The sequence below is a fragment of the Mercenaria mercenaria genome, unplaced genomic scaffold (assembly GCF_021730395.1).
Source record: "Mercenaria mercenaria strain notata unplaced genomic scaffold, MADL_Memer_1 contig_3536, whole genome shotgun sequence".
NCBI lineage: Eukaryota > Metazoa > Mollusca > Bivalvia > Venerida > Veneridae > Mercenaria > Mercenaria mercenaria.
In genome coordinates, this window is record NW_026461684.1 from 1 (window position 1) to 72089 (window position 72089).

The following is a 72089-nucleotide window of genomic DNA, read 5'->3' on the forward strand; positions in this document are numbered from 1 at the left end:
GATCAGAATGCAAGATCGTGTGTGTGCTGGTATAGTTCTAAACTGCTCGACTTTGCCCGATATACTTGTTTCCATCACTTTAAGGAAGATACAGACAAAAATAATAAATAATGCCTTTCTATTTTTTCAGATGCTTCAAGCATCATATCATCTAGGGAATGCTATTTTCAAAGGCAATGGTCGCCAATGCATGGCTAATTCTATCAGCTGCATTATACCAAAGTAAACATTTAAGACCTTCAACATGGACATTCTCAGAATTGAACAGAATTTTGGAAAATGGTGATGATGTCTATCAGCGTATACTAGAGAAAACCCCTGGCCTGACCTACTTGATGGTAACAGACCTGCCAGATGTTATTTTCAACAGGCCCCTTGCTATTACTAAGACACTAGCTAGAAGTCTCAAAAGAAAGGTGACGGAGCAACCCCATTTTTTTACTTTAAAAATGCAGTTCATGATGTTAATGAAGAAGATGTGACAGGACTTATTCTGACTATTGGATCTAATTCGTGTTCTGTTGTGTCTGATGATCGACAATACCACTTCTTTGATCCACACAGTAGAAAAGTTTGTGGTATAGTCTGTGCTGATGGAAAAGCAACACTCACAGTACACAAAAATTTGGATGCATTGTGCCTTTTTGTGGAACACCTTAGTGCTTCAATATTTTAATCTGTTCATGTGCCATTTGAACTTTGTGGAGTGAAATTTTATGACGAAATATCAGTTCAAGATTGCGTAAACTGGGACTCAGAGTTTGGCTGTTAATCAAACTCAGGGTCTGATTTTCAGGTTTTGATCCAGTTAATGAGAGTGAATTGTTATTTCTTAATGAAAAGTAAAAGAGTCTTGATAATATTTCACTTTCTGATAGCACTGACCTTACCTTGATCCAGATTTAGCACATTCTGATGCCCCTAGTCATGACCTTAACCTTAATCCAGATGTACATAACGTAGCATACCCTGATTCCCCCACACATTGCCTTGATGAAGGTTCAGTAGCATCATCTTTCCAGAACAGAGTTGATATAAACAGCAGGCAGTCACGTAAACGTGTCAGAAATGAGATTGAGTGGAAACGAAACATATTGAAACAAAAAATACAGGTCAAATCTACATAACAAAACTAAGAGAGCAAAGGTAATGAAGAGTGGCTGCGGTATCTCGTGCAAGAGAAAATGACATTCACTCATTGATCACTCATTGGTCAAGATGAGAGAGAAAAGATTTTTCATAACTTTTGGTCAACTGCTTGCTATGAAAAACAAGAAGAATTCATATATCATACCACTGAAGAAATAATCACAAACAAAAGATAAAGTAGACGAAAAAGGTCCAGGCAATATTTCTTTAAAATACATGATCAGAAAATTCAGGTCTGTAAAACTTTTTATCTTGACACTCTTGATATTACTGAAGCTGTTGCAAACACAACCTTGAACAAAAAAGAACCTATGGTGTTATCACTGCTAAAGATCTCCGGGGAAAGCATACAAACAGAGCAAATAAAATCCCTGGCCAAATTGTAACTGATATAAAAAATCACATTGAAAGTTATCCCCGATTAGAATCTCATTACTGTAGGAAATAGTCAAAGAAAGAATATCTTGAAGCAGATCGCAATCTTTAAAAAATGTATGATCATTATAAACAGTTCTGTAATGAGAATAACTTTGTTCCACAGTCAATTCATACCTACAGGCATATTTTTGATACCCAGTACAATATTGCTTTTCAAAACCCGCTTAAAGATCAGTGTGATGTTTGTTTTGCAAACAAAAACATGCAAGTAAACAACGAAAATGAACAGAATAGTGCAGATATAAATCTTGCCAGGGAACAAAACGATGCTGATAAAGCCCATTCTGAAGTAAACACGTCTCACATCACTGCCTGTTTTGACTTGCAACAAGTATTTACCCTTCCAAAGTCATTTCAAAGACAACTTTATTATTCAAGAAAACTGATTATTATAACTTAAATATTTATAGCCTTGGTGACCGTGAGGCTTGGTGCTATATATGGAATGAAGCAATTGCAAACAGGGGGTCCAATGATTTCATCTTGTGGTTTTGACTTCTTTAAAAAAAAAATGGCAGACACATGTATGGAATCTGTAACAACATACTCTGATAATTGTTCAGGTCAGAACCGTAACCGTTACTTTGTCATAATGTGGTATACTATGAAACTTTTGCATTTGAAATCTGTCACATAAAAGTTTTTAGAACGGGGTCATACCCAAAACGAAAACGACTCAGTTCATTCTTGTATCGAACGTGCATGTAAAAACATCTAAGTTTATACAACCTCACAGTTTGCAACAATTGTACAAATGGCACGTAGAACAAGACAGTATCATATCACAGAAATGACTTCGGATCATTTTTTTTATTTTAAGCTAATGGAATCAAAAACCTTAATACTGACACCAATAGGCTTAAAATTAGATGGAGAGAAATCAGACAAATTCAGCTCTATATTGAGGACCCTGACTGCTTGATGATTAAGTACGACTTTGATGGAGCCGTACACCTGGTATGGTTACAACCAAACTTGAGAAAAAACTCCTAACTGCCCTAACTTTACCCCCTCTTTGGAGATGAAAACGTAGCAAAACTGTCAAGAGACAAATATGATGATTTGGTTGGTCTTTGCAGAAAGAATATAATTCCATCTGCCTACCATAACTTTTATGAAAACTTGCCACACATGTAAAAGACCTTTTATAAATAAAAACTAAGGTCAGAAAGATTTAGTGTCTCACTGATGTTGTTGTTGTTACTACAGTTCTAATTATGACATTTTTGAAGCTAAAATGTAGTAAACATTTGTTATAAAAGAAAAATACACTGATTTCATAAATAAGTTTTGCAACTGTTAGACTCAAGCCTAATTCAAAAGTTTTCTGTTCAAAATAAACTTCAAAAAAAACAAAATGGGTTATTTTTTCTTTAGCTTATTACTGTATCAAATTTTATTCCAACTTGACAATAAACAGAGTATTTTTAGCCTTATTGATGATATTTCTATATTCTTAGCATTTTCAAAAGGTATGTGAAAGACTGTAACTTGGATACTTTACATTAACAAATAGCGCAAAAACTCTAGTAACTGCACTTACATGACTTTTGCGTGTAATAAATTTAGCGCAAAAGAGTCATGTAAGTGGAAAAGAATATCTAATTACTTTTTAATGTTAAACGAATAATTATAATGTTTAAAAGCAGTTAAATATGCCTGATGAATAATAAATTCACACCATGTTATGGTATTAGAAGGTTAATTTGAAATAAGCAAAACAGTTTTTTGTGTCTCCTGTAAAATTTAAAAAAGGCAGTCACAGTACTTTTTGCGCCAAGGTGACGACATCCGAGAGGATGATATCTTCCGAAGAAGAAATATCAAATTTATTGTTCTAAATTTAGAGAAATCTATCCATGTATAATGTTAAAGCTATTTCAAACTAGATGCGTTTTATTTACATACCATATGGTTTACATGATGGTCGACTTGCACTCCAAAAGCCGCCATCCTGGCAAACCATCTGTGACTCTCCTGTAAGACTGTAGCCTGTATTACATGTTATCTCTATCACTGAACCGTATTCGTAGTTTGTTGAGTTTGCGACGGCATTCTTTGGTGTCGGATCACCACAGTCTGAAATATGTAGAAACAATTGAAGACAGGTTTTCATTATACATGTGTTAATAGTTATTCCTTCACTTTCTTCTTTCTTCCCTGTATTTATATCCGTATTGTTGAATTACAATACATTTTGGAGATATATATATACTCATTTGTGTTTCCCACGTTTTACTTGCAATGGGGGCATTTAGATTTGCCTTTGTCCGTTTGTCCGTCTTTCCGAATTTGTACCGTACATATCTTATAAAACGTTTTATATAGAGTTATCAAACATCGAAAGATTGATACTGAGCGTTAGATATTTTGTTCGTTTCTATGGGGTTTAGAACACTTTTCCAGCAGTATTTAGATTATGTAACAGCTAGCAGTTTACCTAACCGGTGTTCTCAAATTCTGTAAAAGTACTCTCCGAAAGTAATTACCCACTTCTCCGCATGATCTAGAGATGGAGGACAAATGATTTTATACACAATGTCTTTTCACATTCGGCACGGAAAACATATACCCAACAAAATTCCTAATCGTTCAGTTTACATTTTATTACTATTTTGTTAATAACGCATGTATTTACAAGAAATTCCACATACTGACATTTGAAAAAGTACTGCTGTTACTGTGCAGCAGCTATTTTTTTTAAATTATTTTCGGCCGACTCACGGCAAACGTAACCGCATTAGGCGTTTTGACCAATATAGCATATTTTGCCCGTAGAAAGCATGTGCACCAATATGCACGTGTTAATGAACACTTTTGGCATTACCGACGAAAGTCCTACTTGAAAAACACATATCATCGTGAAATTGACACAATAGCAACGCGCCCGGGCTGTTGGAATTTTACCACAAAAGTCATAATCGGTCACTTCAATGAATTGTACTTGGGTTAAATTTTGCCAAAAGATCGCGGTAGATAACCAACGACTGAAATTTCTTGTAAACTGAAATAAGGTTAAAAATGGAAATAACTATCAAAGTAACAGCTACAAACAAATTATATCAAAATTCTTTTGAAATTACAAAATTATTTACACACGTGTCGTTTGTCCCGGCTAGCAACGTTCAGACAGCTCGAACGCGTTGCTCTTGTGTCAATATCACCATGATATGTAGTTTTCTGTTAGGACTATTGTCAGTAATGCAATATTTGTCAAAACGTCCAATGCGGTTACTTTGGACGTAAGTCCCAACAACAAAAAAGAAAACAATTAGTTGCAGTACCTTTTCAAATGTCGGTATGTGAAATTTCGTGTGAATACATGCATTATTAATAAAATAGTAATACAACAGAAACTGACCGATTAGGAACCCACAAACCCGTGATTCGTGGATCTGTGCTCTTCCTATTTAGTGGAGCAAGCGGACATTCAGCATGTGAAGTTGTGCATCTAAGACAATGTTCGGGATTTCAGCCTCATGGCCAACATTCCAATACACTGACCAGTAGTTTCGGCAAAGTAGTCTCCCTTGAATATACACGGATCGCGGACCCGATAACGTTTATCGATAAACAGTTTTACCATAGATTTGTATAGGAAAATATATTTCAAATATTAAAACGTATTTTTATCGTTATTTAACGAAATTTTATAACCTCGTGAAGTAATCTTCATTTTTTGCCCTTTATTTCAATGTATTTTTTATCGATGTGGTACAAAAACTTATTGCTTCCATTTTTGTTTGAAGTTGATGACTATGATTTCTATGTATTTCTATATAAAAATGTAGAAAATACCGTATATGTCAGGTTTTAAAAGGCTTTAAAATTATTTTCTGTCAAAATGACATTATTTTATAACCTCGTGAAGTATTCTCCATTGTCTGAACATTGTCTATGTATGTTTTATTTTAAAATTGAAGAATGACAAATTGCTTCCATTTTAATTTGAAAATGAAGTAATCGCAATCTTGAGCACGTTTTCACATACTAGTACATTTACTTGACGGTACGGCGGTACAAGGCAAGGTGCATCAATGTGTTGCATATCCGTTCGAGCGATTTATTTATTTATTTATTTATTTATCCGTCTCTAGTGCCAATTATATATTCTATTTGATATTATGATTAAAGGTAAAACTTTTTTGAATTGACGAACTTTAAGTCTTAAAAAGTCCGCATAAAATTAAAAAAGCAATTAGAATTAATTCTATGTAATTGCTGTACACAAACTGTGTGCCGGTATGATTTTTGATGATGTTACAATAAAACATACTTCGTTTAACTGAAACATTTCGCGAAAATTTTGTGTTGGATTCACATATATACATGTGCCTAAAATGTTGCATACAACCATAGCTTCTTTACGTTCTCTGATCACTGCATGAATGTAAACGTATGAATTACAAATTAATGAATGATGGTGATTTTAATTGTGATGATAATGTGATTAATTTACTCGTGCGTGCATTTCAGTGTTATAATTAAAGTAGAAGATGAAAAAGGGCGCACTTTATGCAACTTATTATTAAATAATAAAAAAAGAAAAACCACACACACAAGTATATATTTATTAAATACAATAATCACTTTCACCGGTACATGACCTTTTTCATTATCATGATATATTACAAACACAATTTTTAGTTTACACTATATCTGTGTTTTATTGTTATAATTATATTATTGTTATTCTAATTCATTAAAGGAAAATTAATTCCTACTCCACAAATCTTCATGGTCTAATAGGGACCCCTGTTGTGCAAAAGTGCCCATCAATTAGCGACTATTACATAATCGCTGATAAGCAGCAGATAAGACAGAGGTCGTATATTGGTTTAGCGTGGGAGACACTTCTCTACCCATATGCTTGACAAGTGTGTTATGGTCTTACTGCGAATATTGTGAAACATTGAAGTTTTATAAATGTGAAAAAGAAAATAATACAATAATTTTAATCATGAGCAAACAGATATTTTAGATTAATTGTAAAATGTAAGATAATACGTGTTTAAGACTATTATAAAAATTATTTTTTTAACAAATGTACATTACAGTCTCTTGCAACACTTGATTTTTATTACAGACGTATTTTGGGGTAATTAGCATAGCCTGGTGTGTCTATCTCGTCTCCATCCTGTGTATTCGCAAAGGCCCATAAAACATCACGCGTAAAACACTTATAGTCAATATGCAGCAATGTGAAAATTGAAATTTGCAGGGCGATAAATAAAAAAACAACAACAACAAAACCTTGAGAACATTTTATAACATTTCGTTTCACAGAAAAGGCTTTAAAAAGGGAATTTATAAAAAGAGTTGTTTTGTGTGATGTTTTATGTATATCCTTAACGATTAAAAGGTGGCATTTTTGACTTTCATATTTTCGGTCCATACATTAAACGAAACTTATAACCCAGCATTATGAGCATATTACATGACCGAAAATACACCTTACATACGCATAATGATTCGGTCATTCTGAACAAGTATATTTTTATTGTAAAATCCATGTAGTTTCATTAGAAACTCATTGTGCATTACGGCAGAATATTTTGTACATTTTGCTTGCTGTTTAAACATATAATTATTAAATTCATGGTACAAGGTCGTTATCTAGCAAAGTCCACATTTTTTCGATTAAAATACAATTAATTACAGTACCTTAAAGATGCGTTATATTCTGCTTTAATTTGCACACTCCAATAACTGTATCTTACCAAGACTGAAGATGCGCTTTTCAAAAAGCCATATATACAGTTACCCGCTTCCTTCTTTTTATCTCTTATCTTACTAATTTCTTGTCGGTTGACGCGCGTGAAGTCTGTGTCTACAGCAGCGGTTTGACTAATCGGGAGATACCTGTTTATCGATATTTTAGTGTAAAGGGAAACAACTACAACGGCGCGCAAGGCAAACAATAAATACCGACAAGAGTTGCGGTTCTCGTACATTTTACGCTCAAAGTTATGGATGGTAAGTCTTAGACCAGGATTAAGGTCCTTGATTTTGGTTAAAAGATAAACATAAAGTATTTAAATGTTTGTGTCGCACGTATCTCAAAATCTGTTTGACATAGTGTTCTGAAACCACATATGAGTTTTGCGGTTTGGGAATTTTGTATAGGAATTTTCTTAGCAGAACCAGAATTATGGCGTTTGATTTAGTCAAACATATGCATCAAAGACCTAAACGGTTGTGTCGCACCTACCTCAGAAAGTATTTGACCTGGAGTAATGGAGTTTTCTAAGAATGATGTTCAGCATATTAAGTTTGGCATCTCCCCAACCAACAACTAATAACAGAAAATATTTCTACTCTTTAATTTTCTTCATGGTGTTTTGTAGTGTCATTATTACTATGTGTAACCCGCCCCAAGTTAAAATTATGAAGTTTCATTAGTATTGTATTGTCAATAATTAACATATTTACCTACTGTCCAAGTAAGATGGGAACAATTTAGTTCTTAGTCTATTTAGATCCAGCGAGAGTTAAATCAAATTAATCCTTATTTAAAACAAAATCTAAAAAATGGAGATTTCTGTAGTGTTAAGTAACATTCATTGTTGAAACAAGAAAGAAAGTAAGTTTTTTAGTACCATCCACACAATTACATCTATAAGCATAATGTTATTTTCCAGTTTTAATGGTGAAAGAGGTGAACACCTTGCATACACATCGTTTTATAAATGATACGTACGCACATTGTTTCAAATAAATCTATTAAAGGGGGAATGGTACTTTGTCAATATTTAATGTTTGGTAATAGTCTATACCAATATAAACTTGAAGATATTTCCAATTTATATCATTATCTTTAAGAGCAATAAACATGCGCATGACGTTACCATGACGTCGCAAACAAGGCACGTTTTCGAGCTTTTTACGTCCGTGCTAGGTAGCGATAAACTGGTATAAAGCTCGATACTGCAAACCTATTGATGGCGCCAATTTATTAAATTATACATCAAATGACAGAATAAACAATTCCAAAGTGATCATTACCATGAAAAGGCATTTTCTATCTGAAGTTTCGAAGGAGGTGCAAAAACAGACTTTTGTTTGTTTTAAAAACTCCGAAAGAAAATAGCTTCTGATCCATTTTGTAAGACATTTACCCGTGGAATTTTTACAAATTTTTCAAGTGAAAATTTATTACTAGTATATTGTTAATATTTGTGCCAAATTTAAGTAAAATTCACGGAAATGTTTTCATAGTATAACCGTTTAAATTTGACCATTGCAACGCAATAAAGTACGTTGCTTATGACATGACGTAAACACATATGATTTAGTAGCTAATGACGTTAAGGTGGAATGAGCCATAGTTTAAGTTATTGGGTTCCGTTTACGTTTTGTTTTATGTAAAAGTAATATTCCTCATGTAATGCTTTTTTTTTTACATTTTGATATTTCTGTAACTTTTTTTCTCTGCAAACCTTCAAACAAGACATTGACGTGCATTTTTGATAAACCATGATTTCACTTCCGTCAAACTGTTTTCGTTAATCGTTCTATTCAGTCAACTAGTATTGATTTGCTTGTTACTCATCATATTTTCATTTAAAAATGCCTTTGAAATGGTATATAAATTGTGGAGATCATTTTAATGGAAAAGTCGATATTCATGTTAAACTGACGGCAGAGTGACAAATATGACGTTGAGTTTTGAATAAAAAGTTTGCTTTAACGTTGTCTCTTGAAAAAAGATAGAATTTGACAAAAAAACTAACGTTATAATGAAAACTTTATTTTCTGTCGAGTAAAGGAATAAAATTATTGGGTCACCGGCTTCAATTTCGCGTAAAAGTGCGTTACACTACCCCTATCCCATATCATAAAATAGCACAATTTATTTTATTTATTTCATATATATTTCCTCAAAATCGCCACCAATTACCGTTGCGCTGAATTACATTCCTCTGGCCCTACCCCAGATAAAAAAAAATGCGTAATTCAATGGATTTGCATATGTGTCGTGATCAAGACAAACTCATTTTAACCTGTTTAAGTAGAATTTATTCAAAAGAGTCCGTTAAAACTATGCAATGATTTAATTCAACGTTAAGATTGAAATTTATCTCGTAAGTTAATGATTGAGATATGAAAACTCATGTTCCGATGTACATGGCATTGTAAACATTTACAAAAATACGACAAAATATATATGGAAATCCTTTATTCGAATTAGCTCGAACTTTTGATTTTTAAGAGTATCTTATAAAATTCCATAACATGCCGCTATTTTAGAAGTATTACTAAAACATATGGTTACTTTAAGAACTTCTATTATGCATCTAATAGCACCGAGACAAATAAATATAGGTCTATATTATACATATATGCCTTAGATATTTTTATTAGTTAATACTCTTCTTAAGGAAGTGGTTTCGAACGACAATCTGTCTTCAGAAAATAATACTTGGCTACACAGAACTCGGAAAAAATGATAATCGCCGAAGTTAATACAACATTAGAATATTTAAGAAGCATTACGTAATTGTAACCTCGTGTTCGTATAAACATTATTAATTTATCTAACTTGATCACAAATTTTACGTTTTAGAAATATTTCGATTGTTTGGAGAATAGTCGGACACTCCGATTTCGAATAAAGTACATACTCTCTGAATAACCGCGGGGAAACAGAATGTATCTGTTATACGGAGGCCGTTAATGTTGCTCTGGAAAGTTTAATTTATTTAGCAACTTGGCCAGATAGAATTAGAGGTTTTAGAGATGTGTGTAAAGAAAGCTTAATATCCTTGTATTCATAGGCACATAAATATTCCATATAATTATAATGTTTCTTCTTACTTTATGACGCTATCAAAAAACAACAACAACAAACAAACAAATACGAGTAAATATCCTGCTAAAACTACAAATATTCCATGAAATATAAAAGAAAAAAGTTTTCCATTTGTTTTGGATTTAGCGCTGTGGGCAGTAAATCTAACCATCGTTCCTGATATCTGTATTATCAACAAGTAACTTCCAACTTCACCACATAAATCAGAGGTGGAGGACGAATGATTTCGGTCACGTGCCCTAGGGGATTGAACTCACGATTCATAGATCTGTGCTCCCTCTACTGATCTTAGAGGATTGAGTAAAAGAAACAAAGAGACTCGTTGTAACTAAACATCGGTTGAAGTTAAACATGTCGAGATCTAGATCTATGTTGCCATAATAATATCTATATGGGCGACACAAAAATCGTAAATTTGTACGGAGGACCGGCGACTCAAACTTGCAATCCAATCGTATTTACGAAATATTACGATTTGTACGATTATGTGAATATATGTAAGGTTTCATTCTTTATTTTAATAAGCGTCAGGGGTGTCAAAATTCAGAATGTAACAACTTTCAAACAATTTAGCAGTACACTTCTCGGACGTTTATAAGGATACGCTCAAGCTGGGATTGTATTGAAAGCAAAATCTATCCTAAAGCATAATTGCGGGACTTATAGAAGTTATGATTTATTTCAAATAGCGCCTGTGGTCTATAATGTCAAATAATGAAAAATTAACTCTGACCCGTAAAACCAAACAAAATTCACTGCGTGTAGCGGGTTATTAACCGGGTAAGCCCATGGCGACTTATCTTATGGTAAGATGTTACCAGGTTGGAGAAGTAAGAAAGGAAATAATAAAATGTATGACATAGGGATGTTTGTGCTCGCGTCCGTCCGTTTTATTATCACTCCCAACACTCCCTTTTTCAAAACCTTTTTAGCTTTCTAAATAAAAACATGAAGCATTTCCGAATTGTCCGTATTTATCCGCACTCACTTTGGCTTCAGTCTGCATTTCTTTTATTCTCGTAACGGAACACGTCAGTGACATCATATCTGACAGCATACGTTTTCCCGAACAGCAGGCACTTTCCTAGCGCACAGACGAGTTCGAAAAAAAAATACATTCAGGAGAATGCTCAAAGCGGGTATTGAAATAAACATCAAGAACTTCTAGTTATTCAAAATATTCACTCTTTTTAAATGAAAAGATTTTGAAATACAGCATGTTTTTTCGGTCCGGAAATGCGTAATATATATTTTTTTGATCGAAATATTCAATTTATGTCGTCGAATCAAGCCATTTAAAAATAAACAGATGTAAAGTTACATACAATTTATGTGTCTTTTAACGACGCTGCAGTGGTCAAATTCAAACGGTTATACAACAAGAACTTTTCATGATTTTTTCTTTCTCATTTGGCACACATATTAACAAAATAATATAAAAATTTGGCAAAAATTTCTTACAAAATGGATCAGAAGCGATTTTCTTCCGGAATTTTCTAAAACAAACAAAAGTCTGTTTTCGCACCTCCTCCGAAAATTCAGATAGAAAATGTCTTTTCATGGTTATGATCACTTTGGAATTGCTTTATTCTGTCGTTTGATGTATTATAATAATTTAATGTTTTGGCGCCATCAATACATTTGTAGTATCGAGTTTTTTACCAATTTAGTGCTACCAAGCACGGACGTAAAAAGCGCGAAAACGAGTAATGTTTGCGACGTCATGGTAATGTCATACGCATGTATATCGCTCTAAAAGTTGATGATATCAATTGGAAATATCTTCAAGCTTATTTTTGTATATAAGTCTATTAGCAAACCTTACATTTTGACGAAGTAACATTTCCCGACCGTTTTTCAGTTCAAAGCGACGTGAATACTAAACATTATATAGTCAGTGCTTTCTGGCAAGCTATTTAACATGATATATTTTAGATATTTGTTAGATGTTTTTAAGTAATAAGTCAAGAAGTTTCTCAGAAATCGCATACATGAAAAGCCTTGCTTAAAAGGATAATAATTTACAGTTATGTAACTGGTCGTAAGAGGTTAACTTACAATAACAAAGACATGTATCAATTTTCATAAGCGTATGGTGCAGCAGTGTAACCTATAAATCTACATGCATTGTTTTTTGACACCAATCAAAACGTTTGAAAATTACAAACCAGTAGTTTCGCATGTAGCATTTGTGCTGTTCCATCCGATGGCTGTGCAAATTACAGTTATGTCTCCAAACAAAGTGTAACCGATATTGCACACATAGGTGGCGGTTTGTCCAAATGTTGTTCCCTTTGCAGCATTGAACTTTCCGTTAGGTATTGTTCGATTTCCACAATCTACAATAGATCAAGCATATTAGTCTAAGAGGCATGATTTCAGCTTATTAGCCTTATATCGATTAATATCAGGAGACTTAATAATGACGTCAAAATAATTATATACACGGTAAATGAATTGAAATAACTAAATCAGAAGAGAATAAAAAGAGATCACATTTATTAGAGTATCTCTTAAATTTGCAATTCGACTTCCTCGCAAACTGAGGTTTCCAGAGCGTGAAGTAAACAACAAACACATTTTGGTCATTAAATTAAACAACCTATTTAGCTACTTCTAAACAAATATGATAAATATTACAGCAACAAGATTCCTCATTTGTATTAAGTTATAACAATGTTTGATCTTTGAGTTTTATATCCTCCAAATATATTCATAATCATCGGTTGTTTATTCTCCGTTCAAGTTCACATTGATTCTATGTTAACTCGTTAAATTCAGAAATAAAAATAGTTGAAAAACACCTATCTTCAAATGTTTTTAAGTGTTTTTATTTGACTGAACAATGTTTCAACAGTCAACATCTGAAGTCAGTGGACCCAAACAGGCCCTAGTTTTTGTACCAGGATATAAGAATGAACACTCTGCAGGTACAGCTTAAGATACGTTATATTGAATAATGTACATTCGCCAAAGGCCAAAATTCGTTGCAAAATTTTGTTTTTCGTGTTTTCCGAAAGAAAGTTTTATAAGAAATGACGTTATGAGCAATTCAATAAGAAATTTTGTGATAAAAGTTAAATATTTTATATTTGACAGATCTGATTGGTGGATTTTTTCAAGTTTACTACTTTCAATTTCTAAAAGTTTAATATTTTCAAGAAAAGACATATTTCTCCAGTGACTTTATATCGAAATCAATCAACGCTGTGCATCCGTTTATTACAACGCATATTTTAAAATCTACGCCTCTGAAAATCTTTCAAATCTGATATAACATGACCATCTCAAGCATAACGTATCTTTTGTATTTTTTTTTTTTTTTTGCGATACGTTTCTTACATTAATGTTTAAAGATAATTATTAATGTCTAAGACGAAACAAATCATAATCCAAAACCATTTATATAAAGTAAAATGTTACTGGTTACAGTATTTCTCTCACATGTTTAAAATATTTGACTTATATCACCTTCAGTAACACACAAAAGCAAGGAAAAACGTGCCCAATTCAGTTAGATATTACATGTTCAATGAATTTACTTTTAAAACAATACACATGTAATGTTTTTCTTTTCAACATTTTAAAGAATACATCATCATGATCATGATCTCAGTCATATGTTGTATCTTACGAAAATCCAAATGTGCAGGTTAAGACACTTACAATTTCATTAAAATTTTCAGGTTTTTATAAAGTTATAAATGATGGATCTTTTAAAATACAGAACATAGATTTTATCTATCTGTAGGCCTCTTTCATATATCTCATATATTCTACCGTTGGATTCGGCGGTTGTTTTTAGACTCAAGCGCTGTCCTTTTCAGATAATCAAGATCAAGATCAGATTTATTCGCCATTCATCTCTATTCTTTCTGCCTAAAATTCTACATGGTTGATATTATTAGTTAGGTTTAGGGTTAGGGTTTAAGAATATGAACTGTAGATTTACTGATTCTGTTGTAAACATATGAGATTTACCTCTATTGCTACGCTTTAGAATAAAACAAGAGATGTTCATAAGATACGTTATGATTTTTGTAAGATACGTTATATAACTGGCCTTGTTCAGCATACTCAATAGAGGAAAACACGTCTTATTAGTTTCTGTTTTGTCTAGATATACTCTAGAAAAGTTTATTAACCTACATTTTCTTAATTTAAAATTATAACTTACATGTATAAATAATGTGTTATTCTTTCATAATATACGTTATAATGCATAAGATACGTTACAGTCAACAAGTATTGATTTGCTTGTTACTCATCATATTTTCATTTAAAAATGCCTTTGAAATGGTATATAAATTGTGGAGATCATTTTAATGGTAAAGTCGATATTCATGTTAAACTGACGACAGAGTGACAAATATGACTTTGAGTTTTGAATAAAAAGTTTGCTTTAACGTTGTCTCATGTAAAACGATATAATTGGACAAAAAACTAACGTTATAATGAAAACTTTATTTTCTGTCGAGTAAAGGAATAAAATTATTGGGTCACCGGCTTCAATTTCGCGTAAAAGTACGTTACACTACCCCTACCCCATATCATAAAATAGCACAATTTATTTTATTTATTTCATATATATTTCTGAATTACATTCCTCTGACCCTACCCCAGATAAAAAAAAATGCGTAATTCAATGGATTTTCATATGTGTCGTGATCAAGACAAACTCATTTTAACCTGTTTAAGTAGAATTTATTCAAAAGAGTCCGTTAAAACTATGCAATGATTTAATTCAACGTTAAGATTGAAATTTATCTCGTAAGTTAATGATTGAGATATGAATACTCATGTTCCGATGTACATGGCATTGTAAACATTTACAAAAATACGACAAAATATATATGAAACTCCTTTATTCGAATTAACTCGAACTTTTGATTTTTAAGAGTATCTTATAAAATTCCTTAACAGGCCGCTATTTTAGATGTATTACTAAAACTATATGGTTACTTTAAGAACTTCTATTATGCATCTAATAGCACTGAGACAAATAAATATAGGTCTATATTATACATATATGCCTTAGATATTTTTATTAGTTAATACTCTTCTTAAGGAAGTGGTTTCGAACGACAATCTGTCTTCAGAAAATAATACTGTGCTATACAGAACTCGGAAAAAAATGATAATCGCCGAAGTTAATACAACTTTAGAATATTTAAGAAGCATTAGGTAATTGTAACCTCATGTTCGTATAAACATTATTAATTTATCTAACTTGATCACAAATTTTACGTTTTAGAAATATTTCGATTGTTTGGAGAATAGTCGGACACTCCGATTTCGAATAAAGTACATACTCTCTGAATAACCGCGGGGAAACAGAATGTATCTGTTATACGGAGGCCGTTATTCGGGTGAAAAAAATCTATCGTACACAAAATTTCTAGTGAAGTATTTTATGAACATTTCAGTAATAATTCAGATTTTGCTAATGCGGATACTTTTGAAAATGTGGATTTGGATAATATACCTGAATATAAAGAGATGCTTAACTCTCCTTTTTCTGAACCTGAAGTTGAAAAGGCAATCAAATTGCTAAAGAATAACAAGTCATCTATTTTTGATAATATTTTGAATGAATACCTTAAAATCTTCATCCACTCATGCTACCAATGCTTTGTAAACTGTTCAATATAATTTTAGATTCTGGTATTTTTCCAGATGTTTGGAGTAAGTGTATTATTTTACCGTTGTATAAAAATAAAGGCGATGTTAACGACCCAGATATTTATAGGGGAATTAAAATACTAAGCTGCTTTGGTAAATTATTTACATCTCTATTGAACATTAGATTAAATTCTTTTTTAGAGACTAATAACTTATTATGTGAAGAACAGGCAGGTTTCAGAAAGCATTATAGTACTGTTGACCATATATTTTCTTTGAAATGTTTAATTGATATGTATCTTGCTAGTAATAAGAAACTGTTCTGTGCTTTTGTGGATAATCGGAAGGCGTTCGATTCAGTCAACCGCAATGCTTTATGGCCTAAGATTTTAAATCATAATGTTGATGGAAAATGTTTAAAGATTATTTTTAATATGTATGAAAAAGCTAAGTCATGTGTATAGTCAAATTGTACTTTGTCTGATATTTTTGCTAGTCAGACTGGTGTTAGACAAGGTGAAAATTGTAAGACAAGGTGAAAATTTATCGCCTGTACTGTTTTCATTATTTTTAAATGATTTAAATGACTTTATGTCCACTAAATACACAGGTTTGCAACTTTTGTCTGAAAATGTTAACCAGATGTTAAGTGATAATGATGTAGAGGTTTTTCTCAGACTATTTGTATTATTGTATGCTGATGATACAATTATTCTAGCAGAAAGTGCTCTTGATCTCAAGACAGCTTTGAATTCTATGTCAGAATATTGTAATTTATGGGGCCTTAAAGTCAATGCTTCGAAAACTAAAGTAGTAATGTTTTGGAAAAATAAGAGGGGTATCCGTAACCTTCCTGTCTTTCGTTTTGAAGAAAACGTTTTAGATATTGTCGACCATTTCTCTTATTTGGGTGTTATTTTTTCTTTTAATGGGAAATTTAGTAAAACCAAAACCTATCTGACTGACCAAGCCCGCAAAGCCGTGTTTTCTGTTATTAAAAAGTCTAGAAAATTGCACTTGCCTATTGATATGCAAGTGCAAGTATTTGACACCATGGTCACACCTATTCTTTTATATAGCTCTGAAGTATGGGGAACTGAAAACGTTGATATTATTGATAAATTTCAATTGAAATATCTTAAATATATGTTGAATCTGAAGCAGAGCACACCTAACTGTATGTTATATGGCGAATTTGGTATTACACCACTTTCTAATCGTATCAAAAGTAGAGTTTTAAATTATTATTGTAAGCTTGTGAATTCCAAGGAAGATAAAATTTGCAATATCATATATAGAACATCACTTTTTTTGCATGAAAGATTAAATATTAAATTTAGTTGGATCTCCTTTGTCCAAGATAATTTGAATAATCTGGGTATGTCCAATTATTGGTTCGAACAAAAAACTCCACTGTTTAACTCATTTAAAAGGATTGTTAACTCCAGGCTTAACGACCAATTTGTACAAAACTGGAATAGTATTGTTAATAATTCAAGTAAATGTTTGAATTACAGAATGTATAAACAAGAATTTGTATTTGAAAAATATTTCAAAGTTCTGCCAAATGATCTTGCTGTTACACTATGTAAGTTTAGGTGCATGAATCATAAATTACCTATAGAAAAAGGAAGATTTTATAATATTGCTAGAGAACAAAGAATCTGTCAATTATATGATAATAACCTGTTAGGCGATGAATTTCATTATCTCTTTAATTGTACATTCTTTAATAATGTTAGAAAAAAATATATTGATGACTACTACTTTAAACGTCCTAATGCTTTTAAATTCTCCAAAAGTATGAATTGCGAAGACACAACGACTTTACTTAAATTGGCAGTGTTTTGTAAAAACATAATGTCTTGTTTTAGATAATTTGCTAGTTTTGAGGTGATGGGCCCGTAATCAAACTTGGTAATAACCGGGTGTTTGCTTGTTCTTCTTTGGGTGCAGAATATTTAGTGAGTTTATAGTTTGCCAATTGTGTTTCCGGGCCCACTACTTTAACAACATTTCTCATCCTCAACTTTACTTAAATTGGCAGTTTTTCTGTAAAATATGATGTCTAGTCTTAGATAATTTGCTAGTGTTGGGGGTGATTGATCCGAAATCAAACTGGGTAACAACCGAGTGTTTGCTTATTTTTCTCGGGTTTGTAGATTATTTAGAGGGTTTATAGTTTACCAATTGTGATTCCGGGTCCACTACCTTAATAAAATTTCTCATCCTCCTTGTACACAGTTCACAATAATGACATCTTGTTTCATATGCTATGTTGTATGTTACATTGTTTGTAATGTTTATGTCAGATGCCCATAAGGGCCTTGACTTTCGAATAAACTTGAAACTTGAAACTCGTTAATGCTGCTCTGGAAAGTTTAATTTATTTAGCAACTTGGCTAGATAGAATTAGAGGTTTTAGAGATGTGTGTAAAGAAAGCTTATCCTTGTATTCATAGGCACATAGATATTCCATATACTTATAATGTTTCTTCCTAACATTATGACGCTATCAAAAAAAAAAAAAAAAAAAAAAAAAATACGAGTAAATACTCTGCTAAAACTGCAAATATTCCATGAAATATAAATAAAAGTTTTCCATTTGTTTTGGGTTTAGCGCTGTGGGCAGTAAACCTAACCATCGTTCCTGATTTCTGTATTATCAACAAGTAACTTCCAACTTCACCACATAAATCAGAGGTGGAGGACGAATGATTTCGGTCATGTGCCTTTTATCAAATCGTCACGCTCAACCCTAGGGGATTGAACGGATTCATAGATCTGTGCTCCCTCTACTGAGCTAAGAGGATTGAGTAAAAGAAACAAAGAGACTCGTTGTAACTAAACATCGGTTGAAGTTAAACATGTCGAGATCTAGATCTATGCTGCCATAACAATATCTATATGGGCGACACAAAAATCGTAAATTTGTACGGAGGACCGGCGACTCAAACTTGCAGTCCAATCGTATTTACGAAATATTACGATTTGTACGATTATGTGAATATATGTAAAGTTTCATTCTTTATTTTAACAAGGCAGTCTGAAAGACAGCTAAATCCCCCGCCACTGCTATGGATAGCGAAAGGGTAAAACCTTTGATTTTAGCTGTGACCTTGACCTTGAACTGACATGGCTGACTCATGAATTCTGCACAACGTCTTGATGAGGTGATCATTTGACCAACGTTTCATGAAAATCCTTCAAGGGGTTTAGGAGATACAGAGCTGAAACCTTTGACCTTCAGTTGTGACCTTGACCTTGAGTTGACATGGCTGACTCATGAGTTCTTGATGAGGTGATCATTTGACCCAAGTTTAATGAAAATCCTTCAAGGGGTTAAGGAGATACAGAGTGGACTCCAAATGGAAGGCTCAAACCTTCGACCCTTAGTTGTGACCTTGACCTTGAGCTGGCATGGTTGACTCATAATTTCTGCATATCGTTCTGATGAGGTAATCATTTGACCCAAGTTTTATAAAATTCCTTCAAGGGGTTTAGGAGATATAGAGCGGACACGAAATGGAAGGCTCAAACCTTTGACCTTCAGTTGTGACCTTGACCTTGAGCCGACATGGCTGACTCATAGGTTCTGCACATCGCCTTGATGAGGTGATCGTCTGACCCAAGTTTGACGAAAATCCTTCAAGGGGTTTAGGAGATATAGAGCGGACACAAAATGGAAGGTTCAAACCTTTGACCCTAAGTTGTGACCTTGACCTTGAGCCGGCATGACTGACTCATGGGTTCTGCACATCGTCTTGATGAGGTGATCATTTGACCCAAGTTTTATAACATTCCTTCAAGGGGTTTAAGAGATATAGAGCGGACACAAAATGGAAGGCTCAAACCTTTGACCTTGAGTTGTGACCTTGACCTTGAGCCGGCATGGCTGACTCATGGGTTCTGCACATCGTCTTGATGAGGTGATCATTTGACCCAAGTTTTATAAAATTCCTTCAAGGGGTTTAAGAGATATAGAGCGGACACAAAATGGAAGGCTCAAACATTTGACCTTGAGTTGTGACCTTGACCTTGAGCCGGCATGGCTGACTTATAAGTTCTGCACATCGTCTTGATGAGGTGATCATTTGACCCAAGTTTTATAAAATTCCTTCAAGGGGTTTAGGAGATATAGAGCGGACACAAAATGGCAGGCTCAAACATTTGACCTTGAGTTGTGACCTTGACCTTGAACCGACAAGGCTGACTCATGGGTTCTGCACATCGTCTTGATGAGGTGATCATTTGACCCAAGTTTCATGAAAATCCTCCAAGGGGTTTAGGAGATATGGACCGGACACGCTTTTGTTACGGGCGGAAGGACGGACGGACGGACGGAAGGACGGAAGGACGGACGGAAGCAGACCATTCCTATAATCCCTCCGCGATGGCGGGGGATTAATTAGCGTCACGGGTGTCAAAATTCAGAATGTAACAACTTTCAATTAATTTAGCAGTAACACTTCACGGACGTTTATAAGGATACGCTCAAGTTGGGATAGTATTGAAAGCAAAACCTATCCTAAAGCATAATTGCGGGACTTATAGAAGTTATGATTTATTTCAGATAGCGCCTGTGGTCTATAATGTCAAATATTGAAAAATTAACTCTGACCCGTAAAACCAAATTCAGCCGTTACTGCGTGTAGCGGGTTATTAACCGGGTAAGCCCATGGCGACTTATCTTATGGTAAAATGTTACCAGGCTGGAGAAGTAAGAAAGGAAATAATAAAATGTATGACATAGGGATGTTTGTGCTCGCGTCCGTCCGTTTTATTATCACTCCCAACACTCCCTTTTACAAAACCTTTTAGCTTTCTAAATAAAAACATGAAGCATTTCTGAATTGTCCGTATTTATTCGCACTCACTTTGGCTTCAGTCTGCATTTTTTTTATTCTCGTAACGGAACACGTCAGTGACATCATATCTGACAGCATACGTTTTCCCGAACAGCAGGCACTTTCCTAGCGCACAGACGAGTTCGAAAAAAAGATACATTCAGGAGAATGCTCAAAGCGGGTATTGAAATGGACTTCAAGAACTTCTAGTTACTCAAAATATTCACTCTTTTTAAATGAAAAGATTTTGAAATACAGCATGTTTTTTCGGTCCGGAAATGCGTAATATATATTTTTTTGATCGAAATATTCAATTTATGTCGTCGAATCAAGCCATTTAAAAAATAAACAGATGTAAAGTTACATAACGTTTATGTGTCTTTTTAACGACGCTGCAGTGGTCAAATTCAAACGGTTATACTATAAGAACTTTTTCATAATTTTTTTCTTATTTGGCACACATATTAAAAAAAATAATATAAAAATTTGGCAAAAATTCCACGGATAAATTTCTTACAAAATGGATCAGAAGCGATTTTCTTCCGGAATTTTCTAAAACAAACAAAAGTCTGTTTTCGCACCTCCTCCGAAAATTCAGATAGAAAATGACTTTTCATGGTTATGATCACTTTGGAATTGCTTTATTCTGTCGTTTGATGTTTTATAATAATTTAATGTTTTGGCGCCATCAATACGTTTGTAGTATCGAGTTTTATACCAATTTAGTGCTACCAAGCACGGACGTAAAAAGCGCGAAAACGAGTAATGTTTGCGACGTCATGGTAATGTCATACGCATGTATATCGCTCTAAAAGTTGATGATATCAATTGGAAATATCTTCAAGCTTATTTTTGTATATAAGTCTATTAGCAAACCTTACATTTTGACGAAGTACCATTTCCCGACCGTTTTTCAATTCAAAGCGACGTGAATACTAAACATTATATAGTCAGTGCTTTCTGGCAAGCTATTTAACATGATATATTTTAGATATTTGTTAGATGTTTTTATGTAATAAGTCAAGAAGTTTCTCAGAAATCGCAAACATGAAAAGCCTTGCTTAAAAGGACAATAATTTACAGTTATGTAACTGGTTGTAAGAGGTCAACTTACAATAACAAAGACATGTATAAATTTCGTAAGCGTATGGTGCAGCAGTGTAAACTATAAATCTACATGCATTGTATTTTGACACCAATCAAAACGTTTGAAAATTACAAACCAGTAGTTTCGCATGTAGCATTTGTGCTGTTCCATCCGATGGCTGTACAAATTACAGTTATGTCTCCAAACAAAGTGTAACCGATATTGCACACATAGGTGGCGGTTTGTCCAAATGTTGTTCCCTTTGCAGCATTGAACTTTCCGTTAGGTATTGTTCGATTTCCACAATCTACAATAGAGCAAGCATATTAGTCTAAGAGGCATGATTTCAGCTTATTAGCCTTTTATCGATTAATATCAGGAGACTTAATAATGACGTCAAAATAATTATATACACGGTAAATGAATTGAAATAACTAAATCAGAAGAGAATGAAAAGAGATCATATTTATTAGATTATCTCTTAAATTTGCAATAAGACTTCCTCGCAAACTGAGGTTTCCAGAGCGTGAAGTAAACAACAAACACATTTTGGTCATTAAATTAAACAACCTATTTAGCTACTTCTAAACAAATATGATAAAGATTACAGCAACAAGATTCTTCATTTGTATAATGTTATAACAATGTTTGATCTTTGAGTTTTATATCCTCAAAATATATTCATAATCATCGGTGGTTTATTCTCCGTTCATGTTCACATTGATTCTATGTTAACTCGTTAAATTCAGAAATAAAAACAGTTGAAAAACACCTATCTTCAAATGTTTTTAAGTGTTTTTATTTGACTGAACAATGTTTCAACAGTCAATATCTGAAGTCAGTGGACCCAAACAGGCCCTAGTTTTTGTACCAGGATATAAGAATTAACACTCTGCAGGTACAGCTTAAGATACGTTATATTGAATAATGTACATTCGCCCAAGGCCAAAATTCACTGCAAAATTTTGTTTTTCGTGTTTTATAAGAAATGACTTTATGAGCAATTCAATAAGAAATTTTGTGATAAAAGTTAAATATTTTATATTTGGCGGATCTGATTGGTGGATTTTTTCAAGTTTACTACTTTCAATTTCTAAAAGTTTAATATTTTCAAGAAAAGGCATATTTCTTCAGTGACTTTATATCGAAATCAATCAACGCTGTGCATCCATTTATTACAACGCATATTTTAAAGTTTACGCCTCTGAAAATCTTTCAAATCTGATATAACATGACCATCTCAAGCATAACGGATCTTATGTATTTTTTTGCAATATGTTTCTTACATCATTTATTGTTTAAAGATAATTATTAATGTCTAAGACGAAACAAATCATAATCCAAAACCATTTATATAAAGTAAAATGTTACTGGTTACAGTATTTCTCTCACATCTTTAAAATATTTGACTTATATCATCTTCAGTAACACACAAAAGAAAGGAAAAACGTGCCCAATTCAGTTAGATATTACATGTTCAATGAATTTACTTTTAAAACAATACACATGTAATGTTTTTCTTTTCAACATTTTAAAGAATACATCATCATGATCATGATCTCAGTCATATGTCGTATTTTAAGATAATCCAAATATGCAGGTTAAGACACTTACAATTTCATTAAAATTTTCAGGTTTTTATAAAGTTATAAATGATGGATCTTTTAAAATACAGAACATAGATTTTATCTATCTACAGGCCTCTTTCATATATCTCATATATTCTACCGTGGGATTCGGCGGTTGTTTTTAGACTCAAGCGCTGTCCTTTTCAGATAATCAAGATCAAGATCAGATTTATTATTCTTTCTGCCTAAAATTCTACATGGTTGATATTATTAGTTAGGGTTAGGGTTAGGGTTTAAGAATATGAAATGTAGATTTACTGATTCTGTTGTAAACATATGAGATTTACCTCTATTGCTACGCTTTAGAATAAAACAAGAGATGTTCATAAGATACGTTATGATTTTTGTAAGATACGTTATATAACTGGCCTTGTTCAGCATACTCAATAGAGTAACACGTCTTATTAGTTTCTGTTTTGTCTAGATATACTCTAGAAAAGTTTATTAACCTACATTTTCTTAATTTAAAATTATAAATTACATGTATAAATAATGTGTTATTCTTTCATAATATACGTTATAATGCATAAGATACGTTACATAACTGACGACTTTTTCAGTTACCTAAACGACCAACTTTGGCTAAATAAATCGTCAAAGTTAATTCCACATCAAGGCTAACTGTATAACCAGTAATAATATTGCCAAATATCATGTCCATTACAAAACGTATTTAATAACTATTCACTTTTTCTAGGCTAACTTCATTCGTTTTTCTAACACTCATTATGTGTGAACAAACATGTATTTTGATTCCGCCAGATGTTGTTAAAGTAACTAATTGCGCATACATCAATTTACGTGATTAGTCGTTGTGAATTAATCAATCATTTTATCAGCATAACGTATCTTATTTTAACGTATCGTACCATATTGGAAAATTAGACCCATCGTGAAAATCACCAAAAAAGCCGATAATACGTTTGGCCAGGTAAATCGGCTGTCGAGACTGTTCGCTAGTTCTCGGCCTACTCCGTATTTCAGGCCGATGTCTAACCCTTCTTCGCCAATGTACCGTTACATTAATACTTTTGATCATATGGATTTAGGGATATTGTTAAGTCTAATTTACAGTGATTGCAAAGATAGATTAGAAAATAGAAACCTAAATGGCTGTTGGCGGTTTAATCAGAATACCATTTATAACGGTATTCTCAACAAACACATTATTATAACACCAAACAATGACTTTCCAAAAGTAATTTCTACTTTCTTACAATCAGATGGAAACTCGCTTTTATAATACTTTCTTTGATGTTCATGATTATGAAATAAAGATTTTAATTAGTTTTTTATGTAATCAAATAACTGCACATTTATTATTATGTCGAGAGCGGTGTCCAACTAGCTTAGAATCTTATGCCAGCTCGAAGATCGAAATTCAACTTCAGAACTTATCGAATTTTGATCCTAAGCTACACCTGAAGATCGAAAAACGTCAAATTGCAAAATAGCTTTTAATTTCGGGCCAGCTCAATGATCGAAATTTATAATATTCCAAAAGCCAAATTTCAATCTCGTATTGAATGAACAGCCTGTTCCAAGATTGATATTGAAATGAAAAAGTCAAATATCGAGCAAGCAATTAGTGTCGAGCCATCTCGAAAGTCGTACTTCAAATTTTGAAAAGCTGAATTTCAGTATAATACTGAAACTGCGATCTGCTCAAGATTCAAAGATTAAAAATCGTGCAAGATCGGATATATCGAAATTCAAGTTTTTATGCCCCCGGCATCTACTGATGCGGGAGGCATATAGTGAGTGTTCGTCCGTCCGTCCGTCCGTACGAGGTTAACCAAATGGGACCGTTTCGTCCAGCATCAATACCCCTTACTACAATGACTTGATACTAATGCTGATGTAACCTGTGACCATTCCTCATCTTCAGACATCACCTGACCTCAGTTTGACCTTGACCTTGAACTTGACCTCGTTTTGGACTTAGGTTGCTTTGTATCGACAAGGATGCCACCGGGGGGGCATCAAGCGTTTATTGAACACAGCTCCTTGTTAAAAATCTAAATAGATTATTCTCGGTATTATATTTCAAGCATGCTCGAATTTTCAAAGCAATCGAATTTAAAACTGGTATTGAATGTGAAACTATCTTTTAAACAGCCAGCTTCCGGGAAAACTCAGTACTGGTGTCATATGAGAAGTCATGGTCGTGACCCCTTTCACGGATGCTCGAACCCACGACCCCTGGGTTGAGCGGCCGATACATTATTCACTGGACGACCGCTCCCCTCAAAATATTTGAATTTCTGTCATCCTGCTGGATCTAATTTCAATTCTGCGTCGAAATTCGACGAATTCTTTTTATTTTAATTTCGATTTCCGAGTCTGTGCGGAATTCAATGTAAGCGAAATTCAATATCATTCTTTCAAAATTTGAATTTTTGTTTTCTACTTCTAACTTGCCCAAAATATGCCGCTTTAAATTTCATCGTTTCTGTTTTAAATTTTGAACTTCGATCCTCAAGCTGTTTAACATTGACTATTGGCTGTAAACAAATCATATTATGGAGCGTCCACTAATTTATAAATCCGTACATGTGTGCTGTTTAGCGGGTGAGAAGATATCCGTCTTTACCGTTAAGGAGCTTAAATTCCGTACGAATTGACGGAAACATACGGGAATGTTCGAGTCTTTCCGATAAGGAAAACAAAAACCTATACTCATCTGCAAAATGCTTAAAAAAGTCCATTTTCTTCTTCACCTAGAAAACTGAAATTAGTATGAAACAATAGCTAAATGAATATAGATTACTAAGTCGTTTGCGAAGGTCTTTAAGCACACATAAGAATCTATTTATTCTTTGTTAAACAGAAGAAATTTCAGCAAATTATCCATATTTCAATATATTTCTAATTGTAGATAGACAAACATAAAGTATACGCAAAAAAAGACCATTTTCTTTAAAATTCATTTTTAAAATAAAATATTCATAAGAAAGACAATGCATTGAATATTATCACATCGTTTGCAAAGCTAAAATACCTATAATACTTTTTCCATGAATTTAAATAAAGTAAAGGGCTCCTTCTTTGCGCTATATAAAATATTTTCACTCGTGTGAAAAATCGATGGGTCTAATTTTTCCACATATTGCATTTTATGAAAGCGAACCCCACATAAAAAAATTCATCTTTTTTACTACATTTCTTTCACATACATAGGCATAAGTAGGCATAATTGGCTTAATAATTATTACTTATAACGTATCTTATGTTTTTATTTAAGAATTTCAGTCGCGGTTGATCAACTTGCTTGGGTCTAGAAAGTTTGTATTCTACTATGAAATAACTTGTAAAATGTATACAGCTATGCTGTGTGTTCCATTTAAAAGTAATATGAGGTTCCTTAAAACTTAAATCATTGGTCATTTGTCAGTTAAATTCGCAATCTTCGTATCTTACTTGAAAATCGGGACAATGGACTATTGGAAAATGCAAAAGGATATTACTCAATACAGCAGCATTTTGTGTTTTAAAATCCACACTTACCCTAGTTCTATAGTTCAGACTTTGTGCGCAAGTGTACAGTACGCACTGATTTTGCAAAATAGCTTGCATTATATACACCCATGCTAGGGACATGCAAAAATGGTCAGAATTGGGCTATATATGGAGCTATTCTTGGTGAATGACTAACATATCGCGCAAAATGTGGTGTCCTTGTGTCACTTCGTTATTGTTCTACATTATAAATATATAAGCATTAATACCAATGACTTACCTTTTAAAATAAAAGCTTGGGACAGGTAAAAAACGTGACGAGACGAGTTACGTAGAATCAATGTTCAAAGGAACCGAAAACGTCACTATTTCTCCATATTGACGTATGAATTTCATATTTGATTTTAATGTGTGTCGTTGCCTATTTTGAATTTTAATTTTCATCAGTATTGTCAATTTTATTAAGGCTATAGAACAGATGTTTGTAGACAAGTATGTAATAACAAAATTATTAGCTTGAGAAATATGCACTGGAACTCGTGCATATTTCTCGATACAAAGCTTAGACATGTAATCAATAAATATCTGCTAAAAGAAGAAATATCAATTTTTTTGCTTTTAATTACAAGTAAGAAATTAAAAAATATTGGCATATTAGGGCAGTTGTAATAATAAATCTGCTAAACCTACCAAATGGTTTACATGCTGGCGGCGGTGCACTCCAAGAGCCACCAGTCTGACAAACAATAAGTGATTTTCCTATGAGAGTATAGCCCGTGTTACATGTAATCTCTATTACGGAACCGTATTCAAATTTTGTTGAATTGGCAAGGGCATTATTTGGTATTGGATTCTCACAGTCTGAAATATATTGCAAATGCATTGTTTACTCGGTAAATAACATCATCCCTAACATAGAACTTGGATTTGTGAAAATATTTTTAATATAAGTGTAAAAAAAACAAATTTATATGATTAATTTGTATGATGTTATTGTTATGTTATGTTAGGTGTTTTTCCGGATATAGATTTTGGTGAATACCCCTCTACAGTTTGCCCCTACGCTCTCCTATTTGATGATGCGATGACTAATAAAATTATCCTTAATGTTATTTTCCTAAATTATAAAAACAGATGATGGGAGTGGAAATTTGTCGTACAAACTTGCTTAGGCATGCCCTTAAAGTTTGACTGTTGGTGCTCCGACTTCCGACAAGTTGTTAAGTACATTGGTGTTATGATTTAGATTGACTCTCTATACATCTTTTACTTTATATATTGTCGTATTTCGTCACTAGTGTTAGAGACTTTCTCAGCGGAGAGTTACTTTATTTACTATTGCATCATTTCGTCTAACTTCTTGAAAATTGTATAAGTGTGAGGTGAGCACGCCCTAAACAAGTTTAACACCCTAGTTTCCCAAAGACAGATAAATGACTGTTCCAAGGTTTGCGTTGTATTATATGGAGACTGCGTTTTAGAGAGTGGCTTTACCTGTTGAATATTCATCCTTACTTTTTTTCCACCTCCTCAAACACCCCACCATTTTATATTCCCCTTGTTGAGTTTTTTATGTAATTTGTATATTATTAAAATGTACTTCTTGTTAGATTTGTGAAGAAATCCGTCAGCTATATTTTTTCCTTTATTTTTTCTTTTTGCGGGCATGGCTATGTTGGAGGTACACAGTGCCTCCGGGAGATCTATCATTACCCTTTAAATTTTCTTCAAATGTTATGAAGATAAGGTAGTTTACGAAAACCTTAGTAGCAGAGGGGTATTCAATAAGTACATGGAAATTGCTGATATTTCTTCACATATCATGAAAACTTGATTAAACTGTTACAATATGTAGAAAAGGGCTGTCAATATGTCAAAATCGTGTTTTATTTTGGACAAATGCTAAAGAAAGGCTAGTAATATGACGTCATTCGATCATGTTTTTCTCTTTCCTGACTTTTAATACAAACATTTAAAAGAAATAAATTAATTAATTTGATCTGTCCCCGAATGTATATTACAGTGAAAATTTATACTGTATTGTATTTTCATAAAAGTAAAATGACAAAATACATTTGATATAAACAGTTACAAAGCTAAGAGAGAGAGAGAGAGAGAGAGAGATTCATAATTTGGAGAGGAGCTATCGAGTCAAGCTAATTCTTTAGCAACAAACAGAACTCAATTCACACAGTCCATTCAATTGATGTATTATAGAGTTCCGCTCTTAAGCCGGTGCAAGGGGGCATGAGAGTTGTTGCATATTTCATTACCTGTCATGAACAGACTCAATTAAACCGAGTCTTCTTTTATTATGTTTGGTTACATTCTTCCAAAGGACCTTTTTACAGGTTTTGTTTCGTATGTTTTATACAGGTTTATACATATAAATATTGGTGACTTTCCTTCTCTCTATAATTTCCATTATCAAACAAGAGAGCACCGGATACGTATTCAGTGGATGGAAGATACGTGTAGCGTTGTAAAGCTCTTTTCTTTTTAAAGCATAAGATCTGCATTTGAGAAGAAAATGTTCAGCACCTTCGAAATCAAGGCCGCAATAATATGCAGTATTGTCTCTCAAATGATTTCTATATAAATCAGAATTAAAATTATTATATTTTTTACGCATTTAAGCATTGAAAAGCGAGTACAGCTTTTCGCAAGTACTACACATGTGTAGGGATAGTACCTAAAATTTCAAATAATGAAAAAACAATAAAAAAAATTAACGTTGATTGCTTATATATATAATCTTAAACCGAATATAATATTAAGTCTTGACCTAATCATTTTTAAGCATGTTATTGATGAGTTTCTGTAACTTCTTATTTAATTCCCATGTATTCGCTCTAGTAGATAGTCCTAACTGCCTAGCCATTGATAAATATCTAATCCCGAATTAAAAATGGATTATTGCAGAAAGAACTTATGTCAATATAAAATAATTGTCAAATACATGCATATTGTGTGATATCACAAAATGTTTTAAAACTGATAAAATAAATTCAGATCCACTATTTAAGCTCAAATTTAGAATAGTTTTATCTATACCATATCACACATTATATATAAAAACAAGAAAAAACTCTTCCATATTTACCATGAAAATGGACATTTAAACGAAATGACCTGTCACTAAATTTTTCACTACACATTTACGTATAGGATAGACAACTCGTGCCGTTGTCTACGGGATATATACAACGAGCAAAGCGCGAGTTGTATATATCCCGTAGACAACAGCACGAGTTGTCTATCCGACTTAGACCACGTGACATAAAAACTGCAATTATTGAAAACTCTCCCGGGCGTTCAATAGAAATTAGGATTAACGTGTTTTTATAAAAGTAATATCTTTGTACCGTTAGCGCTTAATTGTCAGTAGGGCATATGAAATAATGCAGGTTATTTGTATAAATTCAGTTTTACTCAAATACCGGATTTACTAAGATTTAACGTTCATTAACACTTTGAGTCATTTGCAATCATAATTTGGAGAGGAGCTATCGAGTCAAGCTAATTCTTTAGCAACAAACAGAACTCAATTCACACAGTCCATTCAATTGATGTATTATAGAGTTCCGCTCTTAAGCCGGTGCAAAATTATTGCTAAACAGTTAAGTATAGATTTCTCAGAAATACTCAAAATTGGACTGAATGCTGAACAATCAGTTTTTGTGAGGAGTTTGCATGTTGGCGAAACACAATGACAGATACGTTGATTCAAGAAGATAGCCAGGTTATTTATTTTTTTTAGTTAGTTAGTTATTTTTTATTTGTTTACTTTGTTTATCAGGATATAGTTAGTGGGTAGATGCTCGTAGGACTAGGAATACCTTTTACTATTTCGTGCCCTTCTTGTAAGAATGATGTAGTTATTTTACTTTCTAACTGGGCCAAGTTGTTCGAAACTTTAACAGGCTGTAATTTAGTTTAGTTTAGTTTAGTTTAGTTTATACTAATTTGTTTTAGCTCGATTGTGATGAAAGCTTTAACTGTTTAAGCTTATTGTAACCACTCTCGAGTCCGTTTCCTATGAAAACTAGTACTGGGGTCATATGAGAAGTCATGGTCGTGACCCCAATGATGCTCGAACCCACGACCACTGCATTAAGCTGTTAAACTAACCGCCTGTTAAATTTCTATTCAAGATGCTAGTCTTGGTGGGTGGGAAACACTAGTATGATATTTTAATTTTACTGTAAAGATGATTTAGTGTTTATAACCCTTAACAAGTACATTTGATTTTCTAAGTTTTCTAAACTGTCGAAATCTACTGATAAAGTTAATCGACCGTTAAGTCAATCGCCTGTTAAAGTTTCGAAGAACTGGATCCAGTTGTTTGCAAATGTAAGGATCGTGCTGACATGTCTTTTTTATAACAAGTGAACATAAAAAGTTACAACTGTTGGAAACATTTCAGTGAATGTGTAAATTACGTTTTTACCCAGTTGGTTCTACACTACAAATATGTAGTTTATTGTAATTCAATTTTATTGATATCTAATAACATGGGGTCATTTTCACGATATTAATATTTAGACGTTGTCAACTGAATTTACCTCCAAGTCGGTCTTATTTTTTATCCCATTGATAACTGGTGAGAATATTGCAAGGTAATTTAACTCCGGCGTTCGCCTGTATTGTTAGATGGTAAATTGACATGAAATTCACGCGTTTTTTTGCCCAAGTTTCCTGCGATATATATACAACGCTACTGTTGTATATGAAATATAGACGGGTACAAGTCTGCTTTGCGATTGGCTATTTACGGATTATCGTGGTCTAATGCATTCTGCCTTATAATTTTCGTCATGCAGGTGTAAAGGTTAATGCAAGGTAGGATTATAATTTGGGTACATTTTGTAATTGATTGATCTCTAGTACTATGTCTAAAATGTGTGGTTACAAAGTTAATGGAGCTTAATTTTGATTTAAACTATTGACTGAGGATAAATGTGTTACTGTAACATTGGATTCTAAATAATTCCACAGAGGAGTGGCAGATGGAATAAACAAGTTAGTAAAATCATTTCTGTGACGAGCTACAGATATACATGTAACATATAATCATTCGATTTCTTAGAAGTCTTAGAATAATATTATTTACTGTTTCTGGAATCAAATTAAATTTGTGGTCCGGCAAGGTGTGGTGTTTGACTTTAACAAAGGTTACAAGGCTTTGAAAGTTCCTTCATTCAGTCAAGGCACCCAACCAATTTCATTTAGAATACTGCAGTTTTTCAAAGAAAATGGTTTTTGTTATCTGCACAGTCGTATAAAACTAGTGATGCGTATTCTAGAACAATTCTTATATAAGATAAGTAATGTTTACTTAAATCTTCCGTTTATCTTAGATTTTTAATGCTTTCATTGAACCTTAAATTTGGAGGTAGAGGAATGTACATAATTTATATAATCGTGTCATTATCCATCTGAACTTAAAGTAACTTTTACAAGTTATGAAAATTAGATCCAAGTGTAAACAAACAAGGTTTCTGTTTTGTTAGCATTAAACATTTATAACCAACGTTTGGACCATTCTGTTATTTTATTTAATTCGTAATTAAGTGCATTTTCCATGTAAACAGTATCAGAGTTTGAGGCTGCAAGAGAACTGTTGTCTGCAAAACGCCTCGTTACTCTTACCATGCTATCTGCAATACCACTGCCATAATTAGAAAAATTAAATGTCTCTCTTCCTATTTTGCACTCACTAAAACTTAACTTGGCACTTACTTCTTATACCCCCAGATACTAGTATCTGTAGGCTATATTGGATTCCGGTCTGTACGTCTGTCGGTCCGTCCGTCTGTAGCCGGAATTTTTCGGTCTATTTCATTGTATGCCAGTCTTTTGTCAAACCTTATTGTACCCCTCGACAACAAAGTTGTAAAAAGGGGTATACTGGTTTCAGGTTGTCCGTCTGTCCGTAGACACAATTTTGTGCGCACCATCTCTCCTCATCCCCTTGAGACAATTTAGTGAAACTTCACACAACTGAACAGTAACAACAGTAGTTAGGCATGCGGCATGTTAGGTTCTTTCAACAACAAAAATTGCAAAGTTATGGGACTTTGTTTCTTGTTAACATACTATGTACATACAGTCTGCATAATTTGCAAATGCTTTAATTGTACAGCAAACATAATTATTTACTTTTGCTAAACAAATCATATAATCAAGTAAAAAAAAAAGAATCAAATATCGTTAATCGTTTACGTAATTGATAATATCCATATGTCACATACGTATCTTTTGCAGTATATTTACACTTTAAACATGAAATGATTTAATAGTACATTGAAAATATTTACTTTACAAAATGAATTATATAATTAGAGAAGAAAACAATACCGTTAATTATTTTAGGAATAAAGAATATGGATATGTTACATACATATCGTTTACTAAATTTACACCTTCACTCACCTCACACAGAGTGTAAAGTTAAATATTTGCTTCATTTTAGGTTATAAAAACATTTTTGACTGGTCATACTGTCACATTAACATTCATTTCTTTTGTATTTAAATACATTGTGTCAATACAGTTGGAATGATTAAATCTAACTTTTGGTCACTGTGATTTTAGCTCTCTTAGAAAATTGATCTAGTGTGCAATTTATTAGAAGTATTTGTATACAACTGCGAAATATATATAAAAAATATTAAATGAAATAGATCTATGTATGATTTTTATTTTCATTCTTACAGTAAAATACTTAATGCAGGTACCTAATGTATTAACACGTGGAAAAAATCTAAACTTAAACTTCGCTAACTTACCCACTGTATTACCAGCAATATACCTTACCTAAAAAACACAGTGTAGGTATAATTGAAATATCATCAACAGCAATATCACCTTTGAAATCATCACCTCTTACACCTTCAAACGCAATCTGTAAATAAAATAAGTAGCATTGCATTCAATTAAAGCTAAAATGCCCTAACAGAATAAAGTATTATAATCTTAATAAAAGTCTGATGTTAGGCAACATAATGTAGGATGCCAAATAAGTGATATCTTGATAGACCATAGAACGATAAAACTAAATGTTTGCAAATCCATTTTCTGTGTAATAAGTGGTGATTACAGGTCCTCTGGAAGCTTTATAACTTAGAGACCCATAGCACTGTTTGTCTTCAGACCTTTTACATTTACACGCTGCGCTTTCCGTTTTTATTGCGTTCGTATTGAAACTCTCTGTGCTCTATCTGTTTTCACATTTTTCTCCCTTGCTGTTTCCTCAGACCTTTAAAACATTTCTCTTGTTCTGCCTTCTAAACAGGCACTGAATATATGCGTATATGGTTATATATGTTTGTTGTAAGCTTCTGCCTTTTGTTACTGTTTTTAAAGGTATAACATAATTCTTGACTTGTCATCGACAGACTAATTCAACCAAGTCAGCTGTTGCTTCTTTTGGTTAGATACGTTCTTTGCTTCCAAGGATACATTTATAAATTCTTTCAAATATCACAACAGATTTTAACTGTCATGTATTTCAAAAAAGTTTTAGTATACATATTCTTATTGTTGAGGTTTCTGTCTCCTAAAAGGCACATTAAGTAACACTTTGGCGTTTCAAAATCAAGAGCAGGCTGTAAATTTTATCCAGGCCGCAATGCCACATAGAACGGCTTGTCTATAGCAATTGCACATTCTTACGAAAACTTATTAACTAACATTTCAAGACATGGGTAATAATAACATTTACCATGTTGGATAGAAAAAAGTACCTTAAGTAACACTCTGCTAATATATGCACAATAACTTGACCATCAAACCACCATTATTTCTTCCTAAGACAGTTTGATCATGGACTTAAATCAGACAAACATTTGCAAAAAAAATTGCCAGCAATTAGATTAAGACAGAAAAACTTTCTTAGAAGTATAACGTACAGATATGTGTTGTTTTGAAAATTTGTACCTAATAAGAGTCAACAAGTTTATTATTTTCAAACCCATCTTTCACGAACCATTGTATCATGGGGTTGATTTAACTGATACAAATGTCAGGGGTATGGTCTGAAATGCCAACAAGTATAACTATTGTGTGAGGGAATGAATTTATATTAGCTCAATTTGGACGAAATTTTGAAGCTTTTTAAAACTGATCTTTAGTCCGCGAACTCCAGGTTTAGCGACAGGCACCTAAACGATTGCTCCCGGCATGTTTGAGGAATTCACATGTCGGATTACTCAAAAATGGTAGCGACTAAGAGGAACATTTTTCCACAACATCGGGAGTAAACTCTCAAGTGATTTTTCCTCTTGTACTACACCCCGATTTTGTCATTGTTGTTTCAACTGTTTATTTTGTCTTTGTAGTCATGTCTACATGTAAATCATTTACACATCAATACTGGTTCAAGATTTCTTTCCGGGGAGGCCGCCACTTTCTTGGAACGTTGCTATCTTCGATAAGTATAGCTCTAGCTGCTAGCTATATATTTTCATTTAAACATGATATATCTTAAATGAAAATTAATACTAAGTGAATTGTTCATAAATTGTTTGACCATTATTTCAAAGATTTATACTTGATCGACGTAAAGCATGAAACATTTTTTTTTGTGCTAACTAATGAAATACTGTATTCTATCAGTTAAATATTTTCATATTTCATCACTCATACTGTGAAAATATGAAATCTATATTGTCATACTGTGAGAGATATAGCTCCACCCCCTCATTACATTGTGTATGATTTTCAAATTATTAACTTAAAACAGGATGAAAATTGTAGTCGCACTTTGTTCTTTATAGTTTATTTCTCGATTCAAATTATGTTACCTAAAGAGAATTTCATAACGTTATGCAGCAAAAAATAAAATAAAATGGAACTTTATGTTGTATGCATCTTTATAACGTCACAGCACGTCTGACGTCATGTCTGTTTACGTGCGTCTGTTTCCCGCGCTGATATTAAAATAGTTGCAAAATGCAGATCTCAATGTAACTAGGCATAAAATAAAAAGAAAATTTATTTGTTTTCGTGAATATGGAATATATCTCACCTCGAAGTGAGAAAGTTTTCTCAAAATATTTAAAACTTTATCACTTCTCAGTGAGATATATTCCATTTTCACTCAAAACAAACAAATATCCTCTATATATTCAATAAATATAAGTTACTTAGTGATTTTTGAAGCATAATAACCAAACGAGCACAATTACAATCTTGGTGTTGGCTCTAAGCCGAAAGTTTTTGCACTTTGTTATTTACGGTTCTTGCGTGTTATATCATAATACTAGTATTACATACCTGTCAGTATGTTGTGTTAATTTCCAGCCCAATAAAAATCATTTCCATGCCAGAAATAAAATGTACTGACATTTTATTGTAAATAGAATGTTTGTGGATGATTTAAAGCCACGTAACGACATACTCTTAAAAAAAAATAATTGGTTAAATACTTGTCAAATATCAAAATGTAAACCTTTTCAGATGACATTGACCTTTATTCTACACTAACATTATGTTCATCTACAAAGTTAATAGAATATGAAGATACCTGATATAGACATTGTGTCCATCTACAAAGTTTATAGAATATGAAGAAACTTGATATAGAAATTATTTGATATAAAAGTATCTAATATGTCATATATTTTTTTCAAAATAAGTGACACGACCTTTTACTGGAAACAACAAAATTGGATTACCACGGCTACCGTAAAATCACAATTCGAACCATCGCCATTGTATTGTACGCATGTAGATCGATACAAGAAATATCTTTAAAAATGATGGTCGGCGAATTGTAATAAGGAAAGAAGTTTATGAATTTTTCATCTAACATTCATCTTTCATCTAACATTTTTCAAATTGCAAAACTAAACACCGCACTTTAACAATTTAAATGATTCTCTTTTAATTTTTCGCAAAGGTTTCGTAGGGTTGCAATTTTGTTTCGGTTATCCTTAGACGAATAATTACAGCAGTAGTTTGATGAAGATTCATGAAGCGGTTCATGAGAAGAGGTCATTAAACGTGTTTATATTTTTAGCTAAATTGGTCCCTATCCCCATATGTAAAAAAATAACAGGAGCCCTTATGATATTGTTACACATCGAGTTTGATAAAAATCCATTACATTTTGGTGGTTAATGCGAAGAAAGGCATATCTACTTTTAGCTATAGTGGTCCCTAATAGGGCCCAAGCTCCTATATAAATAAATTTGGAAGAGGACCTTATAATGATGCTCCAGACCAAGTATGACAAAGATCCACCAAGCTGTTCATGAGACGCTGCATAAATGCATTTCTAGTTTTAGCTCTAGCAGCCCCTAAAAGGGGTTAAATGTCCCAGCTGAACAAAGTTGGCTGCGGGCCTAATAAAGATGCTACAAATCAAGTTTGATTAGAATACATGAGAAAAAATCAATTAAAGGATTTTTTTATTTATTATTTTTATTTATTTCTAAAATAGGCCAACTGATCCCGCTTTAACAAATGCATATTCGCTATTCATGAATCTTTAGACAATAACGTCACACCTATAAAAAAGTGAAGGTCAAGCAAAACATACAATTGTAATTATTTCAATATTTCTGTTTCATAAGCAAAGTTTGACCGTAGTCATATCACATAGATAAATGGATGCAGCGTACCTTCATTTCAATGTAATGAGATTCAGTCATTATATAGCATATATATAATAAAACAGATTTCAACTGAGTTCAATATTTGCATACCATACTAAAGAAAAATATTCATATATAATAAAACAGTTTATAACAAATATATCAAAGCAAACAATACTCATTTTAATATGCAATCTGAATAAGTCACAAAAGCAAGAAACCTTTTCATATACAGACGACAATTGTAACAAGGAAAATCTTTTAAAAAGCACTTCTCTACATGAAAGACTCTTATCACACCCTTATTCATGTGATACGCAGACCGTATTCAGCTCTTTCTTTAATTTGATATATGTTGGTATTTATCATATTTATTAAACTTACTTATCATTTTGAGATATATCAATATTCTTGCTAAATATACTGAGCCAAAGTTAGCTTTAAAACTGTGAACAGCGTCGTTTAGGATAAAAGCTTTGTCTACATTTCAGTCAGCGAAGCACAATCAACAGAGTGAAAGAAATTGACACTCTCGTGCAATCAGGCAGAGTGTTGCATAAATCTTCCATTTTGATAAATTATCTATAATGCGTTATCAAGTAGTTTGATTTGCAAACTGAAGTCACGTGGCATAGGTAAGGAAAACGAATTTAGACGGCGTTGCCGAAAAAAAGGTTTTTGCATCCTCTTTTACAACAAGACATTTTATACTTTCGGATACTACAAGATTATTTATCCTTTGACTCCTGATTACCTTGAATTTAAAACGTCACGTGTAATAATATCATTAAGTCCTGCAAATGATAACCTTACATTAAGGAAAAATCTTAAAGCTGTTAAAATGAAGACAAGTTTATGACTGATAATTATGTCTATATAATTTATTGGCATTTATTCACACCTGATCTTGGTCTGAAGGTTTAAATTTGTTCTTGAAGCTGAACAAAAACTGTCTGATATTTCTGTACGTCAAATGAAATGATACATACGCAAATTTAAACAAAACTGAAAAAATGCAATGAAGGCAAGAAGCTGATGAATGTGGTAAGACATTGACAGGTATACAGACGGACAAGCAGAATTATGAAAAAAACAAAGGCTCGTAGAACAGGAATGTCCCGCTAGATGCATTCAGTAAGTGCAAAAGGAAAAGAAATTATTTGGTCACTGTACACTGGACGTTTGACGTACTGACTACAAATCAATAAAATGGGTCATTTACCAGTAAAAAGTGACCTCCGTATCAAATGTGGTCTTAAACCAAAGAATAGTCTATACCCAGCCAGCATGACTATATATGCCCGATATAGGTATAATGTCGGAATGTCGGCAAAATGTGCCGATGTAGGGTCGACGTGGGGCCGTTGTGAGTGAGTGAGTTAAGGTATTAGATCACTAATAGCGAACCTCCTTTTTGAAGAGTATTCAATTCCTACCATAAACCTACTTTGACAACAATTGTTAGGGGTGCGTAGGTTCAAGCCCTACTGGGACCAATTTTTTCCCCCTTATTTTCCTTCTTTTCTAGTAAGATTTTACTTCTTTCAAGACTTATTATTGATTTCTTGTACAAAAATGGAAAAAGATGAATCTTATAAGCGATTTCTTGGTGTTCAAAGTGAATTTACTACTTAAACAGAAGGGGTAGAGCTACACGTCTTCAAAAATATCAAGTTACACGCGGTGAAAGTTCTCTATTTTGCTTTCACTCTTAGCTTATATATTGTGGAAGAAATTTGGGTAGGTTTTACGTCTGTCCTAAGGTTATTTTTAAATGGAGTAAGCAAAATTCAAAACAGAAACACAGCATTCGACCTTATTTTTTCAATGTTGAAGTATGAATTCTGTCTCATTAAATCCGTTTACTTGAGGCACCATAGAAAAAATGATATTGACATTTTTATTTTGTGTTTTATAATTATTTACCAATAGTTTGATGTTTCTTTTATTGAAATTAATGGTAAAATGAGTTCCCTGCAAACGTTTTGGATAGTGGCTATCACTTTGAAATTTGTCTGTACTTGAGCTTGAGGAGATACCATAAGTTATACACAATTTATAAAAAACGCCACGGTGAAAGTTGTTTAAAAATTGCAAAATAGTGCAAAACATGGTTACCTTTCAGAATATATCAAGCAAAGGCCATTTTGTAAACATTACTATTAGTGCTCTAATACCTTAAGCTTTACGGCGAATCGACACAAAATGATCATTATATCGCCGAGATCGGACCGTTGAAATGCCGCAAAATATTGAAATCGGTAGATCGACATCTGTCAGTGTAATTATTTCGTAAGTCGGATTGACATCGGACCGATACTGGATTCTCTAATATAGCTATATTTTTTCAAAATATTATTGATAGGCGTGAAAAAGTTACCAAAAATGATATATGCTAGAATTAATCAAAACTAGGTTCCAAACAAAATTTGTAGACGGTATCTATCAACATTTTATATGTAATGAAGGGAGGTTATAATTAAGATGAATTTCTATTTTATGTAGAATGCCGCCGTAGAAATATTTATATTTACAAAAAGAATGAAAATATAAATATGTTTAAAATTCTAATTGAACAATTTTAATAGTGTTAAGAATATACAGAACACTTACGTAACTGTATAAAACATGTAGTATATAGTTGTGAAAAAATATTATATCAATAAAATCAAATAACCATCATACACATAATGCGAGACACATCTGTTCTCAAGTAAATTACGGTGAGAATTTATAAAGTGTATATTTGAAAAAAAAGCTTTGGTGAAGCACTGCGTGCCACACTATTCCGCGACAACGATATGATCTGCCAATATCGGGCCGATATCATTTTGATGTTGGCCAAATATCGTTTGCCAATGTCGGAATGATGTCATTATGATGCTGGCCCGATATCCTCTGCCGACGTCGGGCCGACATCATTCCTATTTGCAGCCGACGTTTGTGATCCTAGGCTCAAGTGTTCTAAAGCTAACACCCGAAAGCGGTGGAACTGTGACCTTGACTTTTGATCTACAGATCTCAAAATCAACAGGGTCATCTGTTAATTATGATCTACGACACTTTCAAATTTGATCCTAGGCCCAAGAGTTTTCACGTTATCGTCCGGAAATCGTCTTACTTCTCCGGTTCACTGTCACATTGACCTTTGACCTACTACTCTCAAAATCTACAGGAGTGATTTCCTGGAAAAAAGTTAATTTCTTTTTTAAGTTTTGTGATCCTAGACTCAAGTGTTCTCAAGTTATCGTCTGGAAACCGTTTAACTGTTCCGGGTTTCTGTGACCCTGACTCTTGACCTACTAATTTCAAAATCAATAGAGATCATTTGATGTTTATGGCCAAACGCTCTATCATATTTCATGATCCTAGGCATAAGCGTTCTTGAGTTATCATACAAAAACAACTGGCCTATTTACCGACCAACGGACAACAGACTAACCGACATCTTCACAACATTATATCCCTCCTTCGATGGAGCATATATTAGGGTGTCACAACCCATGAACACTTCTTTTACTACTTATAACATCGTTTCCGAAATATTAGCAGAAATAAAGCTATTCAAAACCCAAATAAAAGATGGACCATTAAAAGCGTTGTCCAATTGTTCTATAATTTGACTAATTCAAGGGTCGTTACTCTCATGCATGCACATATTTTGCAGAAAGCAGAGGGACATTTATATTACATAATAAGTATATGGTGTTTTTGCATACTAATGCCTTTATTAAATGATTTTAATGGACTCTGACTCTTTCAATCTATCATAAGAGGGGCGGGTAGAAGTGGGCTCTACATATTAAATGTTTCGTTATAGATAATAGGAATGTATCAGAAAGTGATCCAAACTCTTTTTAAAAGTGTACAATTTAGGCCTATGTTCAGTCGTAACCTAAGCCATCAGACATTCACCAGAACAGAATTAGAATATGTGGTGATAAAGTTTGTAATACCCTCATGCACGAAAGAATCGGCTTATGTGGAAATTAATAATTCTACAAAAAAAAAAAACAAAAAATAAAACATATTCCGATACCGAGTTCAGTATCTTCTGCCAGATGTTTACTTAAAAAGAAAACACTGAACATCACGACGTTGAATTTAGGTCACTATTGCAGTGATGGGATAACCTACCAAATTCAAAGTTTGTAGAACAAATTAATGGTGTAAAATGTTGCACTTTACATTTTTGTCTTTCAAACAAACAGTTTCAGGAAGAAACCAACTTTTTCACGATGAAGGTGTTTCTAACTTAGGCAAGTACAGAGTGCGATACATTGGTAGATACATAGTGCCATTTGTAATAGACTATGTCTATTTTCTCTCACAGTGACAATAGAAAAAATAACATAACACCAGTAAAAGCAACTATTTAGAGCTTTTTTTCTGTTTCGTCACTTCAGTCCTAAACTAGTGAAATGCCCTCCGTCCGTCCGTCTTCTTATCCGTCCGTTCCTCTGTCCGTCAGCAGAGATGAATCCTGCAATAACTCAATAAGATTCAAATTAATTTAATAAAATTTAGTATGTAAATAAGGGGCAATATGGAAATATAAGTATATCACTTATGACTGTATGCCAAGATTACTATTGAAGGTAATAACTTTTATAAGCATTGCTGGATTATCGAAGTTTCGCACGCACACAAATTTCCCCTATGATGAGAAATTATGTCAGCACATGTTTTATGCTTGTCAGTGCAAGGTCAATATCACCGTTTAATGTCAAATAAAGTTTATTTCTGCCCCATAACTGTTTATTGCCCTGAAGGATTTTCAATTACTGCACAGAAACGTTCCCAATGATTAGTCTATGTTTTGTGCACAGGACCCATGTTGACTGTCGGTCAAAGGTAAAAAGTCAAAATCACTATTGAAAGTCAAGTAAAATTGTTTTCGTTCCGTAACTTCTAGATGCATCAATGGATCAGCTTAGTACTGAACCCAATTTCTTACCCATGATGTGACAATGCGTTGTGTACATGGTCAACGTTGAAAGTTAAGTAAGAATTTAAAATAGTTTTTGTTTCTTAGCTTCTGATTGCCGTGAAGTATTATTATTATTATTATTATTAACACTATTGCCAACAACAACAAGGGACGAACACTAACAAAGCCTCATACTGGTAGGGGACTTCTGTATTGCAAGAGATGTGATTATTGTCTCTTTATATCCAATTTACTGTTTAAATCCATTTTATTTTCATAACGCGGATTGTTTTCTTTACAGATGGTATACAGCTGTATAATTGCACTAAAATTACAAATATGTATGCGCAATAATGCAGTAGTTATCTATTTGAAATAACAATCGCTAGAGTGTAGTTATTGCAGTTCTGCACGTTCGAGTTTTGAATTTGATTTAACCCGATTTTTTCAAAACTTCGGAATACATGTAGAAATTCACCCTTTTACCACAGTCACACATACGGCGCGGATAACTACGTCTAGCCACGGATAGAAACGTAGTAATCCATATCGATCCGTACCTGAATCGTAAGGATTGGTACGGATTGATACGGATTACTACTTTAAGGTACGGCTAAAGTACGGATCGATACGGATTACTATGTTTCTATCCGTGGTTAGACGTAGCTATCTGCGCCGTATGTGTGACTGGGGTATTTAGAAAGGTCATGTGCTTGATGTTTTGCTAGACTGATTTGAAAAAAAAAATCAACCTCTCACAAAATTTCATAATAAAAGCCTATGGGAAAATAACAATCATGATAACACTTTTGCGAACAGAATTGCTTCTACGATGTAGATTTTAATGAAACTTCTCACAGTCGTAAATAAACATACAGTCTATAATATAGTGAAATGAAATGTACGGATCCGTGTGCTTGTAATTAAGTTACTACCCGGCGATTAAATAGATCCACGCATTCGAAATTAATTCGAATACATTGTCCGAAATATTAACGTGTTAGATGTTTTAATTTCATACATAAACTAAAGAAAGATAGTAACGTTGACGATATAATGAGTTCACTAACCTGTTGCAATAAATTCATGACATGATATTCATTTCCGTACGCGGAACCAAGGCTTTATTCTAAGTTTTCCGGATAAATGATGTTAAGCATCACTTTCAGTTTATCAAACGTGCAGAACTGCATTAACGTAGAGCATTCTGGTATTTTGGTGGAAAAATTGGAGAGGAGGTGGTATTTGGTAAATTGAAACTCAATTTTAGTTTGGGTAATGTTTCAGGTCGCAGCAGGGTGATTTAGATTTGATTTTACTGTAAGCAAATGTGACAAGAGAAATCTCTCTTAGAAGACATAGGACTCTTATTTTTTCTTCGTTCTATATAAGTTTTATCAAAACTCTTCAAAATGAGGTAAGGACTTGTTTGAGATGAGTCTAGCTATATTTGATAGCTCTTTAAAAATGTCAGTTTTATAAACAATATATAGCTTTAGACTGTGGGAGAGTGAATTGACATTGTGACGTTTAGGCATGAAAACCAGTACGTCAGTTTACTGAATGAAAATAATTCGATTAGGGACTTGATGAAATATCGGTTATGAATGAAATGGATCACGTTTTACATTTTATTTCATATCAACACGAAGAGCTATTACCGCTTGGTTACCTGACGGATATGATATGATTATAATTGTTTAACATTTTGCAGTCTCAAGTTATATGTGATCGGAAATCGTTTATGATAGTTTAATGACAATCGGAAAACGTCTAAATCTAGCTACGGTAGTAAGTAATCGGAAACCATCATGGATCTGTTTCAAACAGATATCCTTTGACGTTTTTCAGCCATTGACCAAAGCGTCCTAAATGTCAAAATAAATTTGACTCTTGACTTGCTAAGTATAACTCTGACAGATAAGTGAAATCATTATCTCTCAAAAACAGTTTTGATCGGAGACTGTTTTAGTCTCCTTGTTTATGTAGCATTGCCATTTGACCACAAACGACAAAAGCAATACGAGATTTTACAACCAGAAGCAATAAAGCAATATAATGCCAAGTTTGATAGTAATTTTCAAAACTCATCATACAGTCATTAACTTGAAACCAAATCGGCTACCCCGGTAAGACGGACATAAAGCAAGAAAACAAGCCAACAAAAGAAAATGACAGGTCGATATTCTTTGAAAGTGTCAAACACGAACAAACTTATCCTTTCAAATGTCTGATATATACATACACGTACTTAAAATGTAAATCACATACCCGATATGTATCCGTAGCGTTATTACTTATTACTGCTTTCCTCCAAACACTGTGGCCATGGTTTTTACTTTTTGCAAACAGGAGAGATTTGTTACCACCATTTAATATCATATACACGTTGAGGGCACCTATATCAGTGCCGTACATATTGTACCAGAATGTCAGACAAAAAGGACCCGAATTTTGCACCGGACTGCTTATCACTGCTTTATCTTCTTTATCTTGATCAGTTGCCTTTATGTAGATGTAGTGACCATCATCTAACAAAAATGTAAATTTCAATTACTCTAATACTTCATTCTATTTTTAGCTGGTCATCAAATATTCAACTAAGCAATTTGCCATATGTTATCTCGACTTCACATATGTCATATTACGATAGAAATTTTTTATTTAATGAAACAATCTCTTTCTGTTTCCTTTTATTGTTTGAGTAAAATATTATACTTAAATGCTGGATATATTTCGGCAAAGAATTACCTGAATATCCATTTTAAATGAAACACATGCTAGAATAAATGAATCATTTATCTCTAGAAAAAGTAATTATCAGTTTAAAGATATGCAGACAATTTCAATATACTACAATAAAATGAAAATACACTGCAAACTTTTAAGACAAATTGTGAATACTATGATGAAATTTTAATTAGTTGCAACAGAGTACAAAATGTTTTATGAACCTTATATAAACATGAGCTTTGCAGCATATCTTCTAGTCACATAGTCACTAATATCTAAATATGCACATATTAATACAACAATATTTAAATAAACGCAGTTATCAAACAGACGCTTGTTCTCATACTATATAAAACATAGGCTTGTTCTTTTACTGAAAAACAATCGTTAAGGACGTATGCTAGAATTTGGTGCGGAAATTTTCCCAATAACAGAATTTCTTCGAACTTTGGATATTGAAGGACAATCATCTAAGAAACAAAAAAAAATGCAATAAAAATCATAGGTCACCGGATTCGAAAAAGAGTAATCTGCCCTTGAAAACGGCATTTCCCCCAAAAATGACGTTTTCAAGGGCAGATAACTCTTTTTCGAATCCGGTGACCTATGATTTTTATTGCATTGTTTTGTTTCTTAGATGATTGTCCTTCAATATCCAAAGTTTAAAGAAATTCTGTTATTGGGAAAATTTTCGCCCATCTCATATACAGGGAATTCTAGCGTACGCCTTTAATTAAATGGGTCAGCAGTTTTAAATAAAACTGATGCTCTTTTTATCAATAAACTACATGTTTATATAAAGATAAATCATATGCATTCTAAAAATTTGCCTGTTTTTATTACAGTTCAATCAGTTCAATCTTGATATTTTCTACCCAGCTAAGTCTTTCTTTACAATATCTCAATGAACGTGTTCAAATAAAAGTATATAAGCCCTTATAATGGTTAATCGCTTAAATGTCAAAATAGTTAATCCTTGAAAAGAAAAGCAAGAATCTACTTCTCATTAACACCTTAAAACTTTATAGTAATTGGCATCATGTAGACAGTTGGTCAATAATTAGAGGACAAGGTTGCAAGAAAGAATATCCATCAAACAATACATTAAAATTATAATTATATGTCATAGAAATGTTCGTATTTCAATGACAATAACTGTTGACTTACCTCCAGTTGTATGGTCAGAACTTGGCCCAGTATCAGATGACGGAGTATCACCGGATTCTCGTAGCCAGTCAAAATCGTCTGAGTTCTCCTGTTGCCAGTTACAAAGTCCATCTTCAAAATTGCAGTCAAGGGAAACCAAGTCTTTTAGATAAAAATGAAAAATAACTATAGCTGCATAGATATAACTTCTTATCGAGTAATATCAAATAAAGCTCTAAATCAAAACATGATAATAAAATATCTGTTGCGAACTGGTCCTTTCAAAGGCGCTCGATGCAGTTTTTCCAGACGGGTCGATATTTACCCCAATACCGTGCCAATTTGGTTGTGTTTCTAATCGTTGTAGCTCATTGCAGAGTTGGAGCGGTCTTCTGTGCATGCCCAGAAGTGATTATCTAATGTCGCGTACGGAAAAATTCGCAAATTATTGTATGTTCGCATGCATTTAATGTATAAAATGTATAATATACTGACTAGAAGTTAGGGTAAGTATCACCATGGTTACAAAATATATACATTTAAAGTACTTTTAGTTCAAATTGCTTCAATCCGACATATACTGGAGTCTGTAATTTATACTGGCGCTCCAACTCTGCATTGAGTAACAGCTGTTTCTGATCCCGTACCGTGCCCATACCATACATCCGTATTCGTAAACTATAGATTTTGTTCGGAGAAAGGCGGAAACTTTCATTGTTCTATGACATCAAAATGCTTCAGAAACACCTTAAAATCCGCTTATTAAGAAATCTGCCGTTTGATAATTTGATATACAATGTATCTCTAAGTCATTTGCTCAAACACTGAAAGAGTAATTCGTACCAACCTGTGTTGTATAAATGCCCTTCACAACCCACCTCGTTGTAATTTGATTTAAGCGAAATCTAATATGGTGACCTATCAATTTTCCTTTTGTTTTAGATTAGGTAGACATAACCAATAGTATGTGCAGAGTTTGATTAAATTCTATTATGTGAAACTCGATAAAATAGCAGAAGTAAGTAACAACTTACCAATTGACAAAAATATGCAAAAATAGCCCGAGGGTCTGCTGAACAAGTATTCCTTTCTTTACAAAACCATTTTCTCTTAATTTCTCTGAACATGTTTCAAATAGGTTTATTGTTTTCCGTTATAAAAATGCTTAGATATCAAATTTATGCTAATTATTGTACTTTACTGAAATATATTTTAGTAGTATAGAAATTTTGAAAAATGTTGAAAATAGCACAATATCTAGGGGAAAATGAAATTGAAACAAAGCTGGTGACCTAGTATTTTTATTTCATTTTTCAATACATCATAACATGATCTTTTAATACAAAACATTTCATTAAAATCTATTATTGAGAAAAAATACGAAACTGTAGCGAGCGTCCTTAAAAATCTTCGTTAAATTCTAACAAATTGAATCTCTTCAGATTCAAATAAATGTCACAACAACAACATACCAATGCATACGGAACTTGAAGTTTACGAATATGGATATATACAACGAAATGGAAATCAATCTACTGCCTTTATACACCAGCCTTGTGTTATCTTAATACAAGATAAACATTTGTGTATACAATTAAGATAGCAAAAGAAAATTATGATATTTCGTTATTTAAGGACTGTCAAACATTAAGTTTTTTATTTCTACATGGAGATAAAACGATCGGCTGGTAGTTGTTAAATGTAAGAAAGATGTTAGAAGATGCAATATGAAATAAATAAATAGTCGTTAATCCTTATCCTAGTTAAACAAAAAAAATATTGCTTTAAAATAGAAAACAAGAGCAAGCCGCTCAGCAAATAGATTAAAGCTTGGGCTAGACTGTACGCGGTTTGGGAGGGTTTCTTGATAGAGACACACTGCTCGTGGCAAAATGAATTTGACTCGAAATCTTTCCATGCGAGTATCAAACATATACACCATTTGTAATGAATAAAAATGTAGAGAGAGAGAGCATTGTACTAGTTAATAATTTTTCCAACAAAAAGACTTCTACAGCTGCGTGACTATTTCTCAGACTTTATTGATGAATATAATTCACACGTCTAAGAGCGTGGACGTGCTGCACTAACTAACAGTTTCCTGCAATACTCAGAAATAAATTGCATACACTGTAAAACAGTGCTAGTGATCACTTAACATCGAGAAACAGTAAATGTTAAATGGTTTATTCTGTAAAACATAGAAGTAAATATCATATTTTAGCAATACTATACTGAATTTGATCACGAATTGAGAATTGTGATAAATATCTGGTTATAATTATTTTGCGAATATTAAATGTTACACACTTTGCAGAATGAGCCAAGTTGTAAATGTGTACAAAATGTCTATATTATATAATGTCTAAACCGTTAAATTATGAACGTTGTTTTGTTGTATAATCAAACATAAATCGTCAATGTCACAATCAGTGAAATTTCTTTTAAAATTGTTGTTTCATACTCTTAAGCTGTGTAGATTCAAATACATTGGCTATATTTGCTATGTATTACTCTCAAGATACTGCTCCATAAGACGTTCTAAAACATTCAAATGATTGGTACCGGAAATCCATCTACCGGTTCCAATACGTAAGTTTAGTATAGTATCTGTCTCTTAGAAAAGGAATGATAATGCCGATAAAATGAGTTTTTAAACATCACAATACAGAATGTTTGTGAAGCCTATATAAGGATCACATAATACTTTATGCCATTGGGAATGTTTTAATAGTACAACAAACATATATACTTTGCAAAATGAATTATATAATTAAAGAATAAAAAGGAAACAAATACCGTTAATCGTTTAACTTATAAATAATATCGATATGTTACATACGTATCGTTTGTAATATATTTACACATTACACATTATACAGGATGTAAAGTTAAATATTTAGTTTATTTTAGGTCATCAAAAAAACCATATTAACATTCGCTTTGATTTTGTATTTAAAGATAAATACCTTTGCGTTGTGTCATTACAGTTGGGATAATAAATTTTAACTTTTTGTCACTGTGGTTTTAACATTTTAGAAAATTATTCTGGTTTGCAATTTATTTTAGGTATTACTGGGATATATCTTATTTATGTACCACGGCTGTAAACATTTGTGAAATGTAAAATAAGATACGATAAATGAATGATTTTTATTTTCATTCTTACAGTGAAAAACTTAATGCATGTACCTTATGTATTAACAAGTGGAAAACAAATCCAAACTTCGCTAACTATATACCAGCAAATCAATTTACCTAAAGTACACAGTGTAGGTATTATTGAAATATCATCAACAGCAATATCACCTTTGAAGCCATCACCTCTTACACCTTCAAACGCAATCTGCGAATAAAATAAGCAATATTGTTATAATGAAAGCATTCAATTTAAGCTGAAAAGACCTAACAGAATTAAGTACCATAATCATAGTAAAAGTCTGATGTTAGGCAACATAATTAAGGGTGCCAAATAAGTGATATTCTGACAGACTACAGAACGATAAAATTAAATTGGTTTCTATATAATAAGTGGCGACTACATATCCTCTAGAAGCTTGATAACTAGAGACACATAGCATGGTTTGTGTTTAGTCCTTTGACAGTTGCACGCAGCGCTTTCCTTTTTATTGCGTTCGTATTAAATCGCTCTGTGGCTGATCTGTTTGATATTTTTTCTTCCTTGCTGTTTCCTCAGGCCTTTAAAACATTTATCTCGCTGTTCTGTCTTCAAAACAGGCACTGAATGCATACGTATATGGTTATACATGTTTGGTGATAACTTCTACCTTTTGTTTTTGTTTTGAGGTAGAAGCATAATTCTTTACTTGTCATGAACAGACTAAATCAACTATTGTTTTGTTTGGCTACGTTCTTTGCTTCAAAAGGATATGCTTATAATTCTGATTAATATTTCAACAGATTTTAACAGCCATGCGTTTCAAACAGGTTATAGTGCACGTGCTCTTAGTGTTAATATTTTGTCTCCTAAAAAGCCCATTAAATATAAAATACCAGTATGACGTTTCAAAATCAAGAGCATACTGTAAAGTTTATCAAGCACGCAATATCAAATAGAACGATTTTGTTCTATAGCTCTTGCACATTTTTTACAAAAACTAACTAACCAACATTTTCCAGGCATGGGCAATTACAATATTTACCATGTTTAATAGAAAAAAAAGCACTTTAGTGACTTTCTGCTTTGCACTAAAATTGACCACCAAATCACCATTATTTCTCCCTAAGACAGTTTGACTTTGAACTTAAAACAGACCAACACTGGCAAAAGAATTGCTAGCGTTTAGATTAAGATAGCAAAACCTTCTTAGAAGTATAAGGCACAAAAACGTGTTGTTTTGCTAATTTATGCATAGTAAGAGTCAACAACTTTATTATCTTTAAGCCCATCCTTCGCAAACCTTTGTATCATTGGGCTGATTTAATTAATACATCTAACTTTGATTGTCGCCTTTTGTGTAGTGCTAATATAGTACTGATGTCTATGCAGTGAATTTTATTCTTGTGTCTGATTCTTCCTGTGTAGTGAACAGTGGTACCTAAGGTACTTTGTTCCCATTTTTATTTGTGAGTAAATAACACTTTTCACAACTGACAAAATACAGTTGTCTTTCCTTTAACTCTGATGTATAGAAATACCATTTTCATTGTCGTAAAAGATGATGTGTATGACCTACTTCTGCTAATGTTGAAAAAAAACAAACTCCTTTGTTTCTGCTAATTTTAACGGTGTTATTTCTCTGTGCGAACAAAAGCACTGATCATGTTAACCATTCAGACAGTGTATTGCAGGCAAATTTGAGAGCAAATATTTTCGCCTTGTCTATTATAGATGTTGTGAGCATTTAAAAGTGTATCTCTTGTTGCCTGTTCCCTTGTTAAATGGGATTATTTTTTAAGATAGCACCAGTAACACAAACACGTCTGTATCTAGGAATTTAACTTTGATTGTCACCTTTTGTGTAGTGCTAGTATAGTACTGACGTCTATGTAGTGAATATTATATTTGTGTCTGCTTCTTCCTGTGTAGAGTACAGCGGTACCTAAGGTACTTTGTTCCCATCTTCATTGTGAGTAAATAACATTTTTCGCCATTGACAAAATACAATTGTCTTTCCTTCAACTCAGACTTACAGAAATTCCTCTTTCATTGTTCGGACTTACAGAAATTCCTCTTTCATTGTTCGAAAATTACATTGTAAAAACTGTAATTTGTTTTCAATATTCGATATGAATTCTTGCCAGTTAAGTGGTATTTTGTTTTTCGTTCCTAACAGATTTGTTCGACTGATGACTAACAAAATCAACACAATCTGTCTTTGGAAGTTGACTGAACACAGTTTCGGTTACGTCTTGAAATTTTGCATGCAGAGATGGTTACTATCAGGTTTGCTGCAGGGCGTTACTACCAATCACCAAAACAAGGTTATCTTTTTCGGACTGCTGGTTAGTCGTCTCTACATAGTGATGTAGTTTTAACTTATCTTTTTGCACTGGCATTTCATCTGCAGTAGCTTTAACAGCCAGGAGACAGGTCCTAGAGGAAGCGAAAGTGTCAATTCTAGATCTATGTCGTGCTGAACAGCCAAACCTACAAACTGTTCATGCACGTTACGTTTTGCTCTTTTCTCTGGTATTTAGTTATGAGAATTGGTTACTTCAGCTGTAGCAAAAGTTTTAAGTTTGGTTCTCTATATGAGATAAAGGAAAGGAACTGATTTTTCTATCAATCGTCTTTTGATTAATCCATCCATTGTCTTTTTACCTATTTCAGTTGATCTGAGGTCATGAAAGACTTCTGCTTTCACAGACATACCAGACAATACACAATAAAGTTCACCTTTGATGTTTTCATCAGCCTGGAATGGGTTTGTGAAAGATTCTATGCCATCATAACCTTGATTACGTCTTCACTTCTGCTTATCTGAGCAGGTTACATTTCTTTGTGTTCAAACAGGTCTTCTCTTTGTTTTATACCAGATTTATATAGCGCCCTTTTCGTGATCAATTTCACGTTCAAAGGCGCTTTACATAGTTCAAATGCAGCCACACAGGGCGCATAATTCATCCTCTACTAGTACTTCTCTATGTCTGCATTCTTAAGTGTTGCTTCAACTTTGAACCTTTCGTCACAATCGAGCAAAAACAAATAAGTTTAAACTAACATATCTGGCTCTGTAATGACAGGTCAAGCACAAGCAGAAGTATGCAGCATAGTTTCTACTGAAACCAATCATGCCACTCTCAGACTTTGCATGTCTGTTCATTGTCTGCACTATACTAGTAGCTATATCTACAGCATTTCTTGATGCCAGTACCGATGACTTCAATACACTAAACTCATTACTTCGAAGTAGCTCTTCTACAGCTGGATCTATATTCATCAATGTCAAATGGTAAACAGGAACGAATTGGGCATACTTATTGAGGTCAAATGCGAAGAACAAAGAGCAAAGTTTGTACAGATATGATATTCTATATGTAAATCAAGAGCATTAATCTTTGTAGCTTTAATGAGCAAAATTATCATGTGAATTATGTCTACATTCATTAACCTAAATTGACCAGTTTTGCCACTGTCACCCTTGTTGATTTATGAATTGAACTGGTGTTGTCTGTTAAGTCTGGATAGTTATTATTGCAAACAACATTGTTTTTGCATGGACAGTGATGGACTTTCAGACCGTTTCTGTAATATTTAGCGATGTATTTTCTGAAATGCTTTCCTTGCGGGGTTCTGTCTCTTTAAGCCTACATAGACGCAGCCGCTCAAGAGCTTCCATTACAGTTGTGTGTACATTTAGGGCACGGTTGTAGCGTCTACTGGTAATACTTTATCAAATAAACCACTAGCATAAGTCCCTGATTCTATTACAAGTACTGCAAGACCATTGCCCTTGGTCAATTTTTCTAGAGTCAAAGATATAAAGCAGATTAAGTGAAACACTCCCATTCTAAAAATTTATGTCACCAAGCTCATCTCTAAACTGCAGAACTAATGAATATGCTTTCTTTTCTACAATCAAGTCACATGTCACTATAGTATATTTCTTGCCAACTTCATTAGTAGCTTTTTTCAGCACCGTTAAAAATACCTGAAATCCCAGTCTGGCACGAAAGAGAAGGACTATCTCATAAGAAGTGAAAGGCTAGAGATGCTATGCGTTGTCATTTTACACTGAAACTAGTGGCAGACATTCAGCACATTCTAACCCATGAAGAACACTTCATATTTCGTGAAAATTGTATTTTCTAAATATCAGAATTTTAACATAAACACCATTTTAGGAAAACCATGACATGTTATTTCACATTTAATGCAAAATTGAGAATTCTTTATTTCTTCATACAAATAGGCTTAATATTGTTTTTAATGTTTTTACTCGCACCTTTTTGTTTTGCACCAGGGATATTACTATAGAAATTGACGGCTTTTCGAAAACTTACAGCTGTCTTTTGAAAAGTACTAGAAATAAAAAAAGTAAGATGATAGCCGTTCTATCAAACTTCTGCGATGCTGATGACAATCGACTAGTATACAATAATTTATTGTAACCAGTTTTTTTTTATGATTTTTAGACCTTTGACATTTCTTACGGATACGAAGGTAGTTATTCCCTAGAGATGCCTCTGGAGAGCCAATTACACAGTGACGTTGATAGCCATATTACTTAGAGACTTTTCCTAAGCCTTCTTTACACACGTGAAACAATCTGTTTATATAGTGAAATTGTTGACTGAACACCGTTTGTTAATCCTAATCCTGCCAATATTATATCAGATGTCAATTTCATTTTCTAAATACTTGCCTTCTTTAACTTAAATATAATTAGTAAAAGCCATATATTTAAAACTAGGTCACACGACATCTATTGCTCCTTCGTTTTATTCACATAGTGAACCTTACTACTATAATTGCACAAATGCGTTTCCACTCACTCAGAAGTTTTTTACATTTCGCAACTTTATTACAAAACATGATATGATGTCCATTTAATAGTGTATTAAGCTTTCTGACCCGTTTTGTAATAATTATTTTAATTTGGCTGATTCTATGAATATCCAATTTTATTTTCTAACTACTTGCCTTCTTTTCTTATAAACGATATTCACCTCTTTCACTTTACTCAAATATTGAGCCTTAGACATATGACCCATATGCGTTTCAACTAACTCAGACATTTATCACATTTTGCAACTTTATTACAAAACGGTATATGCAATGTTCATTTTACATTATAATAAACACTTACACGCGTTTTATTATGGTGATCCCTATTTGAATATCCACATTGATTTTGTTACTACTTACATTTATTTTTTTTTTTTTACTTTTACATAAAACTAAATGTCTCCTGCATTTTTACTCACATAGTTTACAGAACTATGACACAAATGTATTTCAACTTGCCTTATTTTCAAAACTTGGACACATGAAATTTTCTCCTCCTTCACCTTATTCATATAGTGAAACAAAGCGCTCAAAGCGCTGATGGTGGCTGCTAATCAATGTGTAAACTATTACAAAGAAAGCGACATCTGAGGAATTGTTAATTTAAACCATAAGAACCTTCTTGTTCGCAAAATATTCGGCTTTTGTTTCAAAATTAATCCTTTTTCACTGCCAGTCATTGTTTACATACACACTGATTCAGTCTTTAACGAATAGTTTTGACCCTTTTTCATTATTTGTGACGAAAACTACAACATAAATTACATCGACGATGTTTTACTATAAATAAATAATATAAGCTTTCTTCTCCAAATCATTCAGCTTTTAAGATTTCTTTCTAAAGCTTTTGAATAGTGTCTGTCATGAATTATTATACACGCTGATTTAGTCCTCGTCAGACAGCTGTGGTTTTCATGAGACTTTTGTGAAATAAAACAACACAAACATGCACCACAAATGCATCTCAGAATGTCAGTTCTGCAGCCAGTGTATTTTAGAGGTGCATTAATTATCACTCCATTATTCTCAAAAGTCCGCTAGACATTACAGCAGGCTTCGCCAGAATGCTAGACATTAAGTCAGACAAACTTACAACTTTAGTTAGACCGAGAAAAAAATCTGCGAAAAATATGTAACTGGCGAAACGAGACCGTAATTTTTATACATATATTTGTATCAATCCAGATATATTGAGACGCACCATGAGAAAACCAAGACAGTGCGTTTGCGCCCAGCATGGATTGACCAGACCAGACTGTGCATCTGCGCAGTCTGGTCAGAATCCATGCTGTAAGCTTTCAATGCCTATTGCAACTAGAGAAACCGTTAGCAACAGCACGGATCCTGACCAGAATGTGCATGCTGGTCACAAGTGCACTATGTTGTTTTTCTCATGGTGCGACTCAAATGAATTTAGCTGAAGTGAGCAGAATCTGTCTTGAAACAATTTAATTTTTAAGTTGGTCAAATCTGTTATCCAACGACTTGCTACAGTCTGACAGACTGCAGTTTTAAATAGGCGAGTATTAATATCATCGCTGAGCCTACTTTCACAAGCTTACAAGTTTATGAAGTTGGTGAAATCGTGATACAGTAGCACAGCTTAGTCAAAGCGAGCTTGCAACATTTGTCAGCTTGGGCGACCTGTGGGTTTCCACGTTGATAATTCGTGTTTTGTCAGACGAAATTGTACCGAATACATGTGTATCTATGCATACATATAGTATCTTATATTGTACATTTGCTGAAGGAAGATTATCCGTGAGGGAATATTATTTAAAAACATACATGTATTTGATTCTCACGGCAGGTCACGTTGCAAACAATATTGAATGAAATTTAACTGAAGGTTCTTTTGTTTTGTTCACTCTCGTATTGCTAAGCATGTTTTAGTATATATTTTGTTTTTAATAACGATGAACTGAACATGTTCAAGTTATATCAATAAATTACTGTCCTGTTCTGTTCTGTTCTGTTCTGTTCATAAATCATCTCACTAAATTTGCGCTAATTAGTGTTAATTGGCAATATCAACGCCTGAGGAAATCCATATCACTGCTGATTATCGATTTTCTATAAATAGCCTAATTAACATGACATTGTGGTCATATTTTTGCGGGTTTGAAACGAAAACAGACAATGCTGCCGATAATTCAGTAACACTCTTAGGTTTGCTAGGGTTGCATTAATATAATATCTTACAATTTGATAGCTATGACGAACATTTAAGTTTATTCTGACTTGTCTGAAAAGTGTTACAACTTGCTGCTGGAAAAGCTATCGGAGATACAAACTGGTATTGTCTATGGACCGGAAATGTTTGGAAACGTTTCCGTTGAAATTCCGTTTCTATTTATAGCCGTGGATTATTACTAGCAGAAGTCATCGTTCTTTATCAAATAAATTTCGGGAGTTATACATGGACACTGCGGTTAGGAAACATGTTTGAATTGTCAGTCTGGATTCGAAGGCTAGGTTTCTACCTTTTCTACGTTATAAGCTACGTGACCTAGGGCAGTACTATGCACAATATCATCGCTCCAGTTCAGGTGACATGAGGCCATCGTTTATTCACGTGACCATAAATTTGCATACCAAGTATTTGAATTCATACACGTGGTGGTCCGAGAGCTCACGGACTTTTATTGCAACAATTGAGGCCAAAAGAAGTTCATATATTTTCGAAAAGAACAATTCATATTGCAAAAGTTGCAGATTTTCGCTCAGGGGGTAGGGTTATGTTTTTGTCCTGAAAAAAAAAAACAGAAAAAGGGGGTATTATGTAGAAATATTTGCAAATTTTGTAGGATACGTAGTTAACATTGTTGAAAAATAGTTTTAGAAAATCATAACCATAGTTGTGCGTTATCTTACATTGGGTCAAAGGTCAATAAAAAGGTTAAAATCCACTAAAATACTGCTAAGTTTTTCGTGCTATTTTCGCTGAAATTTGCTTTTTTAGGAAACATTGCGTCCTTTTTAATTTTTACCTTTACAAACATGTATGTTCTCTGAAACATGTAGTATTTTTTGTGTGCCAAATATTATAAAAATGCCACGTTTTCATGTATATCTATATACGCGATTTTCATTATTTCGCTTAATAATATAAGAAGGTTTATTACATGTTTTTCTCTACTTATATTCTGTTTTTGATGAAAAATAACAAATATAATTTAACATAAAAACAAAGGTACAGTTTTAAAGGGAAAATAAATGTACTATACTGATTGTAGTTACCTCCCTTTTTAAATTTGACGCCATTTGCACACATGCGGCTGCTAAATGTCTACTGCAGAGTTTCCGAAAGTGTTTGATGTTTTTGGGTCGTTTTACAGTTGGTAAGATACAGGTATTTTACTTTTACTGGTATCTCTATCAAAAATTGTCTTCTAAAATCAGTATTCATATGTTTTATACTTATATTTTAAACGCTAACATAAGACACAGTACTTGATTCGGTTTGGCTATTTGTGTAATTACTTATTGAAGTATTTTAAACATATATTTCTATTTATACCTAGTACATGGCGTTTCAAATTACTAATATAGTTTGCATTCGAAGATGTTCTAAGCCAAAATAAAAAGAGACGTTCATTTTAGGGTGGACTATTTCATTTTTTTCTATGAAGTATAATAGTATACGGATATGCAGTTTTTCGGATGTCAACGTTATAATCCATTATTTTATTGCAAAGCCGTTTCAGAAATACTGATTTAAATTGTTGGTTGTTATAATCTTCCTTCTGAAAGATGTTCTGAAAATAAATAAATCAATTAATAAATACGGATATCATTTTTAAACCATGGGTTCGTCTGTAAAAAATATATACAGCCACTCAATGTTTTCTGAATATCTTAATAAGCGAACGCCTATGTAACTAGTATATGTATTTAGAAACAATATTTGTATATAAAATAAAGATGTAATTATGTGGTTTTATTTCAAGAACTTAAACGTTGGTGCAGTGGATAGAAGGACAGTTAACTAAAGGCCTTATGGTACGTGGATTAATTCTTATTAATGTCTTTTAACCATGTTACAGTGAACAGATTACCACAAAGTCATTTAAAGCTTCAATCTTGAGTATGAAATATATCTTCTGATGGTTTTATATATATTTCATATTAAAGTTCCAGAAGGCTTATAATCTTACTATTAAAAACAGATAAAGTAATTATCCGTTAAGGTGAAATGCTTTTAAACGTACTTGAATAGAAAATTACTAATTTCAGAATTACACATGAATTATTCAGTTAAAGCGATAAAAGCAGGAACTCATTGAAATGGATTCACTAATATTTTCTATTACGTTTTTTGATATCAAAATCTTTTACAATTATATCGGAATTACTTCTAACAAATAATATTTAAAAAGGAATAGGCATTTTATGGTCATAACCAAAAATGTGGCAGGCACAATATAAACAAAGGCATTATGAGGCCTTAATATTACGATGCGCTGCATTTAAAGTGAGGTGAAACACTTCAAGGAATGCTGTATATTCTTACGTTACTGTATCTAATTTTCGTTTTATAATTGTGCAGAACGTGTACATGTGTTGACTTTGTCGCAAACCAGTTGTACTGCAAATCATGCTTTGTGTGTTACAAGGGATATCGATGGAATCTTGTACAAAACAAATATTGTAAGGTAACTGACTTAATAGTAATACTAACATGTTAATTCCTTATACAAATGTACATAATCATGCTATACGTTTTCAATTTTAACTAGAACATGCACTTCCTTGTATGTAACGTTATGGGAATTTGGTGTATATGAATGTTTAATTATGAAATAATTTGCAATTAAGATGCAAAGTCTATTGTAACGTAAGTCTAAATACGCATCATTCTCATTCATACTAATATAATATCATTTTAAACACAGACATGGCATCCAATGACAGCAACGACCAGCGAGTGATGAAAGAACCTCAATGTGTTTTACATACAGGCCCTCTGTTGAAGTCAGAAGAAATCAAATTGTTCGACAGTGAAACATGGACAAAAGTTAAGAAATCGTGTGAGTTCAGGAAATCTAAACCAAATTGTAATTTATCAAAATACTCTTCAGTATGTTTGCATTTACCAGATAGTTATCCAAATGATCAAGGTTATCACAGTACTTGTTATAAAAAATTTACTGCCGTTTCAGAAACATTACAGGTGCAGAAATCATCTAGTAGTACCAGTGTATTACTTCGGTCGGTGGTCGAGCATCCAGTTACAGGTTCTGCTGAAAAGTTTCAACAAACTTGCATCTTCTGTGGACGTGAAAAAAATACGCCGTAAAAACCAGCTTTCTGAACGACTTGGATTTTGCGACAACAGGGAATCTGAAAAGAATATCAAAGATTCTGCAAAAGTTCTTCAAGACCAGGAAATGATTGCTAAAGTGTGTACTGTTGATTTCATTGCCACAGACGTACGGTATCATCATAGTTGTAGAAAACAGTACATTAACAAAGCTGAAAGGAAAAGAAGTAGCCTTGCAGCTTCTCAAAATAATTCTTCTGAATATTTACCGACGCGCAAAACACACGAAAAAGCATTCATGAAAATCAAGGAATACATAGATAAGCACATAATTTCCAAGAAAAGGCCTGAAATGCTGACGTCACTTTATGAGCGTTATAGGACGACTTTAACGGAAGAAGATAATTGCTCCGATAATCTAAATGCTTATTTTCTTGGACAAAAGATAATACAATGCTATGAGGGACGACTGAAGATTGACAAGCTCAGCAACAAGCAAGGGAATGTTATATTTCCATCGTGTCTAGAAGAATAAGAGGCAGTTACATTTGCAATGCAAAGAGCAAGTTCGATAGAAGTCAAAACTGAAGAGGTTGCGTTGCATATTAGAAAACTGATACTCGAGCTAAAGAATTCAAGTGAAGATTTTTCATATCCACTGTCAGCTGAAACACTACTGAAGGGTCAAGTGCAGCCACCGAATTTGCTCGTAAACTTCTTTCGTGTTTTGTTCACTGGGTCAGATAATACACCAGAAGACAGGGTACAACGATATGTGGAATCTGTATCTGATGATTGTCTTTACGCATATACAAAAGGCTTTCTAAAACCGTCAAAGCATGTATGCCTTGGACTAGGGCTAAAAAGTCTAACAGGCAGCCGAAAAGTGATAGAAATATTAAATCATCTTGGGCACTGTTGCGGTTATCACACAGTTGAAGGCTTTGAAACAGATCTAGCTTTGTCAGTTTCTTAAAAGAAGTGTGTAACACCGGATGGAATAAAGAGAATATCTGGCTTATCGACAGCATTAGCATGGGACAATTATGATGAAATGACTGAGACTTTATCTGGAAATGGAAGCCTTCATGACACTGTAGGGATCTGCTGTCAAAACAAAGACAAAGATGGTACCAGTGCACTTGATTACAAAACAGATCATGACAACAGACAAAAAAGCAAACTAAGAAGCCGTACATTTAATTCATCAGATAGTGCTGATTTTGAACCGTACAGAAAGAAACCAAAAATTTCAAGCTTCACTTACAGTATAAAGACTGCAGACCCTCCGGATAACTTGATACATTTCAAGAGACTTGATCAGGTTTGGACATTGATGTGTAGTCAGTCTACGCAAACTCCGATGTGGAAAGGGTGGAACTCCTTATTTGGCATTGATCCCCTTCCAATACAAACTATATGTTACATGGAGAATTTGACACTCCCTCCAACACGTCTCGATGTTATTGCTGAAACTTTACGAATTTCGCTAAAGGTAGCCGAGGAATGTAAAGAGGAATATGCTGTTGTACATTTTGACCTTGCTATAGCAAAGCCTGCTAAACAAATACAACATGCAGAATCCCCCAGATTTGACAACGTCTGCATCTGTTTTGGTCCATTTCACATACAACTAGCATATTTTGGATCACTCGATTACATAATTGACGAGTCAGGAGGCCCACATATACTCACAGATACTGATGTTCTTGCCAGTGGATCACTAATGGATTCATTTCAGGAAAGCATTATAACCGGTGCAAACGGCTTTTAGAATACTGCATCTCCAAGCATTTCTTCAAGATGGCAGTGGCCTAGACGCGGACCTTAAAACAGCCCTTAAAGAGTTGGATGAAACACCATCACAGGAGGCGCTGAATAGATTGCAGAACATGAAAGAATATATTGGCTTCATGAATCATTACGAAGAATATAGTCAAAAGACAAGAAATGGAGAGCATGGAAAAAACTGCACAGTACTGGATGATGTATATGGACTACGTTCAGCTTTATTTGCTTTTCAGCCGGGCTTGTCATACAAATGACCTTAAACTTTTTACATATTGCCTTGGAGAAATGGTAAAGGTGTTCAATAGAATGCACAGTTATATAGTGATCACAACAAAATATGGCGGATAGGCTTAGTTGTAGCATGTTTGAAATATACTTAGAATGCCTATCTACACGACATGCATAGGCGAGATTGCTTACATAGATTAATTATTTTATCATTTTAATACTTATACAAACACATAACTTTGTCAAGCTATAGGCAAGAAAATACATGCAAGATTTTTCAACAAACCTGTAGTGATGTGGATTTCGGATAGAAGCTATTTTCATCATTCTGAAGCTGTATCTTGAGAAATACCACTGAATATTATAGATACGCAGCTGCGTAGTGAAAATCTGGCAAGCATACACAATTAAATTGGCTAATCTCTTTCGTTGCAATAAGAAGTCTATATCATGCAACGGAAGTTGCTTCATACGCAATCATTGCTTACTTCATATTCTGTTTAACAATTTAGGTACAGTTTTGCAATTTATTTCGTTATCTAGAGCGCTCTATCCTACTATTTGATTACTTATTTTGTAATAATCCTGAACATGTGAAATATTACAATCGTACGCCGTCTATGCTAACGGTTTAAAAAGGCAAACTTCTATAATAGAACTATAACACAATATCAAAAATTGAAAAGAAATTGGTGGCTTTCAAGCCTAAAAGAAATTTTGAATAGGATATATATAATACTGCAGACGTAATTTTCATGCATAATGGTTATTAAGTTATTTTCAGACGCCATAGAATATCTGATATAGGCCCCTATCTTATAATTGTACTTAAGTGTATACAATTATCAATTATTCCATGGTCACATTATTGAAGAAAATAAAATCAAATAGAAATCAAATAATTATACCCAATTATTGCCCGCGTATGACACCGGTACAAGTCATCCGAGGTTAGAGACTAATTCAGATAGTTCGTGACATCCAGTTCACTGTGAGATAAATATCTTCTTTCTTTATTATTGATAATTACATAATTTTCAATGACCTAATAGGTAACTAAATTATATGTATTATATTTCAGAAGACCTTAAACAAGAGTCTTAAAATTTATCAGATCAAGATTTCAGTGTAATACAATGTACTTGGTTTTAGATGTCGTTGAGATATATCAGCCATCACGCTATGTTTTTAACATTTGTTTTATGAATCAGTATGTTAGTACAATATCTGCCCAGTGCTAAGTTCAACCCTTGTATAAAACTTCTTAAAAGGACTATTAGGCTATAGCCTAATATATGTTATTTGAATGTATATTTCAACACTGGGACGTGGAAATATGTTCCTTACACCCGATAGTTTCTATAATCATGTTTGCTATAACCACTTTGTTTTACATTGAAGGGACATTTTAAATTGTTCCTTATAACCAAACATTTATCGAAAATTCATTATAACTGTGCTCGTTATATTTGAAGTTAACTGTATACATTAATTTTGCTAGCTTGAAATCACAATGGCGAGGTACGAGATCACAAACATAATTTTGAGTTTTGTGCTTCTCCATCAGGTGATAAGCGAACTGTTTAATCACGACGGCGAAACACGAAATCATGACGGCAAAGCACGAGATCACAAGCGCAAAATATCGAAATTTTCTTAATTTCGCTCTTCGCCATCGTGATCTTTCGCTTCGCCACCGTTATTTCGCTCTTTACGCTTCGCTAACATGCGCAGGTGATACGCGAATGGCGAAGCACGAAATTGTTCAAATCTCCCATTTCGCCGTCGTGGCCTCGCGCTTCTCATATTCAAAGAGAAAGCAGAGCGTGAAATCACGAACATTGCTTAATTTCGCACTTTGCAATCATGGCCTTGCGCTTCGCCGTCGTCATTTCGCGTGTCACGCTTCTCCATCATGGACAGGCGATACGTGAAGCGCGGAATCACGATGGCAAAGCTTGCGATATGGCAAAATTCCTGTTAACAACTATCGCATATATATATACTTATAGACATATCCCTTGAATGATTTATCCAGTCATAATAATATTTTGAAAATGTGTTACCACGAACCATCTGTTTTGAATAAATATTTGCACACATGTAGGCCTACATGAACCACAGTTTACATGTGCAATATTACACGAACATCTAGTAACACAATACTTTTTATATAAAAGAAATAAGAAAGGATAAATTATTCTTGCAATAATTATGCTTCAAATATACGCTAAAATTTGCACCATTTGCCGTTCTCACATTAAAAAAATAATCAAGGGGAGGATACCCGGACCCCCACATCACCTCTGCGTACTATGTAAAATGTCCCAGTTACGCGCCTGATATAACAGCGATATTTGCAAACATGTTTTCGTGAAGCAAATTTGTGTTATTGTCTATTAAAAGCAGTAGAAATAAAACCAAAACAGAACATATTTTACTTTACAAAGTTACAATAAGGCACCAACTAATTTTGTTGTTGATCACTTCTTTTAGTATAGGACAACAAGAACTGGCAGTACAATATCCCTACTACCAGATGCAAAAATCCTATCGTTAAACTTGCAACCCTTGTCACCAGAGAAAATTAAATGTACTTAAAAAACAAAGACAAATATCAAACAGGGAATGCAATGGTGAAATTCAAACGGATGCTAAATGAAAGTACGTACATGAAGAAACTGTGAGGAATATAAATAACGATTGTGTTTGTGAGAGAGAATAGATGTTTCTTAGAATTTCAAGTAATCAATACTTATTACAAATGGTTGGTGTGAATCAAAATCAATGCCACAAAACTATTAAAGTATCACATGATGTAACTGTACCGAATATGAAACATATGTGCTGTGACGGCAAATGGTTAATTGTAAAATTAATGCTATGAATGCTTGTTATGATACTCAGTATTAAGTTGAAATGTACGCGACCAGTTTTGAGTACGACATGCAGAAACTAAAATGAATATATACAATAAGATTAGTATGAAAGGTATGACCGGGACATATTATTTGCGATGTAATATCTTTGAGCCTTCATTTAATTGTCAGAATTATGTGAAAAGTTAACAAGAGGCCTAAATAGGCCTAAATCCTTTAACTGAAGAAAACCTTAACAATCTGACTTTGCTTCTAACTAGGGTTGGTGAAAATCTTTTAAGCTGGTCATTATTTTTTATCATGATCATTTTGCTGTCACGCACCAAAACACATAACCATAGGAAGAAATCATTTAAAGTTATTTCTTTTTCAACTCTAGTGGTCCCTAAACGGGCCAAAGTGTCCCTATTTGACTATAAGACATAACATGGTAAAGGACCTTATAATGATGCTCCAGACAAGGTTTTATGAAGACCCATTCAGGAGTTAGAGAGGAATTTAGTAAAAGATATCTCTATTTTAACTCTTGTTAAAGGACCTAATAAATGTTTGATAAAGATCCATCAAGCGGTTGAGAAGTAGTCATTTAAGGGCATTTGTAGCTTTAGGTTTAGTGGCCCTTTAGAAGGCCAAGTGCCCCCATCCCTACCCATAATTAAAAAGAAATGGAGGGACCTTATAATGATGCTACGGACAGAGAATGATGACAATCCATTGAGTGATTCATTAGAAGTAGTCTTTAAAGGTAGTTTTAATTTTAGCCCTAGAAAGAAGAGAGCCCTCCAATGATGCCACTGGCCGTCTCTGATGAAGATCCGTCAAGCGGTTTCATGACAAGAAAGTATTTCTATTTGTAGCTCTAGTTGCCCCTAAACAAATTTGAGAAAGGACCTTATACTGATCTCTAGACCAAGTTTGGTGAATATCCATCAAGTGGTTCATGAGAAGTCGTTTAAAGGTATTTTTATTTTGAAACCTAACAACCCCTGAAAGGGACCAAATGCCCCCAACAGAACAATTTTGGTGAGGATTCTTATAATGATGCTACAAATCAAGTTTGAAGAAGATCCATCGAGTGGTTCATGAGAAGAAATCATTTAAAGACATTTCTAATTTTAGCTCTGGTAACCCCTCAAAGGGGCCAATCGTCCCCATTTGAACAAATTTGGGAGAGGATATTAAAATGATGCTACAGACTATGTTTGATGAAGATCCACGAAGAGGTTCATGAGAAGTTCTTTAAATGTTGTTTCCTATTTTTTTCTGCTCTGGCGGCCCTTAAAGGGACCAAGATTAACCATTTGATCAAACTTGATAGAGATCTATCTGAAAATTCTACTGACCAAGTTTTGGTATAAATGTAACCAGTAGTTTCAGAGGAGAAGAATTTTAAGTACATTGTTGACGCAGGAAGACGGACGATGGACGCCGTACAATCACCTATACTAATAGCTAAAAAGAGACATGAATAACACATTGTGTTACATGCAGAAATTGAACATAATATAAAAACTGTTGTTTTGTGAAAGAATACAGTTATTACTGAGAATATTTAATTGCAAAGACAATGTTATTAGGTATTGTTATAATACTTAGTATTATGTCAAACTTAATGCCAACCGATAACAAAACATGGACAGTCTTACTCAGCGTAATGAGAAGCTAGTTGTATTTGGCAAATACATGTAGAATAGTTACGATTAAAAACGATTTTAGATCTGTTTTTCATTGTTGATAATAATTATTGCGGTCACTGAGTAATTAAACTTCAAATTATTTTTGTTGTTGTTTAACACAATACTACGATAGGGTTTTACGAATATCCATCTGCAAATAATTTCGACCAATATGCCTAGTTTAATAGTCAATTATGTCTGTAGCGTAGTAGTTTAGTTAACTCTGAACAATTTGGACAGCATGGTAAAAAACTGGCAAATCAGTCCAAATCTTCTGGTTTCTGAACACCTGCCCCTCACCACTGTTTGAAACCTCGCTTTTTCATGTGAGGAAGCCATCTAGCTGACACGAAGGAAGTCATATACCCAGGTATCCGCCCGTGCCAAAAACAATGCACCTCTACAATGACAATCTTAAAAGTTGCAATATGGCCTATAATATTGTGTCAGTTTGACGATACTAAAACCAAAACCAATCCTCCTTTAAATAATTTCAAAAAGAGTACAACGACTGTATTTACTGTTTAAGAGCTCTTGTCATTTTTTCCATATACAATTGTAATAAATATTATCTTGCTCTATGTCCAATTTTGTAAATTTACAGTGCTCTATGTCCCGATAGAGCAATACACCTTTAACATGTTTTAATTTTTTTTTCAAATTTGCTCTATCTCCAAAGTGAAACACGTATAATTGCAGAAAAGTAAAAACGAAAGTTTTTGAAAGCATTTACAATCTGAAAGAACTAAACGCAAGGAACAAGTAGATATATTTATCATCTTTTTCGCCCAGATATAAAGAAACTAGACGAGAGTTAAACTTTGGAAGCGATTTTCGCTACGTTTAAAAAATGGTAGATAGAGCATCGTTCCACTCACGCGACGACTTGTTAAGTTTTGATTGTTATTACTTTTAACTTTTTGATGAAATCAATGCATATTATTGTTCAGGGAACAAAAATTGTTATTTGTCTTACACTATATTTACACATGTTAAGAATTTAATTGTTAAACTTTTAACTTTTTGATGAAATCAATGCATATTGTTCAGGGAACAAAAGTTGCTATTTGTCTTACACTATGTTTACACATGTTAAGTTTTGATTGTTATAACTTTTAACCTTTTGATGAAATCAGTGCATATTGTTCAGTGAACAAAAGTTGTTATTTGTCTTACACTATGTTTCCACATGTTAAGAACTTGATTGTTATAACTTTTAACTTTTTGATAAAATCAATGCATATTGTTCAGAGAACAAAGTTGTTATTTGTCTTACACTATGTTTACACATGTTAAATTTTAATTGTTTTCGTATTTAAAGTGATATTCTCTCTATTGAGGGCATTAGTATATTCTATTAGAGCAACTTATGTATTAATTGTAGAAAAAGTATGTTTGTTCATTGAAAAGATAATGAAATTCATCTTTCTAAATGTAACATACTTGGCGGTTTAAATGTATTTGCAAATGTAATCCGGTTTTTATTTTGATTTGATACGATATGTTGTCCTTAATAAATTGAATAATTACATCAGCTTTTCTTCTTGCATGTCATTGACCTTTTGTCTGTGAATTTCACAGAAAGCTAAATGGTCCTTTGCGAAACTTAAACTTTATTTAGAGAATAATATAACGGTAATAAACCACTACCACTTTAATACAGATCTAAACATATTGCATAAAGTAATAACTACTTTCACTTTCTTTTATATAGGTACAAACGTGTTGTATGAATTGTGACATTCAAAAGGTCTTTCTTATTTGCCAGTGTTTAACCATCCAGAATATGAAATTCGAAGGAGTATAAATCCAACGATATTTGATAAACAGAATTATTTATTTGCAAAATTTAAATAAATTGACATTGTTCATAACAATGAATAACTATAGCTGACTTATGATGATCAAATATCTTTGGCAGTTATAAAATAAGTAAGACACTGTTTTGTGACTTTCAAGCAAATTTGACCTTTGACCTTTAATAACAAGTTTAACCTTGACCCCTTGTTTTTAATTTTTCATTAGATGTCAGATATACAGGAATCAACAAAGAGATAATAACTGTTATTAAACAGTGAAAGATGGTAGATGTTAAAAACTGTAACCATACCTGAAAAATAGCCTAGAAGCGGACCACGCGTCCTAGTACAAATAAATTCTAAAAAAATCATCAGTCACAGTTTTGACACTTAAGAGATCAATTACTTTTTAGAAAATTGTTTATTTCATTAATCTAAGTAAAATTTAGTGACAAATTAATAAAAAAAAATTTATATACAAAACAATGATACAAAAAGTCTTTTATTTGCATTTTTTTCCTGTTTGACCTTTGACCTTTTATATCGGGATTGACCTTTATATTTTTACTGCGAACTCTAGACTGCTGACATGACCCAACACATATGCAGTTATGGACACACAAGCAGCTTTTGTAATCAAACACAAAAAAAATATAAAGAAAAATGAAACCATACCCCTGATATTTTGAGCCGTGGTTATTAGCACCCCTATTACAAAAACAATCTGAAAAAATATAGATAGGCACGGCTTTGACACTTAAGAAATGGGGTTTCGTGCAGGATATGAAATGTTCTTTTGGCCTCAATTGTTGCAATAAAAGTCCGTAAGCTCTCGGACCATGGTTGTTTTAATTAAAACGTTGGCTTCAGTTTGTATTGATTTTAGTTGCCGAATTTACATTAAAAATGGTATTAAGGCATATATTGTAGCATTGCATATTCTGCTCGTTGTGTAGATAATTATTTCCCTGGAAAGCCTGAAACTATTTTTGGTTGTGTTGTTAGGATGGTCTTAAGAACTGACAAGATTTCTCAAACAGAGTATTCTTTTTAACACTGGTGGCAGCAGCCACCAAAAAATCTGACAGAAATATCCACACTAAGGAATTGTATTACATTCTGCAACTGTATAGCAAAAACGGTTGCGATGTTCATTTCACACTGTAAAAAGGACTCTTAACTGTTTTGTTAAAACTTCCTTGATGTATATGCTCACTAATTGCTTTTTTAGTTACAAATAATGAGTAAAATTACGTGTTAGAAGTTAGCTACCTGACAACTTCAGCTCATTCACTTTTAATCACATAGTGAACATTGGAACTGTGACACAAATGTGTTTTAGCCCGCCCACTTAGCTCAGTAGGTAGAGCGTTGGTCTACGGATCGCGGGGTCCTGAGTTCGATCCTCGGGCTGGGCGTATGTTCTCTGTAACTATTTGATAAACGACAACGTGTCTGAAATCATTAGTCCTCCACTTCTGATTTATATGGAGTAGTTGACAGTTACTTGCGAAGAAAAGGTTTGTACTGGTGCAGAATCGAGGAAAATTGGTTATGTTAACTGCCCGCCGTTACATAACTGAAATACTGTTGAAGAACGGCGTGAAACCCAAAATCAAAGAAAGAAACAAACAAAACAAATGTGTTCACACACACTGAGAAATTTTATCACATTTTGCAACTTTATTACAACTGGGTTGTGATGTTCATCAAATTGCAATAAGCACTCTTATCCGTTTTGTTATAAGGGGAACTGTTACAATTTCCCTTTATTAAAACATTTTTTTTAAAAGGGGTTTGAAAACACCATAGCCCCTTTATATAAAATTTAATAATTTTTAAAAATAAGAATTTTTAAAATGAAAGTTCTTCCAGAGGGCTTTTCACTTCTATTCTAAAACTATCATTGCGTTATTTTAAAAAAGTTTATAAAATTATTGAAATACTTGATATGGGAAATTATTCGATAAAAAAGAAAAACTTTTAACTAAAAATTTGTCTAAAATAAATTTATTGGCCTTTAATACATAAACCTTGATCTGAAGGTCAAAATTAAATTAATTTATTTCAATGGACTTGACTTAACTTGACCCTTTTTAATTTACCATAAAAAGGGCAAAAAAAAAAGGGGTTTGGTTTTTCCCAAATAAATGTTTCTTTATAATAATGCAATGAAATAAAATAATAAATCCAAACTTTTCAAAAAAAAGTCCCTAATTCGGGGAATTTTCAGTGGGAACCTTTACTCTCCGCCCATTCATAAAATTAGAATAAATGGGGGAAAAAATTTGGGTAACCCCCTCATGCAACGTAAGGGAATCGTAAAGGGTGGAAAAAAATAATGATACAATTTAAAACAAATTTTTAAAATTTATAAATTTTAAAGCATCTTTTTGTCAGGTGTTTTACTTAAAAAAAACGCTTAACATCACGACATTGGTTAAGCCACTTTTGCAATTCCCGCAAGGAAAACCTACAAATTTGGGTCCCTTTAAAAGGGTTTTTTGTAGAAAAAAATTTAATGGTGTTAACTGTTCCACTCCCAATTTCTAACTTTCAAACGAACATTTTTCGGGAAAATAAAAAAATATCAAAAAAGGAAAGGGTTTTTTAGGCGAGTAAAAGGGTGTGATAATTGGTAGAAAACCTTGCCCATTTTTGTGTAGGATTAAGTTTATTCCCTCTGGCAATGAAGATAGTAAAAATAACACCAATCGTAGTAAATGGAAATATTTAGGTTTTCTTCTATTTTGTCATATTAGACAAGTGGGAATCCCGTCCGCCCGTCCGTCTTTGGGGCCCGTCCGTTCATTATCAAATACCAGGGGAAAATGCCCTCCCCGTGTTTTTCCCTCCCCGCCGTTCTTTTGCCCTACCAGGGGAATGCCCTCCCCCCCACCCGTCTTTCTACCCGTCCGTTTTTTACCCACTCCCAGGGGAATGTCCCCCCCCACCCGTTTTTTGCCGTCCCCCGTGTTTTGTCCGTCCTTTCACTCCCGTCAGAAAGGGATAAATGCTGAAATTTAACTAAGAAAGAGGGTTAAAGGGTTGGTTCAAAAAAAATTAGATATAGATAGAGGGAAATAATGAAATTTTGCATGTATATGACTTATGCTTGTAAATTTAAAGGCTAAGGTTACTATTAAAGGGCCCATAATTTTTTATATGCATATGGTTTATCATATTTCCCACAAACAAATGTTCCCCATGATGAGCAATATTCAACAAAAACGTTTCATGTTTGTCATTTTAAAAAGTCAATATCGTTTTTTAAAATCCCAAAATTTAAAAAATGTTTTCCCTAATACCTTTTCATTCACGGGAAAGGATTTTCAAAATTACTACATAGAATTTTCCCCAAAGATTAGACTATTTTCCCTGGACAAAACCAATGTAAGCGTCGGTAAAAGGTCAATGTCATATTGAAATCAAAAAAATTTTTTCCCGTTCCGTAACTTCAGCTGCTAAATTGAATATCGTTTTAACTGCACCCATATTTTAGCCATGATGAGACAATGTTCGGTACAAGATCATGCTTGTGGGTTTATGTTCACTTTTGAAATTTTAAGTAAAATAGTTTTTGTTTCTTACTTCAAAAAGGGCCGTGAAGTATTTTATCTTTTATTTACACTATTAAAAAACCCCAAAAAGGGAAGGACTTTAAACCAAACCCTTCAAACGTTGGGGAATTTTTCTACCACTGCAATATGGGGTCACTTGTTTAAAAAATTTTCCCCTTTCTTTTCTGAAAGGAACACCCTAGGTCACTCGAAACCGTCCCCCGGAAAAACATTACAATTTAAGAGATGTGTTTTTTGTCTCTTTCTATCAAAAATTACATTTTAAATCCTTTTTACTTTCATAACGCGTTTGTTTTTTCCACAGAGGGTTAACCGTTGAAAAATTTGGGCACAAATATCGGGCCTACATTTTGTAGGCCATCATTGCGTAGATATTATTTGTAAAAAAATTTGGCCAGGGTAAATTAAAGGGCAGTTCTGAAACTTTTGGCTGAAAAAAATTAAATTT

At 33.2% G+C, this 72089-nt stretch overlaps 2 protein-coding genes across 2 annotated transcripts; both read right to left on the reverse strand.

The window, feature by feature from the left end:
- Positions 1-3495: 3495 nt before the first annotated feature.
- LOC128553152 (membrane cofactor protein-like) lies at positions 3496-18044 on the reverse strand (the record flags this gene model as incomplete). Its single annotated transcript, XM_053534272.1, has 3 exons — positions 17936-18044; positions 12568-12738; positions 3496-3666 (listed from the first exon to the last, which is right to left on the reverse strand). Coding segments are annotated over exons 1-3 (451 nt in total), but the record flags the coding sequence as incomplete, so codon positions are not given.
- A 13924-nt stretch (positions 18045-31968) lies between these two features.
- On the reverse strand, positions 31969-52856 carry LOC128553153 (MAM and LDL-receptor class A domain-containing protein 1-like). Its single transcript, XM_053534273.1, has 6 exons — positions 52638-52856; positions 49711-49798; positions 46474-46614; positions 44845-45104; positions 33862-33949; positions 31969-32090 (listed from the first exon to the last, which is right to left on the reverse strand). The coding sequence occupies exons 1-6, from the start codon at positions 52854-52856 to the stop codon at positions 31969-31971; spliced, it is 918 nt and encodes a 305-aa protein (XP_053390248.1).
- Between the last annotated feature and the right edge of the window lie 19233 nt (positions 52857-72089).

What these genes read in the sequence shown, in the direction of transcription:
- LOC128553153 (XM_053534273.1), bottom strand. Translation starts at nt 52,856, where the DNA reads ATGAATATAGATCCAGCTGTAGAAGAGCTACTTCGAAGTAATGAGTTT. An exon ending in ACCTACACTGTGTACTTTAG is followed by an intron (nt 46,615 to 49,710) that starts GTAAATTGATTT and finishes TTTATCTAAAAG; the next exon opens with ACTTGGTTTCCCTTGACTGC. An exon ending in ACCTACACTGTGTTTTTTAG is followed by an intron (nt 32,091 to 33,861) that starts GTAAGGTATATT and finishes GTATATCTGTAG; the next exon opens with CTCGTCACAGAAATGATTTT.